The following is a 72,089-nucleotide window of genomic DNA, read 5'->3' as shown; positions in this document are numbered from 1 at the left end:
CTCAGTTATTTCCTAAATGAGAATCGAAACCCTAGTGCTAGATTCGACGCTTCAATTCCGAAAAACGAAATCCCTCAATTGGCTTCAAATTTTTACCAGACACATTCACAACAACTTTAAGAGGACTTTTAGCGTCTCAAAACGGAATGGGAATTTTAACCAGGATGGTTATAGACTAGATTTTTAATAAATTACAGGATTAACACAAGAGCCAAAAATAAAGAGCCATGATTAACACAAGAGCCAAGAGGGTTCCGGTATTGGAACTCCAACTCCAACCCAATCGATTAGTTTTGGTATTAAAATTACTGATAGGCTTCATGTCCCAAACAAGAAGTCTTTATCTGATCACACTTAATTTTCCCCTTATACGTTAGTGATGATCCATCTATAATTATATATTAATTACCATCTTTATTTTTGTGTAAAACACTTAATGTCTTGATCTGTGGCTTGCACATCAACAATTTAAACTCTTATTTAAGTCAAATAAACCGAAATAAGAGTAATAGCGGAAGACAAAATAAAAGTGAATTGTACGTCTGAGTATTTCCTACTATATTGAAATTATTTAGAAACTATTAATAAATTTGCTTATTAGGAAATCGCCAGTTTCGGGTAGCCAGGAGATCAGGTAGTTTTTATAAAAAGTGGCAGGAGCGTGTTCAGGCACGAACTTCAGACAAACATAGATTAGATAGAAAAAAATAATGCAAGTTACCAAAGCCATAAAAATATTATCTCGATTGGAGTCCTACTATACCCTTAAGCATTTGCCTACTTGAATCTAGAAGGCTACGGCCTTGGATTGCACCAACAGACGTTTGCCAATTAGAGACACTTATGTTGAAGATGAACTAAATGCAACATAGCGACCAAATATTTTACTCAAATAATAGTAAGAATTAATGTTATATTGAAAGGCTGTTACACCCAGTTTTAGTTTCAGTATATAAGAGTACCAAATGAAGTTATTACTCAACATGTGGTTTTTGTAAACAAAATAAACTAGTGGATAACCTGATATTTTACAATTGATTACAATTGATACTGCTGGTTGGTTGATAATATCTTTGCTCTATTACGGCTCAAAGATACCTATAACGTTTATTCATTTAGCTACATGATATTATATGATTTATTGAAGGTAGAAATGTTTGAAAATAATTTAAGAATTTCCTTCGAAACTCTTGTTTCTATTTTGGTATAACTAAAAACAATGATTATACTGAGGACTCAGTAAATTTTTGAATTACTTAATCACTTGTCAGATTAGTGAATGAATTCTTGATATTTGATTTTTGAAGTTGTGAATATATTATTTTTGTTAATAAAAATATCAAATGTTTAAACTAACAAGAAAAGAATATTCTAATCAAAACGCCATAATTTTAAACCGACCTACTGCACACTGAAAAAAAATTCTTAATACCAACCGATATGAGGTTGTCTCAACCTCATCGCGCGATCAAATATAGCGAATGGTGTCACGAATGTGATATAACTACCGTACGGGGTTGAGTGATGAAGTTGGCACAAACGCATGAGTTCAAATATTGTTGTTTGGAAATGCAACACAGTTTTAAACAATATTTTTTTGATTGGTTCTACCACTTATAAATATTATAACAAAATAGTGATGTGATTGCCACAAATACAAAGGTAGGTAAAAAAATAAAAGGTTTATACCTTCTAATAGGTTTATTTAAAAAAAATTAGATTTCTTTGAGTCAGATTTGGCTCTCGACATATAGATTACTATTGATTTTAGTGCTTGTTGCATATGTAGATACCAAAAAGTGGTTCTGTAAGTTAGTAACAACAATTTTCATGTAGTTGGTTCAATCAAATATGGACTAGACATGAGAGATGTGCGATCACCATAATCAAACTCTTTATTTTAAGTAAACGCAAAGAAATTTTCTTTTTATGCATCGGTTCGCTTTATTTACACAATTATATATTCCAACTAAGTAAAATTTTATTTTCCATCAATAAATGCATGACTTTAAACCAAAATCAATCTCTTTCATAGAAGTAATGATTTTGTTTATTTAACTTCAATGAATTCATATTTTAAATTCAATCCCATTCTATTGTAAATGCAAATATTTAGGTGTACTTGTTCCAATCATTAGGAAATTGTTTGAAAGTATTTTTACTTTACTTCATTATGAAACGGCCAACTTCGGGATGAGGTTGGCATTAGTTTAATGTTTTTTTCAGAGCATATATAAATAACATCCCAGACAATTATATTTGGTGTTAGATGGTATGCTATCCGTGGAAATTTTATTTATATGGAATTCATTTTTTTTCTCAAATGTCGAAAATATAAATAAAATGGAAAAAACTGAAAATCACATACATTACATTGAGCTACTATTTAAATTTATTATCCATAGTCTAACTGCAAAGTTATACTAATTTTTCTGCTCTCCTATAATTTATTTTTCAAAGTTTAGCGCGAATAAATATTTTCTATATTTATCGATTATGTATGAAGTCAAAAATAATCTCAGCAGAATGAAATAAAATAAAATAGTATATCTAACTTAAAAATAAATTGCAAACTTTTCGAATCATGATTTTGCTTTTTATTAAACTAAAGAATATTATTAATTGTAATATCTCATTGGTGTTTGAAAAAAAAGGTTTAAAAGTTAATAAAACACATCTTTATACGTACGATAGATATATAAATATAGACTTAATCAGCATTAATTATTATTTATTAAAATTGAAGTCAAGGATTTAAAGTATTTATTTAAAATAATATTATATACTATGTTATGTGTATTTTGTGTTATTTTATTTATATCAAGGTTAATTAAAATTATTCATTATTTTAGTATTTATTTAGTTTTTATGTTATTTTTTTTACATTTCTACATTTATTATAAAATACGTAATAATTTGTAAACGTAAAATAATAAATGTTCGTGCTTTGGTTTTTGTTTGATTTGTCATTTACACAGGTAATCAACTAATCAACAGGTACAATGATTTGTATAAAAAAAGATTATTTATATCACAGTATAAAATATGAATTTATTTATGATGTCTTACTCTCAAGATCCAAGTATTCAAAGTTTAGAACTATTGATAATTGGGAGTTGCAACTCGCCAGCTGGCGATAATAATTCGTACTAATTAAAATCAGAAGAAGACCCGAATTCAGTAGTTACAATTTTAACTACCAGATGGCAATACTTGTACTTACAATTTTTTAAGGCCAATAAAAATATTCATATTCAAGCCAGATAAGTTCCGCCAACTGGCGATAAAAATTTGTGCTACTAAACAGTAAGTGGGCCGCATTTTTAGTAATTCCAATTTAAATCACCTGATAACTTTCCATTTATCAATACAGGAAAGTAACAAAAAATTGAAAAGTATCCCAAAAAATTGAAAAGCAGCATATTACAAAACAAATGGTTCAAGAAACTATTTAAAGTGAATATGCAATTGTCCAGCGACGGCTGTTGTTATGATGGGAGGTTTATGTTTTTTAGTCCTTCTGAAACTTAAGAGGTACTTAATTAATGACGTTTTAATATTCGAGTTCTTCTTATAAAAAAAGGGGTACTATAAGTTTGACCGCTATGTGTGCGTGTCTGTCTTTCTGTCTTCATTTATGATGGTGCTTTGATCGATTTTACCTAATACCAAATTTGAACTGGGTGCAAATTTTTGTACCTTCGAATGTTTAAATGAAGCGGATAATAATTTAATGGAGAGTGTGCTTAGCAATTTTTTAAGTTCGAGTTTAGGATTCCGTATTCGAAACATGTAAAAAATTGCAAAGATCGTAAAAATTAGGTTCAGTTTGGAAAGAATTACAAGGAATTGATCGGGAGTTTTCTAAATTTCACTTGTTCTGTGGCGTATTTTTAAAATATATATATATATATTCAATATATATATATATATTCAAGTTTGAACTTGTCTGTGACCACTGAGGATATATTTGAATTGACAGTATTTACATTTAAGTTTATAGAATTTACTGGGAATATTATTATGGAATGTGATATACATAGTGCTTTTATAGACAAAATGCTCCTGCTGCTATAGTGGTAGTGGATTAACTATCTAGGTTCTTTCTTACAAAAAGTTTTTTACTTTCGGAGAAGACAACTAAGTATAATTTAATTAGAATTATGGTAGAAGAAATTATGGTGGAATTTAAAGGAAAACGATGTGTTTAGTAAGTGTTCCACATTTGGTCCCCCTATACTTCAGAAATAAAAATAAAATACTTTAATGTTATTTTGATTTTAAACCGACTTCAAAAAAAGATACGGTTCTCAAATCGACTGTATTTCTTTATTTTTTTAAATTTGAAAGCTGGTGCTTCTAGTGTGGTCCCATTTCAATTTGGTCCCGTTTTGACAATGGCATCCATGAGGAAAGCATATAAGTCTTAAATTTGCATTAAGTATGTGCGTGACAAATGTTCGAATTCCTCAATATCACGAAACCAATTTCGATGATTCTTTTTTTAGGGACAAAAATAGTTACTGCATTTCAGATTCACTAAGAAGCACAAAATTTATTAAAAAAAAAACGACTTCAAACAAAAAAAGCTATTCCAAAACAAATTAATATGCACTAAAAAGTAAAAAAATAATTTAGTTTAGTTTTAATTATTGTTTTTGGAGTTCTATCACAGTTGTTTCCTTGGCTGACTCCAAAAATAACAATAATTGTAACTACATTATTGTTTTACTTTTTAGTGCATATTTATTTGTGTTGAAATAGTTTTTTATGTTTTAAGTCGGTTTTTTTTTTTTTTTTTTTGTTAACTAATACTAATTAATGATAAAGACCTTTTCTAAACATTTTAAATATTGAAACCCTAAGACCTTTTACGAAATCCCAAAGCCATGATTAACATTTTAACGATATTTTGTGCACAATATGAAATCCATGTCTAAGTTACAAAATTATGCACAATTTACGTTAAATTGTTTTGTTTTTTATTCAATTTTTCATTCTTATTGGAAGACTCTATACAAGTACTACTGATGAGGATTAATTTTTATGTCTTTTAGAAAAAAGTTATATTGATTTACAAATTTGGTATGACACTATAAATATTATTATGTATATTATATAAAGTTAGTTATTGTTAATATTAAACAATAATTTTCACATGCTATTCTTATTATTTAAATGTTACATAATCCTGTATACTATTATCACATAATATATTAATTTTATTTAAGAAAAAGAAAGTAATTGTTTACTTGAATCATATTATGTTTGTATGTGTATGAATTGAAATGGTAATGGTATGTTGCTTGAAGAATATGTTTGTATTTTATTAACTTATATGAGCATATAAGACTAGTATAAGGCAGTACTGCTATATCGAAAACTAGAGGAGGAGAATTGTAGGATATATACAGATAGTATATATATCATGGGAGTCATAGTTAAATACATTGAAGCTCATAAAATTAAGCAAAGAATAATTGACGGATTATTGACTAAGCAAAGGATTATTATCCTATAAAAATGATATACTAAACACATCTGCCTTCTTTCCTTTTGTGTGACGGTACCATTCCTTACTTTTAATGTGCGAATGCTAGTGAATTATTAATTAATAAACTAATAAAAATACCAATAACACAATTATTATTACTAAACAATTAATATCACAAGCATTAATACTAAACAAAAAGTCTTAAAATCATGTGTATGGTCAAGGCTGGATTGCGGTTGTAAAGTTAAAATATGAATAAAACATTGAAATCGATTTGTGTGAATAGGATTTATCCTTAAACTTTTTTATTCCTCAAACGACGTTATTGAGCTAAAACATCGTGTGAAATCAATGTTTGGATAACATCAAATAGTACGAAAATATGAAGGATTTAAATGTACAAATAGAAAGAGAGGAAAATAGCACGTGGTGACGTGCTACAACTTGCGACTGCCGCAGGCATTACATATTGAAAGTTTTTTTGAATAGCTACCAATAAAAATATTTTAGGAAACGATAAATAATGACCAATTGGTTTTAAAAAGAATAATAATGACAGAATTGAAAGATTTCTAGCTAGGAAATAGCCGAAAACCGAACAAAATTGCAATATATAAAAAAAATCGTGGTTTTTTGTTAAAATAAATATCACGTTACTCGAAAGTTCATTTTATCGTGGTATTTATTTCAATAAATATGCCTCAACTCGAAGTCAAAAAAAATTAATCCTTATAAACGTTATATACATTTTTATTATAGAAACGTGGGAAACAATACATATTTAAAAATATAAAGATGGAAATTTAAATCAACAATCTTCTCAGCTTTCCCGCAGGATTATTATTATCCAGATCCTTAACCATAGTACTATTTTAATCATGAAAGTTTGTGAGGATATTTGGATGTACGTATGAACGTTTTCAAGCAAAAACTACTGGTCGGACTTTGACGAAACTTCACAGTTATAGCCCATATATCAAAATAGGATATAGGGTATAATAACATAACCCCCTGATCTAATCGGATAGTTTCAACCCCTTACCAAATTTGTTTAAATGGAATGTGATATCTTTTCAGAAATTGATTGTTTTGAAATTTTTTTTAATCAATGAAATTGTCGCCTAAAAATTCGAAAATTTATTTTTGAAAATAAAAAAAGGCTAGTTTCACCCCTGAAATTGATGCTTTTATGAAAACTTCGGATTCAGATTTTTCTGCAGTAATTCAAGTTTAAGTATCTATATACAAAAATATGAATACGAAAGTACTAAGTACTCAGTAGTTAGTATTTAAAAATTAATTTTTTTCAAAACGGTAGCTTCATTTTGAACTGGACTTGTTGAATGTGTATAATATCTACTTATTTAAAATTAGTACACACAGATATTATTTATAGATATTATAGATTTTTTAAATATATTATTATTACTATTAAAATTATTTAATTTGATTATGTAATAAGTACACTTTAAAATAGTTTTAAGGTGTTTTATTTACAAAAATGCACGTACAACTCATAAATGATTGGAGTTATTTCGCACTTAACAAGTTTTAATATCGAACGCTATATAAGAGAAGTTTTCGGTTAATTAACCCCCTCAACGTTGATAAAAATTTCATCAAATTTTGTTGTTGTTAAATTAACCGTGTTTCGGCGGAAAATTGAAAAATCTTTACGTAATTATATCTTTAATTCATTAAGAACAAAGATGATAAGAGTAAACCGTAAAAAACCTAATCTCATTTTTTTCATTCAGGATCCTATCTTTGAATATTGCGTTTTCCATGGATTTTGCGTTAAATAATTTATTAAAACAACCGAAAAACATCAGTTATTGTAGTTTGCATAGCCATGAGTTGAAAATAATCACATCTCAAACACTTGTAAACGATTGAACGCTTTTTTTAATAGAACTTCCAAATTTCTAAAAAATCACAAAGAACAGATAGCAGCATACTATTCTCGTTCTTAACGCTCATGATTTCAAAACCTTCTTTATTATCTTCGGTGCCAAGCGCTACTCTTTGACATCATTTATAAGTTTGGTCGTTACAAGGTAACGCTTCAGTCGTAATCTTCCTTAGCCTATACAAGGGACTTAACCATGTATTTCAAGCTGTGTCATATTATAATCCGTCCGCTTATCTTAAGTAGTTGACAATGATTACAGTTTTCTTCTTATAATAGCTGTTTGATGCCCAAATATAGTTTTGGTAAATATCTATGAGCGTTTGGTGTTTAATTCTGCCGAATTCCGTCATGGGTTTATGAACAAGCAAAAACTTTCACGCAAAATGATACATATATATTTTGATTATACATATTCATTGTGTGCGTAGTCATGGTAGGGACAATAAAATCGATACCAGCGCTACCAGTGAAAAATTTTGGCGATAAAGGAGGCTGTTATGACTAATTTGCAGTTCTTGACATATGAATGTTATAGAAAATGTCAAATTAAATTATTGAAAAACACTAATTAATTAAACTTAATGCATTAAAAATTGTGAAAATAAGAAATCAAATTGCACAAATATTATTTTTCAAATGTAAATTATCATAATTGGTGAGACAACAATATTAAATTTTCAATGTAAGTGATAAATGCAATTCATACAATTATATATGCATCCATACAATTCTATAATTAAAGTCGTGTATCGTTACCATGGAAATTATTTAAATTTGTCAGACAACAATATTAAATTTTCAATGTAAGTGATAAATGCAATTCATACAATTATATATGCATCCATACAATTCTATAATTAAAGTCGTGTATCGTTACCATGGAAACGCCTCCAATAAAACTCACGCACGGTGCGAATATACTACTCCATAAAGTATTCTACAAATATAAAGTCTATATATAATATAAAGAAATATCTCAATTGTATTGATTCATAATATATACGAATTTAGGGGTTATTTATTATTATTTACCGAAGCTTACTGTTATATTGATGTCATGTAGTCAAGCTTTCCAGAAGGGCCAAACATTTCTATTATAACAACTGAATAATTTAATGCTATAACGAGTAATCGAGTCGACAAAGCGCCTAAGATATAGTGAGCAGCTAACAAAAATAAAACTTACCGAGTTATGAATGTATAAAAATGTTTAGGATTGGCTGCAATGAAAGTTTAAAAAAATTTAGACTATCCCAATGATCAAAATTATTTGACTTTTGCCTGACAGAGATAAGAAAATATTCAATGTTGCACTCTGGATTCTGGTTGTCACATGGTTCAGATTCAAAAAGGTTAGCCCTTGAAGAAAATTTCGTAGTTTAAGTTTTCTTAACTGTATATAACGATAATCACTAATACAAGAAGTTCAGTACAGGATTAAAATTATATAGGAAATAGAGCAGGTCGAACTTGGCATTAACCTGTTCCCACAACATTAACCTTGAACCTGAATTGTTTTCTCTAGCTCTATGGTCACTGTCGAAGCTATTTTATTTACGAATGTCAAGATAGTGCTCCACCCCAATGCATCATCTCTCAGCTTCTAAGCACCTGTTGATCCTGCAGTAGTTTTTAGACATCCTTATTAGGAATTTTATGTCTTTCCTGTTTTTGCAAATGAGTGGGATTGACTTGGCGTCAAGGTACCAAGATAGCACTTTTTGAGTATGCCCATAGTTTGATGTACTTTGCTATTTCCTTAACATCGCACACCCGTTTTAATCGTTAGGTGCGGAGGTAGCTTACCTTCAAGTACCTTCCAGTTATGATTCTGGTCTCTGAAACAGGAATTCTTCACAGGTAAATCATTTACGTAGCGGTCTGCACATGTATATAAATAATATAGATTCCAAATACAATAATAAAATAATTATATATCTATATAAATATTTTATTAATGAACATTTGTTCAAAATTTGATGACTGGTGGTGTTGAATGGCTGCTGCTGCCTAAATAAAAACAGAAGAGTGCTTCTGTTATATTCGAACTGACATCTGCTTTATTTTTTTGTAAATAATTTTTTTTTTCTGTATATTATTTTTGATAAGAACAAAGAATTACTTTAGATGTTGGCACGCGTTCGTCCGTCGTCTGTGTTTTTAACAACATCCACCACACACTAACTTTCATACTACGCGACGAGTATACATATTATACAAACAAGCAGTTCATGAAACGCGCGGCGCGGCGGCTCATATTATGGGTATGTGTATACAACGATCAAAAAGACATTGGTTGGTGTGTAAGGCAGGTGCTATAATATTTTATATTAAAACATAGAGAAGTTACCCACCTAAATATGTTTTGTTTAATATTTTTACGTTATATTTTTATTATAAAGTGATAATCAATTACAATTCGTTTCCTTTTCCGTTTATGTGGAACAGAAGACGACTTTTGTGTATACGTAATAATATTTTCGGTTACTTCTGTTTAGGTGCCATGTACAACGTGGCTATTAGTTTGTTGAATTCGATTTAAAGATCATTTTATTAGCCATGTATTTGTTTTACGATTAATTGTACGATTACGTACTCTTTTACTATGACCATTCCCCCTCGAGTTAATTTTCTAATAAAAAGTAGCTGATGTCTGTCACCAGAATACAAACTACTTCCTAATCGAATTTTATAAAGGTCGGTTCCATGACATGCATTGATAATAACAAAAATTCTTTCGCTTTTATTAATAGTATGATCGCGATACTAGATTAGCAATGATTTTTGGGCGAAAGTTTCCTCTAGTTTTGACTACTTGCAATCAAGAATTTTATTTCATCGATTTTTTTTAATTTTTAGTTTCACCAAGAACAAAAAGTAACACTCTAAAAACAAAATTTATAAAAAGTTATACAAAAACCTAAATTGGTTAGTTTTTTCACATTAAAAATTGCCAAAATTGAAGCTCAAGAAAAAAGTGTTTCAAATTTTTTAAGAACGGAAACAAATCTGCAATATTTGTTTCCATTTAAAGGAAAGAAGTTTATCTTCTTTTCACTTTATCTTCTCGATTAAAATGGATCACGTGATATACAAGATATTAACTTTGACTCCACTGCATATCTACACGTAGCTTGTTATTTGATTCGAAGAGTACTTATTATAACATTTGAAAGTTTCTGGGCGACATATACAGGGAATCCGGAAATTACTCTCGATCGTTAAGTTATTTTTTAGATTTCCAAAAGTCGTTTTTTATTATTTGTGAATTAGGTATGATGCCGGCAAAATTTGTCCATGAAACCTATTGTACTATCAACAGTATGTTTCTTTTCCCTCATTTCCCTATCTAACGCATGTGCTTGCTTTGAATAATTTTCACTATTATGCCAACCCATAAAGAATGCTGAAATTATTTTCACTTTATATCATATAGCACAGCAGTGCGAAGCGTAGATTAGTTTAAAATGGAAAATCGAAAATTGAAAGTGTAATGTATGATGATGTATATGTGAAATGTGTATGCTTTTGCTGTGACTATATATACAGGACGTAAAATAGCCCTTTTTCACACCCTTATATCTCAGAAACTACTTGAGCTATAATGTTGCGCTTTTCAACTTAAGTAGATATATACCCTGGGACGCCGTAAATCAAATCTCACGTTCACGGCTCTCATCGTTTCCGAGCAATAACGCGTCAAAAAACGGCCACGCCCCGAAATTTTGTTACTGACTGACATAAATTCACAGCAAAACTGAGAAATGGTATAAAGATGCGGTTTTCATTAAAATAAATTAGAGAAAAATCATACCCCAGAAAAAATACCAAATATCAAAATTTTTAACGGGAAATGGGAAATTTCGCTAATCAAAGGTGCATTTTTTCCCTATTTAAAAATACATGGTAAAATATGAACCAATCAGAAGGCTAGTTTTTTTTCCTATACAATTTGTATGGTAAAACTTAAATACGCTTAAAAATTTGTTATTTATATAATTTTAATTAAATATTGATTAAATTTGAATAAATATTAAATAAATATTCAAAAATTAATTGTGTATTTCAATATTTCCAACTTAAAATATTATAAAAATTAAATAAAATATATCTTATTACTAAGACCCTATGAAATTCAAAGTACCATGTAGAAAACATATTAAAATTATTATGTTACATTAATTAGGAAAATTTTAATTTGCTTTTATAGCGAAAACTGTAAGAGATAGAACAAAAGTTTAAATGCAAAAAATGTTCCTTGCATAAAATTAAACAATTCTGTATGAAAAATTTTGTTGTAAAGGTAATTGTTTTCCCGTGAAAAGCAAATAAAGTAAAAAATTAAATTGCAATTTTCGGAAAAACGGTAAGAGATAGAACAAAAGTTTAAATGTAAAAAATGTTCCTTACATAAAAATAAACAACTTTTGTTTGAAACATTTTTTCGAAAAAACAATCATTTTCCCTCGAGAAAGTAAATAACCAGTCCTGTTTTTTTCGTTAATGCAAAATCCAACTATTTTTGTCCTTAAATTTAAAAAAAGTATAAATATAATTTCACAAGAAGTTTTAAGCCATTTTGCTTGTATGTCTTGTAGTGTTCACTACTAACGGTTGCTATGACAACGAATTTTATTTTCTTTAAAACAATGGTATTGTTATGTTCAACAATAAATAATCTTGCAACCCAATTTTGAAGCCGACACCCTCAATCGATTACGTTGAAATTTTGTAAGCACGCTGACTTTGAATGACATTGAATTTTTATGGTTGACTTGATCAAATTTTCTCTTCGCTTCCGCCATATTTTGTTAAATGGGGGGGGGGGGGGGATGTTATTACTCAATTTTAAAGCAGATATCTTCAACCGATTGAGTTGAAATTTTGTATACACGTTTAGATTTGATAACAAAACATGGTAAGGTTAGTGGCGTTATTATTTTTCCATCACTTCCACTATAATTGATTTATCTATAAATGATTCAGCTATACCGATTCTAAGGGACTTCTAAATTATAGAAAGATGCGATTTTGGACATTCGACAGAGACTTGCTTGAATTGAGGGTCAACCTATGCGCAGTACTATTACATGTAATCCTCGTGTGCGCACAAGCAATTTTTAAGGCCTACATGTGCGCAGTAACAAAATATAAATTTAGCGTATGCGCAGTTGCAAGATTCAGGATAAATGCATGCGCACAACTATAATTATTGATTAATCTGTGGGCACTTCCCGGATATAATACCCAAATATGCGCACTAACAAAATATAAAGTCCCTGTATGTGCAGTTGTAATATTCAGGATCAACCCATGCGCAGTATTATTACATGTAATCCAAATGTGCGCACATGCAATATATAAGGCCTACATATGCGCAGTAGCAAAATATTAACCAAGCTAATGCGCAGTTCTAAGATTCAGGTAAAATGCATGCGCAGAACTATCATTTGTGATTAATTTATGCGCATTTTCAATATTTAAGGACCAAATATGCCCATTTACAAAATATAGGGTTCCCGTTTGCGCAGTTGTAATATTTAGAATCAACCCATGCGCAGTACTACATCATGTAATCCACATGCGTGTACTAGCAATATATAAGGCCTATATAAGCGCAGTAACAAAATATAAATTCAGCGTATGCGTAGTTGTAAGATTCAGGATAAATGCATACGCACAACTATAATTATTGATTAATCTGTGCGCACTTGCCGGATATAATACTCAAATATGCGCACTAACAAAATATAAAGTCCCTGTATGCGCAGTTGTAATATTCAGGATCAACCCATGCGCAGTACTATTACATGTAATCCACATGTGCGCACTAGCAATATATAAGGCCAACATATGCGCAGTAGCAAAATATTAATGAAGCTAATGCGCAGTTCTAAGATTCAGGTAAAATGCATGCGCAGAACTATAATTTGAGATTAATTTATGCGCATTTTCAATATTTAAGGACCAAATATGCCCATTTACAAAATATAAGGTCCCTGTTTGCGCAGTTGTAATATTTAGAATCAACCCATGCGCAGTAATATTTCATGTAATCCACATGCGTGCACTAGCAATGTATTAGGCCTACATACGCGTAGTAACAAAATATAAATTCAGCGTATGCGTAGTTGTAAGATTTAGGATAAATGCATGGGCCGAACTATAATTTGTGATTAATCTGTACGTACTTCCAATATATAAGACCCAAATATGCACACTTACAAAATTTAAGGTCAATGTGTGCGCAGTTGTTGTATTCCAGATTATCCCATGCGCAGAACAATTATATGGGATCAAAGTGTGCGCAATACCAATATATAAGACCCAAATATGCGCACTTACAAAATATAAGGCCCCTGTATGAGCCGTTGTAATATTCAGGATCAATCCATGTGCAGAACTATTTTATGAAATCAAGCTGTGCGTATTACCCATAAATAAGGCCTAAATATTTGCAGTTACATAATATCTGTCTGTCCATATGCACATCTGTCTGCCAACACGATAACTCAAAAACGAAAAGAGATACTAAGATGAAATTTTTATAGCGTACTCAGGACGTAAAAAGTGAGGTCAAGTTCGTAAATGATCATTATACGTCAATTGATTTCTGGGTCTGTGGAACCCATCTTGTAAACCGTTAGAGATATAACAAAAATTTTAATGTAAAAAATATTCCTTATAAAGAAATAACCAACTTTTGCATAAAACATTTTTTCGAAAACATGACTGTTTACCCATGCGGACGCAAATTAGGCGTAAATTATATAGAATGCATTATATAATAATCAATATCAGTTATATGAAAAGGAAATTTTCATTATAATATTTATAAATAACACTATTTTGATGACATCTTGTTCGGCATATTTCTTGACGTACGAGGCTCAGTATTCAACAGTAATTCAATGTATGCATAATGGTGAGTTAAAATTGTTACAAACACTTTCAACTTAAATACTATTGCCTGGCAAAAAGAAGTGATATCCCACCAAAAACATAAATGTGTAAAAAGGCGTAGATGAATTCCAATAAACTCAATTACGTCAGCCCAAAAAAGTTGTGAAATCCCGTAGAGAAAAAAATTATTCGAAAAAAAATTATAAAAATGGCATAAATTTATTGAGTAACTTTTCCGTAAAGAAACATTAAAGTATTACATTAGCAACTTTTCGGTGACTTCATACCTACACGCACCTGTATAGGAGAACAAAAGATAATCGTTAACCCCCTACTATCTCCCTCCTCCCCTCTAATGTTATGACGTAATAATTTTTTCACAACTTTTATTAAACATCAAAATTTAAATTTAAACAATCAAAGTATTCTTTAGATTAAAGTCAAGCACCTACTTAACAAAGGCCTAATTTTTTTACTAAAGTACGAAAATTGTTGGTTTAAATTTCTTGTGTAAGTTTCTCCTTAGTACGTATTTATTTAATATTTTACTTCGCAAGTTTTCGGAATACAAAAAACGAATCTAAAAATAAAAAACTTGCGAAGTAAAATATTAAATAAATACGTACTAAGGAGAAACTTACACAAGAAATTTAAACCAACAATTTTCGTACTTTAGTAAAAAAATTAGGCCTTTGTTAAGTAGGTGCTTGACTTTAATCTAAAGAATACTTTGATTGTTTAAATTTAAATTTTGATGTTTAATAAAAGTTGTGAAAAAATTATTACGTCATAACATTAGAGGGGAGGAGGGAGATAGTAGGGGGTTAACGATTATCTTTTGTTCTCCTATACAGGTGCGTGTAGGTATGAAGTCACCGAAAAGTTGCTAATGTAATACTTTAATGTTTCTTTACGGAAAAGTTACTCAATAAATTTATGCCATTTTTATAATTTTTTTTCGAATAATTTTTTTCTCTACGGGATTTCACAACTTTTTTGGGCTGACGTAATTGAGTTTATTGGAATTCATCTACGCCTTTTTACACATTTATGTTTTTGGTGGGATTTGACTAAATACTATGTTGAAATTAAAATTTTTCTAAAATTAATCAAGACTTCTCATAATTAAAAGTGTGACTTATGGTACAATCTACATGATTTTGCAATCCATACATTAGATTTTATAATGCACCTGAAGTAATAAATCGAAGAGTATATTATACTTGATGATTCACTAAAAAATCTATAATACTACATAATTCGTAGAAGTCGTAATAATATTTGGAATAAACATAGATATACTAATTGTTTTTAAAATAATTTGACGTAGTAAGTAACTACATATTTATGTTACCGTAAAGTTATATATCCCTCTCAATGTACAATTCTTCTTAAAAGATGCGTTTTATTGAAATGCTTCTTATTAAAAGATACATTTTATTGAAATGAGATATCTCCTTTCTTTTCCATGTTTTTGAAAACATGCAATATCTACACAAGAGAGCAGTAAATAGGGCAGCAAAATGGACACCCCCAAAGTGCTCAACTTTAACCCCAATTTACATACCGATTTTTAATTCTCTTTCTCACTTTGGAGAGACTGTTAAGATGTTCATGCCATAAAAATTGTGAAAAGACATAAATCTTCGATATAAAATATTGGTAAGAAGATTGGAAAATTGACACCTTCAGAAGGACATCCTTGATACTAACTCAACCTACACATTGGGTTTCAACACTCTAACTAAATTAGGGAACGATATACCATTGATCAGACATCTTAATTACCTTACTTGGATAATGGTAATCCACTAGCGCACCAATCTCAGATAATATGAACAGCCATATGAACTTTAGGCCGACGGCCTATTTCGGTACTGTTCAGAATTTCGATTGACTTTTCGAAGATAACACTGTAATTCGGGTGCAAAGATTTCGCCAAAATATCTTATCAATAGTAACAAGGTAAATTGTTTCTGCCTTATTGGCATTGCAGACACGAATCACACTATGAACAGAACTCGTACAGAACGTACCAGTGGCCGGTCACACACTAAGGTTTTGGATCCGTAAGAGAGTGGTTTGCTAAGTAGAGGAGTATACTACACACCCATTGTCTACTCTACTAAGTACTATGGGTTGGCCACCTCTGAGTAGTATATCCTTGTTCGCTTACCATTTGGTGCTCGAAAGACAGCGAAGAAAAATTATTTATCTCTTACAGCGTCTCGGTAAATTACTTACACGTGGCTTCTAAGTGAGCTCCCGCTTAAAGATATTAACATTTGTCGTATTGGAAATCGCTGGCAAAAATATTTTCCGTACTTATAGTTAGATTATTTATAGTTTTAAATTCTTGGATTGATGATTATTTCTTGTATACTTCTGTTTGGTTAAAACGTTGACATTAAAAGCAGCCGACATATGTCGAACCGCCAGTATAGCTGCTTTAATTGTTCTTGGCATATTGGGGGTGTTGAAAATTAGAACGTAGATGGCTGTTTCCACGCCATTTCCGTCGCTTCTTTTTCAGGCGGCGGACAAAAAACCACACCCTGGAACAGCAATCAAAAGAGCTGCTCGCACATGAACTTTGCAGTCTTTTGTTGAAACATGGTTTTTCTGTGCAAGTTGCTACTGGAAGTTGCGACCATCGGTATTATTTAGAAAACAATCAATTCAGATATAATATTATGGTCATTTAAACAGAAATATCTTATAAATGTATATTATTGCATGTAATTACAAGTAAAATATCGTACCTACTACATAAATAAGAAGATATCTGTTTTTATGACACAGAAAAATTTAATTAAAAAAAAAAAGGAAACTGATGAAGAAGTTTTGTGAAGAAATTAGCAGCTGGTATGCAATACACCAAAATATTACTACCTATACAAAGAAATAATAAAAACAGTAAAAACTGTAGACACACAAATGTTATAAATAACAAAAAAATACATATATACAATGCAACAACTAACAACCTCGCCGAAGGCATACCAAGAACTTTTAACTTAACAGTCAATAATAATAATACTATCTATAGGTATATATAAGTGATGAACTAACTAACCAATGATCCATATAACCAAAATATTAAGTATGTTCTTTATAAACGATTTTAATATATCAAACTGACCTTTATGCAATACATACTATGTTTTAATTGGTCTCCACTTCATCCATTAACTTTGTATCCTAAAAAGGACCTCGGTTTTTATTTGATGTATTTTTTTCCATTTTTTTGTCCATCCAATAGTTAGGGAAAATTAATTAATTAAGATTATAACTAAAAGCGAAAAGAATTAATTAATTTATAAATATTTTTGCTACAATACACTTACGTTTTATAAGTGAGATGTTTTCTGTTTTAATCAGTTATTTTGTTATATTTATCAAATTTATTTAAAAAATAACATTTTTTATTCTTATTTTATGCATGATTTAGTTAATTGTTCAGTTTTTTTTTTTCAAAAGATATTAAACTTGAAAACAATTACAAATTCTTACATTAATTTATCTAATTGGAGCTTTCTTATTCTTAATTGTTAACTTCTAAACACAATGCATCTACAAAAGGGCATATAGAAAAAAAAAAACATTCAGTTATATGAATGTTAGGACTATAATAAATAATCGTGAATATATATACGAACATGTTTTATTAGACTAGATATTAGACTATAAAAAAGAGACAAAACACACCATTAAAATTTTACTATTGTCCTTTTTAATCGATAATACATTTCTTTTATCCTGCCCAAAATGAATCCTCCAAAAACACAAAAGTTGAAACACAGATGAGCAAAAGACTTAGAATTCACATTTTCTGTGATAAAACTATTGTGGATATTATTTTGGAATCTAAATGTTTTAAGAGGAAATTTCTGAAATTAAATTTTATGCTATGATATCTAAATCTTTTAAACGAATTTAATATTAAAATGACAATTTTTTGTTCCAATTATCTATTTTAAGAAAGCGTTACGTCATTTAAGAACAAGAACAAACTTGATAAAATGAGAACCATTGCACAAACATCATAACCGATGTAAATGTTTGTATGCATATATTCAAAACCTATATCATCCATGGACAGACACGTACATGTCAGAGATCCGACCCGATCATTGCAACGCCATGCCATGCCATGCCGATACAAATATAAGGCATGTTTGTGTACACAATATAGTATATCTCTACACCTGTCATATGTTATATTTTGTCTTCCAAGTCTTCATAATTTATGTTTTGTACCTATGCATACCTACATATAGGTAGTGGTAGTACTATGTCTTGTTTTTTATTGTTCTTACACTTACACTACACTTACATAGTATTATCTTTTTCGGAATTATATAAGAGAATCTGTAGTACCTAGAATCAAAATTGACATTTATATGTTGCTATGTTAAGCTATGCATTACAGTATTACTATAGGAATTATCTCTGTTATTCCTCAATATTATTGGGAATTTAAATATTAAACATTGATTGATAAAAACATGTGAACAATGGTAAATGATGTGTTATTCATAGTATAAAAGTATAATGAACCCTAATTTACCTGGAATCACCCTAACTGTTGTTCATAGAGTCACTCTCTTCAACTTTAATCGATACAGATTACTCTAGTGAATAACGTCATAAATTGTTTAGTTTTTTCGTCAAAATTGAATTTTTATTCGAAAACAAAATCACATTGATTGAAAATCATTTTACTTGCATTATGATAAAACACCTTCATTTCAACACAATTGCTGTCCAATAAATAAGAATATCTACTTTCTAAAACTACAAAAAGATTCAAGGTATATTTAACCATTGAGGTACCATATCTTACCCTATATGTTTGCTATTTTACCTACCTCGGTCTGCTTTCATTCAAAAATACGTTTGTACACCACCAGAAATACAATAACAATTTTGGATCCCCTTTTTATTAAAATAATTTAATATTTTTATAATTGTGTAAAATGTAACAACTTAGTAACCATAAATGCACTGATTTTTTACTTCATCCGCTCAAAAATAGGTTGAAAATATTATACTAAAACCAACGAGATAGGCAAGAATAAAAAACTTAAGGGTAGACGAAAGTCAAAATAGTTTTATGAGTGTAAGTTACTATGGCGGCTTAGAAGAGCTTCGGAAGGAAGAAGAAATCAAAAGAGCTTCGTTTTGGAAATCTCCTCCACCTAATCATCGAAAGTTGGTATGAGATATCAATGATCATGCAGATTTTGCGAGGAGAAGTCAGAAATGATAAAGTTCATCGCTACATTCCCTACAGGGAACCGGCGGAATGAAAGATATCGTAGCTGAAAATATTCTGGGCCATGTTCGCGTCGTATAGAAGGAATACAATCGATTTTTCAGATCGCAGTGTAATACAAACTCTATAATTAGTTAATTCAGTAATTTATTAAAATCATTTATTCCATAACCAATGTATTATCAAAGAGCGAAACATCGAGGCTAAAAGGAAAAAATTTGTATATTTAAAAATTGTTTGTAGAATAAAAATTCATAAAAGAGCATTATCCTAAATAAGTTATTATTTTATACTTTTAAATATCTTTTTGTTTCTCTTTAGTGTTTGCCGATTTTGTAACATGGATTATTTTCAAAATTCATGAAATATCTTTATTAATCCAAGTTTCCATTTCTTTGTATTCATAACCTGAAATTCTTGACTACGTACGGGCTCAGAACACAATCACGCCCTATGTGACCAAAGATAAACCATCACTTTCTCAGGTTCTTCCTAATTTATTTGCTTATTAAAGAATAATGTAATATATTAACAAAATTATTTGATTGGGCTGAGTGAATGGAAAGTTTATTGTAACTTGGAATTAATTTTATGGAATCAATACGCATGTACACCATTTTTCAAAATTAGGCTGCATAACTTACTAATTTATGATATTCGTTTTTTACGTTGGGAATTTGATAAATCCTTTAGTCGCTTCATCAATTTCAAGCTACTATTTACTTATAGAAAACTATCGTTACTCTCTTATGTTGATCACAACTAATTCAGTGCCAGAAGTAAGCACCCCTCTGTGGCCGGATTCTGAATATCATGAAAGTTTTATCGTATAATAAATAAATTTCTTTTTCAGCTTAGTCTACTTTTTAGTCATTTATTTCTGTTGTTTTGATTTTGGTAAACTTCATTATCTGTTAAAGGCAAAATTAACGGAAACAAAATAGAAATGAACGGAAGTCAAATGAATCTGAACTAATTAACTATATATGCAAACTGATTGAACTGAAAATTGTAAAAAATTATTTAAAAATAATTATCCTTAAGCAAGATTTGTATGTTTACGTGGCAATCTATTTTCTCGTTTCAAAAATACTCTGTAATAATTTTTCTTTATAAAATAATTCATGAAACGATATCCTTGATTTTCAGAATATTTTAAGCACCATCCAATATCGGTATATCAGATTTCAAAAAAATAAAATAGAAATTTATAATTGAAATTTCTAGAAATACAATGGTTTAAGTTGGGAGTATTACAATTTTTTTTTTATGACATATCCTCTTAGTGGTAGTAAATAAGCAGGTAGTGGTGGGTAAACAACATACGGGCTTACTACAACATGCAGGATTGAATAATGTATCTCATCCCTTCTATTAATTCTGCGTGGGAATATTTTTTTCATATTCAATATTCTCGTTCTTCACATGGACAAAATTATTTAATTTGATTTAATAAATAATAAAAATGATTATTTTGAGAAGAGTGTATTTCAGTATGAAACGCATTCAATATGAACACAATATGTATAACAAGTGAAAACAAACAATTGACTGAGTTAATTGTTGAAATACCCTGTATAGAAATTGTTGAATATCAGTGCTTGCATTATTTTTTTTATAAATAAGAAAAGTTAGAAAAACAAACACAATTATGTCGGCCTTTCGGCCGCATTTTATTTTTTTTTTTTTACAAAATTCGAAATTTTTTTTGGTTTTTCGATAATGTTTCACAAGACCATTAGTTGAAGCTATATACAAATTTTAAACTTTCTATCTTTTATAGCTTTGGAGAAAATGAACACCAAAGTTTAGTCCGTGTCCTATGTTAAGTTTATTTATACCCATATTACAAAAAGTGTTTATTTTTTAAAAAGGACATTTTCTACATTTAAACTTTTGTTCTATTTCTAACGGTTTACCAGATGGGTCCTACAGACCCAAGACCCAGTTGACCTATGTTGCTCATTAACGATCTTGACCTCACTTTTTACATCCTCAACACGTTATAAAAAACTTGATATCTCATTTCGTTTTTGAGTTATCGTGTTTACAAACGGACAAACGGATAGACGGGCAACCGAAAACGACCTAATTAGGTGATTTTATGAACGCCATTACCAAAATTTTGTGCGTAGCATCAATATTTTTTGGCTCTACAAACTTGGGACTAAACTTAGTATACCTTGATATATATTACATATAGACCGGGTATAAAAAAAAACCAGAGAGCTGTTTATTTTCCTGTAAATAGAAATATCGAAAATTTTCAATATGTCGCATATCTAAAAACACTTTGCCGTAGATAGTTAAAATTTTAGATTTAGGACTGTTGTGTATGTTCCAACTATACCTATTTTCGACATTACGTTACATTTTGGAAAACGTAATATCGCAAATTTTCAATTTTAAGATTTCAAAAGAAATATCCATTTTGAGATATTAAGACTTGTTTATAAATAATAATTTATTTCGGGTAGCCCAAGGAAATCCTTAAATATTTGAAATTTTTTTTTCCAATTTTGTCTTCTTTAAGGGAGTAAAAATTAGGGAAAGCAATTTTTTTAAGAAAAGCAAAGGTGTTAGTTTGTAGAAATATATAATTTTGTTTTGTTTTTTATACGGATTAGGATTAGAATAAAAACACTTCGAAATTTCTTGATTTTAAATGTTTTTAATCAAATGTGTTTTTGGGAAGTTTTAAAAATCGTCTATGTGGTTCATTTTTTTAAACTTTTGTTATAAAAATTAATAACAATGATATTGAAAGATTCGAAAATATACCTAATAGCTTTGTTAAGAGCCGAATATCAGGATCTACCCTTTTAAAAATATACCTGATTATATTTTTTTTAAACATATAAAGACATTGTGTGGCCTTCATAGCCAATTTTTTATCCTTTCTCATGTCGCTATGTCAGACCGACAAAACAAGAGTTTCTTTCCCACAACAGTGTGCCTAGATTTTAAAAATTTGTTGTTGTAAAATTTTCACTTTTTCATCCGAAAATCCAACGCGGATATACGAATGCAACTATTTCAAGCAAAATATTTTACGTGTAAATTTTGTAGGCTAACAAAAATTTACCACAATAATAACAAATATATCCCGAATCGAATAAGGATTTTTATCCATTTCTATAATATCACTTCTTATCTCTAAAAATTTGTATTTCTATACCCAATATCACTTCTAATCTCACAGCTTCGAAATATTTGCAGCTGACTTTGGTACATTTTTGGAGCGCAAATATAAGCAAGTAAATATAGTGAAAAAAAAAACAAGTGAAAAAAACAATTTACTGAGTTAATTGTTGAAATACCATGTATAGACAGTGTTGTTTACACTGCCATATTACACACACATATTCTACCTACATATCACATACATAACTGATATTCCCATAAGTGATGTTTACGAAAAAATGTTTCAAACAAAAGTTGTTTATTTTTTTATAAGGAACATTTTTTACATTTAAACTTTTGTTCTATCTCTAACGGTTTACATAATGGGTTCTGCGGACTTAGGACCCAATTGACCCATGTTGCTCATTTACGAACTCGGCCTCACTTTTTACGTCTGGAGCACACTATAAAAATTTCAACTTGATATCTCCTTTCATTTTTGAGTTATCGTGATGACAGGCGGACAGGTAGACAGACAGATGGACAACCGGAAATGAACTAATGAAGTGATTTGTTTATAAAATAAATGTTTATAAACACGTATAACAAATTTTGTTCGTAGCAACAATATTTGTAAGCGTTACAAATTTGCCACTAAACTTAGTATACCTTGATATATATTACATATATACATGGTATAAAAATAGAAATGTAGCTGACGAAACGAAATACGATCCTCAATGACCTTTTGGCAAAAGAACAGTTCCGACTAGCTACGAAACTGTTGATTTGAAATTCAAAAAGCGTCGAAGTAATTTTTCGAATAGTTTGGTTATTTCAATTTTTTAGCTTGTAATTGAAGAAATAATAAGTGTCGAAGAGAAGATATCGATACATCAAGTTAGAAGTACATTAATAGCTCCTTTATAAGCTATTAACATGTTATTTAGGAGATTAATAAAAATATTTATTTAAAAAAAGAGATTATTTCAGGTATTTTTGCCAAAAACAAATATTTTATACAATAATTTTTTAACTGTACTCGTAATTATTACTACTTTCATAAAAAAAATTATTATGATTTAGAAAAGGTACCTTTATGAATGTTGTTTTGTATGTTGTTAAATGGTAGCAAATATAAGAAATTTCCAAAAAAATTTATATTTTTAACTACATTTTAAATCTTTTTATAAGTATATTAAACAGAACAATGTACAGTTAATACAAAACTTTATGTGTATGTAACATACAAAACATCACACAATAACTTCCATTAAAGATGTAAGTATAATATTATAATGTCACAATATTCGTGACATTATTTCGTTCTGGAAATTTGATTTGATTTTATCTTTATAGTCTGGGTCTAAACAACATCAAATCACTCGTGGCAAGAAAAATCTGATGTTGAAAATCCATGACTTCAAAAGTCAACAACATCCTTGAAGTAAAAAAAGAGATTTCAATTTCATGGTAAAAATCAAAAATATTCGATATCGCTGTGTCCAATGTTCCAAATCAGTCCTAAGTTACAAATTTCAACATTCTGCAGATAATGATTTTTGAAGTATGCGAGAAACGTATGTATATACCTATATACTCCTCACCTTCTCGATTTACACTCACGACCGATAAGTATATATACTCAGCCGTCACGTCTACGCTAGGCAAATCGATACACGGATATTCAAAAGGGGGTGGGCAGGGGAGCTTTATTTCCGCTTAAATTCAATAATCACAATTCCGCTGTTATATTGTTCCTTGAATATGTAGAATTTTTCAAAACTAGTCTACATTAAGTAACTAATTGAGATGTTCTTTGAGAGTGGAAATAATTGTCTTATTATACATTTGGCACCACTATCCATTTCTAGTTACCAACTGTAAAAAGTGTAAGCAAAAAGTTCAGTTACATTATTATACCATGTATATATGAAATATACATAGTATATTAAGTTTAGTCCCAAGTTTGTAACGCTTAAAAATAATGATGCTAGGAAAACAATTTTGTCATAGGTGTTCACTAAATCACCTAATTAGTCCATTTCCGGTTGTCCGTCCGTCTGTGGACACGATAACTCAAAAACGAAAAAAGATATCGAGCTGAAATTTTTACAGCATACTCAGGACGTAAAAAGTGAGGTCTAGTTCGTAAATGAGCATCATAGGTCAATTGGGTCTTGGGTCCGTAGGACCCATCTTGTAAACCGTTAGAGATAGAACAAAAGTTTAAATATAAAAAATGTTCCTTATCAAAAATTAAACAACTTTTGTTTGAAACATTTTTTCGTAAACATCACTGTTTACCCGTGGGGGCGCCAATTAGGCGGAAATTTTATAATATGTACTATACTTGATTATCAGTTATGTATGTGTCACATGTTTGTATGTGTAATGTGATAATGAAATCAACACTGACTATGCATGGTATTTCAACAATTAACTCAGTCAATTGTTTGTTTTCACTTGTTTTAATTAAACTTGTACTCTGTTATTTGAGTGGACTAAATAACAATTTCAGATAAAGAGTTTTTCGACTAACGAGGTACGAGTTATCTTGGCCTAGAACTAATTATGCTAACTTCGGGTAGGTTTCAAATTCTTAGCCTCTTTTTTGACAACTTTTGAAAAATCGATAAAGTTACATGCTAAGTTTCACTGCCGTTTGGATCTTAAAGCGTCCAGACAATTAACTTTTTAATAAGCTCCAAATTGTAACTTCAGGGTGCATATTGTTCTTATTAGTAGGCAATGAATGATACTGTAAAATAACAAGAAGCATTCAGGAATACTTGATAAAAATTTGAAGTTAGAATAACATTTTATTTTAAAATAAAAATTTGAAATTTATTTTTATTTTCCAGTCGGTACCGTAATTGTAATACTAAGTGTACACTGTACACAACCCAACCCCCCGTATGGAGTAATTTGTCAATTCTATCACACTTACTAAAAACATTTCATCATGTTATTTTCAAACTTTGGTACAAATATAATTAGATATTCTTTACAAGGTAGTTAGTAAAAAAATCGTAAAAATCTTATTTCAGCATTCCGTTTCAAATAGTCTGATATATATTACCAATCTGTTTGAACATTTATATTTAATCTTTTCAAATCTGACTTAAGCTGTGTTTGAAACTTAAAGCATCGGATGAGATTATAAAAAGATTTTATAATCTACATACTCAACAATATTTAAAAATTTACAAGTTAAGCACCACTTCCGGTTTGATCTAAAAGCTCACATGCTCTGTTACATGCCGGTCTTCGGCTTGACTTATGTGTAATTTAAATAATCTAGCTGCTTGTGTTTGGGAGCAAGTTGCAGAGTGGCGATCGACCTGAAAAACTTTAAAAACCTGAAAATGTCAGGAACGTTTGCGATTTTGGAAATGTAAGAAGGAATAGTCAAGGATCTTAACTCTCGATGAGGAAAAATCATAAATAAATTTCGAGTCTCTGAAATTATATTTGAAGTCAGTCAGCATTAATTTTAGCCTTAAAATTTTGGTTTTTAAGATTTACCTTTGTAAATGATTTTTTTTCAGAATTCGAAGCAAACAGAATATTAGTAAAGAAGAAAATTTTACTAGAAGCAAACAATGTTTTTACATAAAAATTATGCTTTAAAAAAGTCGGGGATCTGATAAAAAAATAATCATAGAATAATTAAGAAAAAGTAAGTAAATTAATTATACTGATGATAAGAATGATTTGATAGCATCGATCTATAAATACTTATGTCTAAAATTGGCATTTACGAATCAGAGGGTCTTAAGGATCAGCTGAAAACTCATTATCGAATTTTCAGGTGGAAAACATTACCTCTACATTTTACTGTGAATTACAAATAATCATATGACTAAAATTTTTTTATATGTTCATTTTTGTTTCAAAAAAAACGCCCCCCCCCCCCCTAAAAAAATCTCGATATAGTACGTGTGCGCTTACAATTTGTAGAATAAATAAATATTCATGCTGAATTGATATATAGAATCCTAAAGCCCTTCAGTCTCTTTACTTGACAGTTTTACTTTATAAATTTTATTTTGAACGCTTGATTTACAACATCTTACCACCAATGTTTAAAGGTATGTGCGCACATCTTCTATGTGTTTGTAAATAATAAATACAAATACCATCCTTCTAATTTTGAAGAAAAGAAACTTATAATAATATTTTAACATCTGTATTTCTGAAACAGGACAAAAATAAAAATGATTATATTTGCTGGTGTGTATGTGTGTAGCAAGAACTATAATATTGTGCCCAAAAAAAGAACAGGCACATCTATTTTAGGTAACCCTAAGCATATTATACAGAATGGCACACCCAAAGCGAAACAGATTTTACTAATAATACAAATAAAAGATTTTAACAATAAAATGTTACAATGTCTATTTATCAGCATTTATTAGTAACATATGGATGGGAACTTAGAAACCATATTTCCGAAAAATTTTTTTTCTTCAACCCATTAATACCAAAACTTCTCTGCCCTAGGCAACGAATATATCAGAAAGACTTCATAAAATTCAATAAATACGACGTTTTAAGACTTCATAAGGAATAAAAAACTCTTTAAGAAGTCTTTTCTGACTTTGTAGAAAGTACTAAATCATATTTCTTTAAGCCACTTTTTTTCTGACACGAGTTCGCCTACAAATACGAGCTTTCTTACAGATATTTTTTCTGAGATTTAGATATGATAGTATACATTCAATAGTATTCTGCGCGATGTATTTGCGAGTGCCCTTCTTGTATGTGCAAGTATTTTCCTGTAATTTAACAGTAACATAGTTGAGTCTTCAATAGTATCAGGATTCGGACCACAGTGCCTAGTCCGCAGCCATTTTCAAATTGATCAGATAATTTTTTCGAGAGTAATTGGGCGATAAATTTAGAACGAGGTCAGACACACTCACACTTACGTACATTTTTTAAAAGATAATATATATATATATATATATATATATATATATTTTTTTTTTTTTTTTTACTGGTAAAGAAATGTAGGTGAAAACAAAATCTTTCTACTAGAAATATGGTAGATGCAGAAGGTAGATCAGCATATCATATAAAGATGCTGATTGTTTTAAAGGCGAACCATTGGTTAAGAATGAAAGATACCTTTAACAATGAAAAAATCCTAGCTATGACAAACTACAAACACCTTGTTAGCTAGGAGATTATAAATGTAACAAGTCGAATTCATACGCAATCAATGAGCCAGAATGGTCGTTTGAAGTTGACAAGGAATACCGATAAAGAAGTGAGAACAGATTCTCGCAATTTCTTTATAAAAGGACACCCGGTGAGTCAAAGACGAAAAATTATATTTTTTTACATTTTGGTAAATATCTATTTTTATTTTATAGATATAATATATTGTTCTTTATAATATTTATGTTTTGTATGTATCCATTTTAGTTAATACGAGTCAAAACAAGGGTTGTTAGTTATTGGATGGTTTTAAATATTTTTATTTGTGGTTCCTGAATGCCTTCAACACATTTTTTACACAGAGAGGAGACACATACTTACGTACGTACATACATATATTTATAGAAAATACTTATTATAATTAACCTAAAAGACAACCGCTCTAGAGTCCTACCTTTCAGATTAGAAAATTCTCTCTCTGCATTCTATAAGAGTGAAACCTTTCATATAATGTTATGATTGTCAGCTGGCGATGTGCTATTTTCAAAGTGATTGAATGTGGTTCTGGTTAACAACGGATGGGATTTAGTTTCCGAATTGAAAATTTCTGTACACAATTGTTTGGCTTGTTAACATAGATCATATTTTTAAATCATAGCCTTTGAGCAAAGATAATAGTGATCTCTAATAGTTTATCTTCAATGGAAAAGACTTGCTGCTTTGCATCAAGGATTTTACACTTTGCAAATTTCACATACAGGTATAATATAACAGCCTATAACGTTCAAAAGCACACGTTGACTTACGTTGGACTGCCTTATACGAATTCAGAGGTATACTTTTCTAAACCCCCCTCTTTTATCCACTATCTAAAGAAATCTATCGTACAAATTAGAAAGTATTACTGTAATATAAAAAAAACTCGTAACGAGCAAAGCTCCATCTCTAAGGTCATATTTTCTCCTCACAAAATGCAATTGAAATGAAATTTCTGTCTCTTAAGGTTTTGAAGATATGAAATTTTTTCTTAAAAGGGCTGAAAAAAGGTCGGGGGTCGACACTGCCGAAAGGTACTTCCTTTACAATAGTTTAACTTTCGGTTAAATTTCCAACTATCTAAATCCTAAAATCCAACAAAAATCGAATTTTTCGCCATAAAGATGGCGAGAGTACACTTTGACACTAACTTAACCTAGATGCCCATTTTATGGAATTTTTTTCTTTACACATTATATTGTTGAATGCCAGATGTTCCGTTCTTCAAAGTATTTGCAGATAATATTTGACCCGATCTGAAAGTTTCGAGAGTAAAACAATGCTGTCTTCAATCATTTCTTGAGTAAAATTTTTATATGTACTATACTAGTTTGACATCAAAAATGAAAAAGCGCAGATAACTAATAAAACTGAATATTGCAACAATATCTCCACCAATATTCAAATTATCCATTAAGTTTAATCTGTTTTAAAACTAAAAGATTTTCAAATAAAAAGTAATAGATGTACAATCATAGTTATTTTGGAAATTTGCTTTTCTTGTCAGATATTTGCTTACAAGTGTAATATTGGGCTTTATTAAACAAATCATCCTCAGAGTTGTTCCCAATATCTTGAAAATTACGAAGTTTATGTAAAATATTGTTATATCTGCTAATCTCATATATTATATTACATTTTTTAGTCTTTAGATTGCTCTTAAAATATTTAAAACTATATTTTGAACATTTGCATTCCTTTAAGACTCTTTCATTGTTAGAGTGTTTTAAAGCCCACCTCTTAATGCTGTTTAAAATCTGTAAGAATTACTTGAGCACCATAAAGGAATATTTACCATCATAAGAAAAATTCTAGCACATAATTTGCACGGGACAAAGTCCCAGTAAAAGCCATTCGATAATTTTACAGGTGTATTTTTGTATTTATTTTATTAAATGTGACCATATAAATCCATTAATATACATAAACAGATAGATATTTCATTATATTTCATCAGCTGTAATAAGAATTCAACCACATTTTTATTAAAAACTTTTACAATTTTTATCTTGTTTTAAAAAATATCCGCTTATTTCTTTATGTGAGTGTGTATTTACCTTCGAGTGTGTGTGTATTTGTGTGTATGTATGTATAATAAAGAGATTATTATTATTTTTTCTTTTAAAATGATTATAACATAACCTAAAAAGAATCTGTTGTTGTATCAACATGGAACGTGATATATCAACAAATTATATTACATTCATTTTTAACAAATAATTTCACTATAATATGGTTTATTTAAATCGTATTTCCAAATACAGATTCAGCTCAAATTATTAAATATTTCAAAAAGTAGCTTCAACGTTACTGTGGAGTGTGTTGAAACTGTTTACAACTATCGAATGTATAATGGTTTATTGAAATAATGTGGAAGCGCTTCTAAACGATTCGTTCTCACAGCTCAGCCAGCGACTCTCATTGCCTTCATATATCACTTAGTTCCCCTTTTAAGCTTCGACTATACCTCTCTTTTGTTCTTGGGACATACCGGTGCCTTCTGCCGTATGAAAATTTCACTTCGAAATTGTTTCAATAAAGCTGTTTGGCCTCGTTGGAAAACATTATTCCTATTTTTCGTTAAAATATTTTATATTTTACTTAATTTTCTTATGTAACTGTGCAAGCTTTCATATTCCATTGCCATTAGTTATTCCAGGACAATTTTGGTCTTTTTTATTTACAATTTTCTTTTGCCTATGCAAACCGTGTAATTTCAGATTGGTAAAGTAGGTATGATTGTCTCTCTCTTATGATCTTAAATGGTTTTTCGGTCTTCATTGATAAAATTTCGTTGAACTATATTGTTACTTGAATATTGTATCATCCACTAAAATTGGCTGACCTGATCTTTTGACGCTGATAATTTTATGAAGACTTTCTTCATATGAGTATATCTTACTCTGGCCAACAGGCTATTTTGCTTTTTGCTCAGCTATGTTGCATTTTGTTGGCATTAATTTGAACGACTCGTATAGTTTGTTATCAAATTTTCGTTGATTGTGGTGTTAAAATCCAGCTTTATAAGTTTAGATATTATTCTAAAATTTTTGAGAGCACCTTTCAGCTTTAAAACTTCAAATGCCGATTGAAAATGAATTGAATGTGTTCTTCTACGCCATTATTATATTTTTAAATAAAAATTAAATAATGCTTGACACCTAAAGCAAAAAGGTTTTGCTTGGTTTCGTTCATTGAATCTATGTAAAATTGAATTGTTCCATCTTCGGTTTTCCCTGCTCTTAGACCCTCTGCATCTTAAAGAGGTATAAATTTATGAAACATAAATTTAATCTACAAGGTGTCTCATTAAACTTGTGAGCTATAATTCGAAAAAAAGGTTATGCAAAAAGAAATCTACAAAATAAAAAGTTATCAACAGGAAAAGGTGTACTAGAATCGTCACTATGAGATTGACCACGACTAACGAGGCCCTTTAAAAGTCAACCTTTGCTCATTATTGGTGACGAGATGAAGGCGTAATTTAAATCAGAAGTTGGCAAAAGTCTTAAATCGGTTATGTACACTCACTGTCAAAAAAAGTGCCACAGTTAAAACATTCTAAGCGTACTCATCATATGTTATGTTATAATAGTAACACTTAGAATGTTTTAAAACGAGCATTTTTTGTGACATTGAGTATATATTGTAATTAGAAAAATTATGTATAGTTTCAATTTCATTCAACTTTGCCTCTATCTTTTATCAGGAAAAGCAAGGGTAATAACAGAGCAAGGGCTGAATGAGTCAGCACTATGAGGATCAACCTCATAGATCATAAATATGAATAATTGGATCTCTATAACTTCTGTAGGTGGTAAATGCTTTTCACGGCTGAACCTTTGCCACCTATACATAATGAAAACTCTTACATTATAAATCTATCACGCCTGTAAGGAGGAATGTAATTGATATTTGACTAAAAATTAATCATTGTGCTCATAGAAACTTTTGTTTAATTTGTTTAAAAGAACAATTTCTTAAAATATCAAATGTTCAAAAGCCATTTTTAATGAAAATCCTGCAAGGTTCTTTAAAGAAAATTATTTTCCGATAATTTACAATTAATTTTTTTATCATTGATTCATAATAAAACGACTTAGTGTAACTGTATTGAATCATAAAACAAATGAAGAGGGCCACTCCAGACATACAATCACATGTAGAACACCACTACAAACGCATTGTGGGTTTCATAGGGGATTATTTATGTGTGGTACTCACACTTGCACACTTTCTCGTACATATTCTCGTACTATTTACTGATGTGCAAACAGAAGAAGTGTCAATATTTCCTGTACTACATAGTGAATCGACCGCTGTTCAATCGAATAAGTACGAAGCGACCGATGTTTCGTTATGAGGCACCGTTATTGTCAATATTTTAAAACTTTATTCTTCCGAATTTTTAATATATACTATGCGAACGTTTGGACGATTTCTTAACAAGTATTTTCGCTGTTATCAAAATATAATCGGAGCTAAAAAATAATTGTATCATTCGATTTTTTTTAAGAAAATAATTTAAGAAACATTTTGACTACCCATTTCGATTCAAGTTATTTTCTATGGTAATTTTGACTCAAAAATTACAAAAACTATAACCACTTGGACGCAAAAATTTTATGGTTCAAGATATTACGCCATCAACTGACTGAATTTTCAAGTTGAGGCCTGTGAAGCTAATATCTCAAAAGCAGTTCATCGCGTCGGTTTTTTTTTTTATAAAGGCGTTGTTTCCGCAACTTTCAAATTAATTTTAAATTTTAAATGGAGAACCTACCTCATTTAAAAAAATCGAAAATAATGAAAACAATTAGCACATCCTATGCCGATGAAAATTATTTTCTGAGGTTATTTTGACTCAATAATTACGAAAAATAATGATTATTTGGCACAAGACGCATGATATTTCAGCACATTACGTCTTCTCAGGACATTAAACTGTCTAAAAATTCAACTAAGGATCTGTGGGCGTACATCAGCCCATCATAAGAGCAATGTTGTTATTAAAATCGGAGACAAAAACAATTAAAATTTTTTTTGGTTTTTTTTCCTCTTAAAAAAAATTTACTCCCGAGTTTTACTCGCGATTTCAATCAAAATTTTAAGTAATTTTTTCCCAAAAATTACGAAAGCTACCCTTATAAGAACCTAGCTTGAGATCTCTGAATAAACTGATAAGCATGGCCAATACTAAGACTATGCGTGGAAGACTATTGAATCTCGGAATTGTTTGTGATGTTGCTGGTCTCTGCTTATGAATAGCCTGAGGTATCAAAATTTTTTGTTGTATGGAGTCTCACTGAAGATTATTATGGCGTGGCTTAAAAAATGGCTACGTATTGTGTGCAAACAAGCTTTTGACAGTTTGTTTACATTTATTTTTTAATTAATCTAAATGAAATTTTTAATTAATTCCGATCAAATTCAGGTCAGAAGAATTTTAGAAAAGCAGAGAAAATTATTGCAGCTTGATTTTTTATATAATGTGGTAAAAATAATGAAAATAGTGATGTTGTGAGTTTCTCAGCACTGTATTTGCAGAGTGTTAATTTAGAAGATCGACCACATGGAATAAATGGATCAGTGACAAAAAATGGAATAACTTAACAGTTTTTTTTTTTTTTGTCATAATATATTAAAAAATGATTTTTTTTTTATAAAAGGGGAACATCCACGTTTTTTTCTTGTACTGCCACAAAATATTAATAGAAAAACCAACAAGAGCGTTTCTTGAAAAAACACTTTTATTCCAAGATGGTGAAAATATTTTTTTAAAACAAAGACATGAATACTATGAACAAGTGCAATTAGGAATGGAATAATAAAAAGAACAACATTCCTGATATATTCGTCCTTTAAAAAGCAAGTTGTATTAAATGTTGATTTGATAATGTATTTTTGTTGATTTGATAATGTATTTGGAAAAAAAAATACAAGAACGGCAATTATTCTATTTATTCCTTAAAACTGTACATTAAAACTAGTTTGATATTAAGCCACCAGATGTAGTGACCAAAGTGGTCCGTTATCAATAAGGTTATTTTATTATTATTGAAACAAATGAAACTTCATCATTCTTTGTAACATGCACATATGCATGCATGTTGGTGCTTGTACTTGGTGAATATATATCCTTTAGTATTACAATTATCTTAACGATTGAAGGGTATTTTATTATGTTGGAGTGAGTAGTCCTCTTCGTAACTAACAGTGTATGTTATAATATAGAAGAAGAATCATCATCTTCTCATTCCTTGTCCGTTTTCAGTCTGTCGAATTGTGTACAAGGAAAGAAGAAAAGAAGAACAACACAGAATACTAGCAGGGCTATCAACAATATATGAACTAACTGACTTGGCTGTGTGGTGTCGACTTGTTAAGGTTTGGACTATCGTCATCTTTTCACAAAGTACATTCCGTTTATTGTGTAGGTAGAAGATGTATATATGGAAGAGTGTCGTACCTTGGATCACAATTTATGATTATATGCTTTTTAAAGCTATTTTTCTAAAATATAACAATGTAAATAGGCTATTTAATATCATTAATCCTACACCCTGTATATTTTTTGAGGATTAAAATATTTAAAGAGACATAGAAAATTTTATATTTTATTAATATTTGATCCATAATACAAGATCACAATAATATTATGATAATATACCATGGATTATCTCCAGCGACTGCATTTGGGTGCGTCGACGGCTTTTCTTTTTACTTAGGATAAAATCGACTATTTCCCACTTGGACTGCGCTACCTTATAAGAACAAATGACAAAATAATTGCAACATTAAAATATATCCTTAATCTTGATCAGAGGTACATTATATTGTTTTGATCTAAGGTACATGATGTGCGTTTTTTCAAATATTATGTATTTTATTTCTTTATTAATTTAACAAAAAAGCATCTGTTCAACCTACCTCTCAGTTGCTAGACTTATGTTGAGTAAACTTTGTCTTTGTGTAATTGCATAGATAACAATATCTGGCAAGAAGTTTTAGTGACCTAAACTTCATTGTCTCCAAGGTACAATAGTTTACTCTTTATGTTTATATACATCACCTTTCTCTCTAGATATCATTGGTTTTATTAAACCATGTTTATTGTGTATATAAGGTGAGAATACCATACGTAAATTTAGTCAGTATACTTAAACCGATCACGAACTTTAATCGTATTCAATCAAAACCACAAAACGATTACAGACGTTTAATTTAAAAAAATTCGATACAATTCATCACACAAACTTTTTATCGACCTTTTCTAACGGATAGGCAGAAAACTCTTGTTAAGTTTATTTAAAGTGAACCACTTACATGATTTTTCAGTGCAGAAATAGTAAGTGGTTGTTTACTAAACAACTGTTTAATAACTTAGAACTAAATTAATAACTAATAAATAATGTTTAGATTGCACAATCTGATATCACAAAATGTAACTGTTAGAGTCACATGGCTTAAGAGTTTCATTTCAAGTCATAGAATGCTTGAAATGTTAAATATTTTACGCAAAACAATTATGCAGTCTAGTGATAGAAAGTAGAAATATTATAATGTTTATTTTTCTATTGAAACGTTAACAATAATAAAGCGCTTAAAACTGAAATTTTAATAAGCCGAGGGTAAGGTGTAGTGCGGCCCTTGAGGTCTTCGCGATAAAAAAATAAAAACTTGACCGATTCCAAACGACTCGACGCGGATCATATTGTCGTTAACGTCAATATGATCCGCGTTGTGTCAACAAAGCAGGCCATACTTTTTTCTCTTTTTTCTACTTTTTTCTCTGGAAGCAACATGTCAACGAAATCGATATAATTTGTTGTTCCCGCAATATTGATGAACACTAACATATATCTTGATACGCTCACAAGTTAATTATTCATATTTATTAAATCTGTGAAAGTTCTTTGGTTTTGTTGATAGGTTTATCACATGTATATCGCCAAATGTATTTTAGAGAAAAAAGTATGGCCCCTTTTTTACACTTGCTCAGTGCAGATTTTATGACGCAAAGTATCGTACGTACACAAACACACACACATACATACTTCTTTTCAAAATTGGTGTTAATGCCTAGTCCTTACCATGTGAAACTTAAAGATAAGTTGAAAATTTCGAATTCGAATTCGAAGCCATTACTATAACTTTCTATACTGGGAAGTTAATAAATGAATTCCCATCTTCGAACTTTGTATGAAATTCTAAATAAGTCTTTTGTCATCTATTTTATTCCATTGTTTGCAAAAATAAAAACTTATGTAAAAACTTTAACTTCGCAATTTTTTTTGTTGTGATAGGAAACATTGGGCGAAGGCGCCAATTAAGCATATATATTTTAAAGAGAAAGTTTAATCTAAATTATCCCAAGGTCCTTGTGCTTATGTTTTCAATCTATAACTATTGTTAACTTATGCAAAAGAATCCCACAGAGTCATGGTAGTACTGCCTCTAAGTCCAATTTTCAAAAATTTCGGAAATGTGAATGATAAACTAGCCTGGCAACACTGTCAACGAGACAAATCTCCAAAATACATTAAACGTTTTATGGCCTTCGAGGTCTTTGTTCTACGCTTTAAGAACTAACATTTCTCGAATTTCCATATAACTTGGAGACGTGTACACAGACATATCATCTGTTAAATCGTTTACCTACATACTTTCGATCCTCAAGGCATACTAGATCCTTTCAAACTTGATTCTCAAGGCGTATATGCTGTTTTTGTGCATAGATCTTCGGCTATTTGAATGATCGAAGGAGGAGTGAAAATAGATTTGTGAGAATGCCACTGATTTGTAATAATGATTAAGCCCAAAATCATAAACATATTAGTCTTCTTTAATTCGTTAGTACTTGAGTTTGTATTGTTCAAGTGGAAAAGAAAATTTATATTTCAAATCCCAGTTTTCCACTAAACGGACCAACAAAAACAAAATACAAACTCCTGTCGAATAAAACAAAACTGCAAACTTTTTTAAGACTGGGAATGTTATGGCCATTACAGTTTCAATTTTTTTCAGGTTTTAGAAAATATAAACACAACATAAACTCAACTGTCCGTTTAGTTAACTTAATCGGTACACTAAAGGACTGGCGACAAATAATGTTTTTAGACTCAAGGCTTCGAAATTGTATAAACCAGCCCACTACGGATACTCTGTTATTAACAGAAATAGGAAAGATGAGAAACTGTCATGATCCAGGTCTTCCGAACCGGCCAACCATAAGATAACAGAAAATAAACTAGAAAATAGAGTCAATGTACACTTCCCTGTAACGAGAGTTATAGGTATCTACCCAAATGTGCTTGACATTCAAGAATTGCTTAGGCTGGATAATATGGTTACAGTGCACATCATGCAGAGTGTATGAAGTCTAATAAGAGAAGTAGCCAGGTGCATAAAAACAATGACGGGAAATTTAAGAATGCCTTATTCTATGCTATTAGTCAAGCTACAATTAAATACATTACTTCAATGGTGATAAGATTAAAGATAATGATGAGTTGTCGTATACCGCCTTGAATAATCGACGGCAAAGTATGTTAACGTTGGGTTTCTAGCCACAGAGATGTGACGGGATATCCAGAAACAGACTTACTTCCACAACCTGAAGCTATAAAGCACCACGTTATTGACTCACCGCTGCCACCGATCTAATCGGGGAAAGTTGTCTAATAAAATTACAAAGAAAAAGGAAGAACAGTTTGTATCATCGCTCAATTTTGTGACCGTTAATCTATACAAATAGGTTCCAGATGCTACTGAACAGACAAGATTTTTGTCTGCAAAACTAGTTTCCCGTGATGAAACCGAAATAGATATTGAAACCGGGATAAAACTGAAAAAAGCGGCATCATATGTGGCAAACTCTGCGATGAATGTAACGAATATGGAAAACTGTCGTTCTTAAATATTCAGGTAATGATTTTTAAATGATCCAGTGGAAGCAGATCGAAAACTAAGCGGAAATGGATATTGAGAAAATAATCAGCTTCGCTAAGGGCTGGAAATGCTTCAAAGCATAGGTGAGAGCTCAAAGGATTGTTATTATTAAAAAGGGTAAGAATAGGCCGCAGTCCTCCGAGTGCCTATCGGAATTATCGAATAAGCCCTCCAACCTAATCTAACCTATAGATGAAGCTAGATGTGACTTACATTTATAGATTGGGAAAAATTGGTTTGCTTTAATATATTAACAGAAAAAAATTTAAATAGGCAGAAGAAAAGCTATGTTTTTGAAACTAAGGTTAGTCCACTCGGCTAACGCTATCGATAGTAAATTGAAGTAACGCTATAAAATTTAGTTGATACAAAGTATTTAAACAATGTTATTTATATTAGTCATAGTATTATACACATGCTGTATTATAGGTTTACAAACAGATAGATGCGTAATAATATTTACTAACGTAATAAATAGATACCTATATTATCAATAATATTGGTGAGTAAAAAATGTTATCTGATTTCATTGTAATGTTGTTGAAATGCCAAAATATTATTAAAACAAGGAAAAATAAACAATTGACTGAGTCAATTGTTGAAATACCATGTATAGACTATGTTGATTACACTGTCACATTACACATGCATACATATCACACATACATAACTGATATTCCCATATAATGCATACTATATAATTTACGCCCAATTTGCGCTCTTACGGGTAAACAGTGATGTTTACGAAAAAAAGTTTCAAACTAAAGTTGTTTATTTTTTTATAAGGAACATTTTTTTACATTTAAACTTTTGTTATATCTCTAACGATTTACAAAATTGGCCTATGTATCCCCAATTGACCTATGACCTATGTTTCTCAATTACGAACTCGGCCTCACTTTTTATGTCCTGAGCACGCTGTAAAAATTTCAGCTTGATATCATTTTTCGTTTTTGAGTTATCGAATTGACAGACGGGCGGACGGACGAACAACCGAAAATGAACTTAGTAGGTGATTTTATGAACACCTATACCAAAATTTTGTTCGTAGCATCAATATTTTTAAGCGTTACAAACTTGGGACTAAACTTAGTGTATCTTGTATATTACATATATACATGGTATAATAAAAGTAATGTTAGATTAACACTGGTGTTTTCGGATGAGTATCACTGTGCGGCTCGAAAATCAGATATATTGAAGAGATACGTTGGCACGTTGTTGCAGTAAACAAATAGTAAGATTATGTACAGTTAATAATATGCATTATTTCCTAGTTTCCCATGTACAAATAAACAAATCAACTAGATTTAAAAAAAGACCGCAATAGGTCATTTAAGCTTGTTTAAACCTCTTTACAAATATTCTACCTTTTTTTATTTTGCTGTGGTTTCGAAAAAGGTATAAAAAATTGAATATTTGTAGAAATGTTTTTATAACACTTAAATACTCGATTGCGGTTTAGTTTTAAATCATTTGACCTAGTTTGATTCTCATATTTGTACATGGTAGTATAGTCAATTATATCCTGGCGATTTATAATCCTTGGCATAATAATTTCCTTGTCGTTTATGACAGGGAATACTCAAACATTCATTAAAAAGTTAACCACTATAAATTAACCACTATTGAGGCAAAAAAATTTCATTCGTTATCATAGGAACATTACTTGAAATAACTAAGGGTAACTTGAAATTTAAGAAGACAACTTGAGGCTTATCCATAGTTATTATTATTTTTTTATCCATATCTATAAATGAAATATATTTTTTACAACAATGTTCTTTAGTCCAACTTACCTCCGTGTTCATGTTAAAATTAGGTCAAATTGAAAAGACGAATATATTTATCAGGTATATGAAGAAAAAATGCGCATCCCAGGAGTTGCGTTAGCTAAGCGAATTACCTCAGATATTGCAAAAATAACTCGTCTTTCTTAAAATCGAATATTGCATTTTTAATTTATCAATCGTTAATTATGAATTTGAATGTATTCAACTTATACGCGGTAAGGAATGTATGGCGTTTACTACAATGCAATACACTCAAATATGGGTTAATAGGTGGCTCTTAGGTATTGTATTAAATAGTCTTAATCTGTAATAAACAAAAATTTATATTTTAGGGGACAATGGCTATCCATTAGAGTCGTTGCTTATTACACCAATAAACAATGCACAAGCGGAGACACCTGAAATGAGGTACAATAATGCTCATCAAACGACACGTGCTCTTATCGAAAGAACAATTGAGAAATTCAAATCACTTTTGGCGTTGCATCCTAACTACTTGTCCAGAAGTATTGTGAGTATCGGCAACCAATATGAGCCAGGCGCCCATGCTGCATTGACCCATAACAATTGATAATGTTACTATTCTCACAATACAATTCTCTCAATGGCGTTCACACCGATACAGTATGTTTCATTTTCGAGATACAGAATGCTAAAGTTAATCCAAAAGACTTCTCATAAACTTTTCGATTTCACTTGTCACTTTTTAGGAAATAATTTAATTTAATTACACCAATAGTATGTATGAGGATTCCCGAGCAGGTATTTTAAAGAAAATTTGAGTACGTTACTATTTTTTACAATTATCAAATTATTTTTAACCGACTAAAAAGGGAGAGGTTGTCAAGTCAACATATAGTTATTTCTTTATTGGATAGGGTAGTGTCTTTTTTATTTATCTTCCATTTTTGGATAGGGTATACTTTGAAGTTGGTACTACATAAATTTAAAAATGGTTCAGCCACTGAAATTTTATCTTGTGGGTCGATTTTCTTATTGATTCTATCAACAATACTAACTTAGTATTCATTTCTTTGCCAATTGTGATTTCTGTGTAATTATTACTCACAAGGAAATTATTAATTGGAGTAATTATTTTTTACTTTTTCGTGCATCTTTGGTCGTTTTTTACAAAAAACATTTACGTATTGAGTAATCAAAACTATTATAATTTCCATCCATGCATTTTTCGTCTATCTTACTTACTTTTCGAGAAAAAAAAAATTTACCTGAGAAATTAAAATTAATCAAAATGAAATAAATAATTAATAAAAATTAAACAATTTTATTAAAATAAACTAGTTTAACCAATCGTCCATGTGATATAAAATAATTTGACATAATTATTTGTATCGAGAATATTTTCCTTAATTGAATACTCAAATGTTCGTTTTGCTTATGGGACCCAAGGAAGCGCAGTGCGATGTTTGAACTAATGTAACTTAGTCTAGGACCTATGACCTACTAGTATAAAGCGATTGAATCTAGTATGTATTTAGTATATAAAAAGAATGGTAACTTTAGTTTGGCAGATTCTTGAAGAGGCACTAATTACTGTATTAAATTGAAATATGTATTTTCGTTCTTATAAAACTTTCTGAATAGGTATACATTGCAATATATGGTTTACCAAAGATTATTGTTTTTTAGCCAGACAGACACTGGTTGTTTTGACAGCTGGCGGATGTCATACGCAGGCGCAATAATGCGTTTTCTACAACAAAAAAAAGTCGTGTTAGGTGTTTGGAAAACGACTTACCTTTTTCAATTATAGAATATCCTTAAGGAAATCTGGAGTTCAGACGTGTGAAATATTTTTTTCATGTATCCTATATCTTTTTTTCATAATTAACACATTTCCACTCACCCATTTAATTAGCTTTTAATAATTTAAATTTATTGCTATTAAAAGTTTATTGTTTTACATCATTATACTACTTTTAGTCAGTCGCTTAAAAACTTTTCATTCTTATTTCGATTATGCTAGTTCTGTATAATGAATAAAGCACTGAAAGCAATACTTTCTGCCTCATAAGGTCTGTTAGATGAAAAGTATCCAATAAAGCAGATAGTGTTTAGCCAGTAAATCCGTATTAAAATTTAGAATCTTTTAACAATTAGATATCGCAAGATAATGAATAAAAAATTTATATAATCATGTTTATATTAAGCCACCCAAAATATATCTCTGTGTAAAAGAGTGCGTTTTTTTGACACAGAATACTTTATACCAGGGATGGGCGAGTTATTTTAAGTCGTAGTCACCATTGTTATAACTTTATTGTGTGTCATAAACTCTATTATGTGTCTCTTTATCCAAGTCCGCATTGCTCATAGAGGAAGAAGCGAGCCGAGTATACGAATCTTCTACCTATCTCAGTTTCTCTAATAGTTATAAGATAGGTAGAAAAAAAAATGTTGTCTCTCTGTCTTACTCGTATATTAGATTGTCGTTGGTTAGGTTGTCACTGTCATACTCGTATTTTAAGTGAGGAGTCCGAGGGACTTCTCTTAGTAACATTTGCCCATGCCTGCTTTATACACAATACTTACATAGTAGGAACTTTTTAACACTACTGTCTCATTCAGTATAGAGAAATTTACTTGTCGATTCAACAAGGGAGTCTTCTAGCTTCTTCATTTTGCTTATGTATTTTCATTCCTTTACAATTCTATTGTGTTTGGATATTTCTTCTCTGTCGTATTGTGGAAATCTTTTCCCATCACAGTGTATGTATGCGTACGTACATACAGTCTTTGTATAAGATTCAAACTTAAGGATATGTATATTATATGTATAAATGTATATACAGGGTGCCACGGTGACCGCCCATTAGAAGTTTCCGGAGAACCAGACATAATAGAAATCTGAAAATTGGTATTCCATCATACCTGCTTGGGATTGTTTATACCGGAAATTGACCCTAAAATCTTTATTTCAAATGGAATGCCCTATTTATTTTGACATAACTCACTTAAGTCAATAATTCTGAGTTTCATTTGTAATAAAGTGACCCCCCTTAACAGTTAAGGTTTTTGAGATAAACGATATTTCTTAGAAATTTACAGCATGTAGACGTGTTGTAAAAAGGCTGTAACTTCTATACTAAATTAGGTAGAAGGTTCCAACTAGGCTTATTTAAGTGCTAAAGAATTCAGCCACACATCTAGAAAAACATCTTAAAAACAATGAATTTCCTGTTTGAAGTATTTATAATTGCATCTGCATTCACAAGTGTTAAATTGCATCAAAAATCAATTTTTTTTAAATGGAACCACAATTTTTTTATTCTCTAATTCGATTCTTGAAAAATTTCCAACAAACTAATAACATTGACAGAAATCAAAACTGACAAATGTGAAAGTTATTTCGGGAAAAAAGGAAATTTTATTAATTTTTTTAATTCGAAGTTCACTTTTAAGTTCGTTCTGTGAAGCGTATTGCCTAGTTGGCCATGAACTATTACCTTTACGTTAATAAGAAATTTTTTAATTTCATACTATCCTTGTTTTTTCCATTTAATCGTTTAAAAATGACATAAGAGAATCTGCAATTTGGTCGTATAAGTACAGAGAGAAACTTTTCGAAGCCTGTTATTAACGAATGTTTTGGCATATTATGAAACCCATCCTACTTCTTCCATTAGAACTGCACAACGAAATATGAGTATTACAAAATCATATCTATTCAGAGAATATTATCAAAACTAAGAAATAAAAAATTGGTGTCCCATTTAAAAAAAATGATTTTTGGCATAATTTAACAATTGCTGATGTTAAAATATTTCAAAGAGAAAATTGGTTTCAATCGCACGTGTGCCAGCACCTTTTAGCTCTTTAATAAGCCAAATATGAACGTTCTACCTAATTTAGTATGGAAGTTACAGTCTTTTTTCCACACGCCTATTTGCATCAAAATTTTCAATAAATATAGTTTTTGTCGAAAACCTAAAAGATTAAAGGAGTCACTTTATTACAAAAGATTCTCATCATTATTGACTTAAGCGAGCTATGTAAAAATAAATAGGGCATTCCATTTGAAATAACGATTTTAGAATCAACTTTCCCTATAATTTCCCCGATATATCCCTAGCAGTTATAGAGGAATATCAATTTTCAGATTTTTATTTTGTTCGGTTCTCCAGAAACTTCTAATGGGCCGTCACCGTGGTACAACCTGTATATACAGATTACTACTAGTGTGTATAAAATACATACATGAAAATATTACACATATAATAATACTATAGAAGAGAGGGTCTTTGACCATTCGTCACAGACCTTGCGCACAATCACCCATATAAATACACAACAAATACACAATAACCAAAATGAAAAAATAAATACATTCAACTACTTACTACTATATCTATACAATAAACTAACACGTTTATATACATAAATAGTTATTTATAGTTTATTTTAAATTATATTACTGAGAGAGAAAGTCATTTGTGTCTAACTATAGTTTTTGTAACAAAGTTTCTCATCGAACATTTCACATTTTACGGATGAGAACTAAAATGCAAAAATTGAACAAAAATTAAAATTTATAGTGATCACAGCTAAAAGTGAACCACTAACTTCTATCAAGAGTCAATTTCGCTGGACACTGAGCCGTCACCGTTTTGAATTTATTTGAGAAGTGATACACCAGAGGATATTGAGTATCTAAAACCAGTCGAAAAACAATTATATTTATAAACAATTAATATAATATATATCGAAAACTACTTCGTCCTTTCTGGGTTTCCTAATTGAATTGTATTTGAAGTTTAATTTTTAAATCTAATTTAAAATAATGAAATTCGTAGGACATAAGTCTGGTCGAATACAGTTTATAAAATTTTCTTTGCCTTCTTTAACAAAACTGCAAAAAGGTTAAAAATAAAAGCGCAACTGATTCTCATTCATTCATTGATAAAATAGTTCACTGTTAATAGATAAAGTAATGATAGTAGAGCCGCTCTTGTTTGATCACTTCTGAGATAACAGATGAGTAGTTGGATTAAGTTTAAGACCTTTGTACTCTGATCTATTTCACAAGAAATTATCCGATGGATTCAATCTATCGGCCGAGTTGTAGCGATGTTTATCGTTACACTGTAGATACTGCCCCCCCTACCTCTTTGCCATACAATGTCACATTTCGCTTACTCACCCCCCCCCCCTTAACGTGTGACATAATTAATGGACGGTCTTTTATTAATGAGACGACTTTGCAATATCTAATATTTTAAACTATGGAAAAACGTAACTTGGAAAGAAAAAGATTAAGGTGGAAGCTTTCATCTCACGTGATTTAAGCTATAAATATTCTACAGAAAATGTTATCGTGAAACTAAAAATATAATAAAAAATAAAATACCATAGAATTATACAAGTAAACTAGAAAATTGTTAAATATTTTTAAATATAATTTAAGTAAATATATTTTTTACAACGCCCACTCGGGAAGTAGACTTTTCGAGCGCTGTATGTCACCTTCAAAATACACAATAATCGCATACTTAACTATATGTGTTTCATAAACGCACATGTTCGGTTATAGGTGTTTCATAAACGCACATGTTCGGTTATAGACTACATAATTGTATGTACTACTGACACGCCATCTGTACTAAAAAAAAATAAGTAATCAATCTTAACCCTCATTTATTAAAGTTACCACACTGATTGTGTCAAACGCGAGTGTTACATACAAAAAAACAAAATTAAAAATTGAAATTAAAATGAACGAGCAATAAAAATTTGTATGCAATAAAATTTAAATTTAAAATAAGTAAATAAATCATTTCTCAAATTGATAAATTTCTCTCAAAGTCAACTTCCCGAGCGATTGTTGTAAAAAGTATTGAATGCTACTTGCGGAATAACTAGCAAATATGACAGTCGTGATTACGGCATTCGCTCTAAGGTTATGAGACATTCTTATGAAGACTCGTGTGGTTGTCGCAACTCGCCTACGGCTCGTAGCGACATCTACCACACTCGTCTTCATAAGAATGTCTCATAACCTTACGCTCATGCCGCAACACCACGACTGTCAGATTATTTGCTAGTTATCCCACTTGTAGCATTAATAACTATTATAATACTTATTGTTAATATATATGACACATACATACATACTAATAATACATATTATAGTACATCAGTACATGTTAGAAGGAGCACATATGATAGATGTGTACATATGAATCGAATAAGGATAGATAAAATTAATGTAATGGTAATAAGACAAGGTAAAGTGTTAAGTATTGAGGTCGTATGAGACGGTGAACCATGACTGTTGCACTACTGTTGTACTGTAGTATTATAGCCAAGCACTCACTGCCTGAGTCTATACAATTGAACCGAGTGAACAACAGTTTTGATATTGTATGTGTGTGTGTTTATAAGTAATGCCTTGTTTCTGTTCACTCCTCGTCTCACTTCTGATTGACTTGACTAAAGTGAGTGACTGGCTGGGTGATTCCGTTTTATTATTATTGTATTACAATAATTATGATATTAGCTATGTTCGAGCATTTAATTTATTTCAATCATGTAAGCTGTAAATAAATAATACTTTAATCATATAAGCCAACCTTACAAGTAAAATTTATATATTTTAAAAAACACCTGACAAATTTTTCAGATACAGAACCCTAAACTCGCATTTGAAACATATCTAAGACACACTACATTAAATTGCCTTTTTCCTTAAACCCTTCCCCAAACTGAGCTGACTTGGAAGATCATCGCCAATTTTAAGTTTTTTGTAGTAAGGAATTCTAAATTCGCACTTGAAACATAGCCAAGAATAATTAATTAAATTACCCTTCAAACAAAACCAAAAAAATCAAAATCGGTTCATCCGTTTAGGCACTACGATGCCACAAACAGACAGACAGATAAACACACAAGTAAACTTATAGCACCTCTTTTTATAGTTCGGGGGTTAACAATAAAATATATGTAGAACTTCTGATTTTATAATATATTCTAAGTAAAAAAAAGTTTCACAATATTCATCATCTCTTCAGATCACAAACTTATACGAACCATCTATATTCGAAATTATATATACAAATTAGGACTGACACCTAACCTAGAAGAAATACATTCGATATGCTGTCCATTTTCAACTCAAATTAAAAATAAATATAAGTCCACCTTCTCGGTAAATATTAAGTAAACAAAAAATTATACAAAGAATAATTTGTTTTCATTTTAAATATATTTCAATAGAAGCGAGTCAAATGAAAATTGATTTTATAATTCACCTAGATAATTTTTTTGGAAAATCAAACATATTTTGTAATAGATAGGAACTATTATTGAACGGAATTATTAAATAAAAATTTCATTAGATTATTTCAAGAAAATGATTAAAATTGGTAAGATAGAAAAAAATGCGAGAATATCGAAATGTAATAGTTCAGTACATTCAAACTTCACGTCGCGGTCACCATTTGTAAGTTTAGATTTGCCTTGATTTGCCTTTAACATCTTTTTCAACACATTATTACGTAGAGTCAGCATTTATACACTATGTTAAAACGATGCAGGAAGGGAAATGAACAACAGTACATTTAAAAACGGAGCATTTTCCCGTAAATTGATCTTGACAATTGCTACGTATTTTGAATGCCAGAGAAATTTAAGTGCCAAAATATCATTTAAAAAGATCAAAATATCTTAAAATATTTCGTTTTTGTCTGTAATGTTTTTATACCATGTGTATGAAATATACCAAGGTATACTAAGTTTGTAACGCTTAAAAATATTGATACTATGAACAAAATTTTGGTATAGTTGTTCTTAAAATCACCTAGTTAGTCAATTTCCGGTTGTCTGTCTGTCCGTCTGTCATCATGATTACTCAAAAAAGAGAAGAGATATCAAACTGAAATTTTTATAGCGTGCCTAGGACGTAAAAAGTGAGGTCGATCGTAAATGAGCAACATATGTCAATTGGATCTTGGGTCCGTAAGACCCATCTTGTAAACCGTTTGAGGTATAACAAAAGGTTAAGTATAAAAAATTTCCCTTATAAAAAAATAAACAACTTTTGTTTGAAACATTTTTTCGTAAACATCACTGTTTACCCGTGAGAGCGCAAATTGTATAGTATGTATTTATGGGAATATCAGTTATATATGTGTGACAGTCAGTATTCACTTGTTGATTCAGGTATTTAAAAAAAACGTGAAAACGTCTTTAATTAAAATTTAAATTGTCAAAATCACTGTAAAAGGTGTTTAATACTTAATTTGGCAATATTCAATTCATAAGAATGTTATCTGATGTTTCTACTACCCTGTCTACCTACGTGGAAATGAAATACGTGGTTGATGACGTAAATATGACGTTATTATAAATAGACATTCTAATGTAGGCGTCTGCCTAATATATAAGTGAAAATAAATACAAACCAATTTTTTAACTGCTATTATTCATGTTTATATTTGCTTGAATGAATCTAATCTTCATAGCCGTATCATATTTAATAATTGTCTGCCTAACTGTTTTCAACTGTTTTTAGATTTTTTTTTTGTTTTTTTGTTTTTTGAAATATTTTTTTAAACAATATAAATGTTCGATGAAATTCTTTTTATATTTAGATTTAACTCTTTTGAAATATTTCGTTTTTTTTTATTTAAATATTATTTTTCATTTTTTTAAATGTAATATGTATAGGTATATTTTGTTTGATGGGTGAAGTAGTAGTAACATATATTGTCGTTTTGTTTAGATTATAAAACCATCTTATGGACTTTCTACGAAAATATAGACTTTCCCCAGGAGGTACCTACCTATCTGAACTGATTTATTTATTTAGTTTTTTCAAATTATTTTTTTACTAGAACCAATATTTTGATACCAATAACGGAATTTATTCGCACCGTGCGTGAGTTTTATTGGAGGCGTTTCCATGGTAACGATACACTACTTTAATTATAGAATTATATGGATGCATATATAATTGTATGGATGGCATTTATGACTTACATTGAAAATTTAATATTATTGTCTCACAAATTTAAATAAATAATTATGATAATTTACATTTGAAAAATAATATTTGTGCAATTTTATTTCTTATTTTCACAATTTTTAATGCATTACGTTTAATTAATTAGTTATTATTGAAAAAATTTTAATTTGACATTTTCTATAAAATGTAAATAATTGACAATTAGTCATAATAGCCTCCTTTATCGCTTTGGCATCGTTTTTATTGTCCCTACCATGACTACGCACACATCGAACATATAGTTTTTACTAATACATATCAAATTTGAAATTACAGCTGTTTTTGTTATTTTAAACGAAGTTAGCTATAGAATTGGCAAAAGATGACTTCAATATTGATATATATATATATATTCGATATATCAAAATAGGACCTCTGCCTACCGATAAATCTAGTGCTAGGTAATGTTGCTTCTTTTTTCATTATATGAACGAAAAGTCTTTACCAAATTTTGATCTGAATCCTAATTTTCGAGACAATTAACCAAATAAATTAATTTATTTATCCAATGACAGAGCACTTAACTCACTCGTCAACAATAAGACAACAATAATTGCTGTCTTTATCGTTGCCTTTAATCATCAAATTATCTATCACACTTTTTTTACTAAACCTCACTCAGTCATTACCATAATAGAATGTAATAGTAGACATAGGTTACTGGGTTGAGTTTAATAATACATAATTTAAAATGATAAGCTGGATAATATGATAATTAAATGCGATGAAGACATCAATAATTTGTTTTCAATAATACCACAAAAATTGCTGGCTTGATACGTAATAATTCATACAGATTACTGGGTAGATATAATAGATATAATGATAATTAAGTGCAACGAATTTACTAATTGATTAGGTTAATTATCTCGGAAATTAGGGCTCAGATTGAAATTTGGTAATGAACATTTTCGTTCGTCTTTAAGAGCTTATTTAGGAAGTCGAAAGTTCTGCAGTCAGTTATAGAACACCTTTTATATATTATGTCAATGGTTAAATAGAATGATAAATACGCATTTTAGTCTAAGGTCTCCGTGTATCCCAATTAGATATGTAAATACAAAGTTATTTGTAAAGAGTACAAATATGAAATTTTTACAGTGGCAAAATTCATGATAACAAAAACATAAATATGCGCAGTTAATACACCTAAGAGTTTGTTCTTTTGATAACAAGTGTAGAACATGGACACTGGGATAACAGTTTTTTAAGTTAGTGTAAATAATTTATAAAGTAGGTACAAAAAGAACAAATAATATCTATTACGTATAAATTCAGATGATTTTTTATATGTATAAATCGATGTCTCTCTAACTTTAACCTTTCAATAATTTTTTTTTTATTTTATCTGAGAAGGTCAGTTATGACAACTACATGTTGATGAATGTATGTACAAGGTCAATCTTATGGAGCTGTTTATAAAATAATTAATCAGCAAAGTGTTTATTTATAAGACGCACTAAGTGGTATATTTAATTGTTTTAAGGCTTTCTATAAATTTACCATTTTTTTAGCATTCGACAAGAAAAGTGAGCTTCATAAAAGTCAATTAACATGATCAGCTTTTAGCAACATAATTAGGCAGACCACATATCTAGAGAAAAGAACTACTCCGTGTCTTTGATCGTGTAGGTTACATAAACGATAATGCTTTTCTGAAGATTTCGATTGACTTTATAGAATTCATTCATTGCAAAAATAATGAAAGATAAAGTTTTTGTTGTAGAAATTATCATATGGTTTCCTTACTTGAAGAACAAGAAAAAAAATATTTTTATTGAATTTACTAAAAATTTGTTCCTCACAAATTGTTGTAAAGTTAGAGTAGGAGTATTGTAGCTTTTCTGAAACTTCAGAATAAATAATAAATCTTTTATAATAACCGATGATGTAGTTTCGGGTTTTTATGGTGTCATGTTTAATTCTTTTGTTGTTTTGATTACTATTATTTTTTTAACGCTCTATTGCATCAAAATCGTTTAAACCTTCATCATTTAGTGATTATTTGTAATTTATCATATACGTACTTAATATATGTCAAACGATTATATATTTGTGGCTATTTTCATTATTACTTTAAAAATAATAACTAATTAAGGTAAAAAAGTTTTGGTTTATTGCACGGTACATACATATAAACCAAATACATGCTTTGAAGTCAAGTAATGAGTTATTTTTAGCTTTACAATACCACGCAACTACAAAAATATATAATATATTGTGTACAAGTGCTGCTTATAAATTTGATAATATAGATATCGCCCTTCGTTCATCAATATTCTAACTATTGTCGTCTCTGTTCATAAAATGACGGATCTTCGATGAAATCATAATTAAATTAAAATTTTGTTTTTTTATATCATCGGCAATCTTATATTTTTATGGTATTATTATAAATTACAAGATTGTTTAAATATTTTAGATAGTTTTTTATCACACTCTGGATTTTGTGATCATTTTTTCAGCCAACTTTGAACGATAAAATTATAATAAAAAGATGATCTAGGTTTTTTGTGATCTACGAATTTTTTGTGATTTTTGGAAATTTTGTTAATCAAAAAATTTATTAATAAGTTTTATTTAAATCCCTAGTATTATTTAATCTTTGAATACAATGCAATATTGTAAAATTTTACATTTTAAAAATACATTTTAGAAGTGAGGGCATGTCAGAAAATCAGAGTAGTATGCATATATTTTTGCATATCTGTATGTACTATTTAATATTAATTGTCGCTATGTTAAGCTCAAGGCCGCTTTTATCTATCTTTAATTTTAATTGAAGTATTTATATATAAACCAATAAAATTAAACTTTTTTTTATTTCTATTTACTTTAACATTTTAATATTCATCAGCATCAAGACACTTCCGCTATTATGAATTTAACATATCTTTATTGAAGAGAAGCCACTTACATTTATTGGCATAGATAAAATAGGAAAAAGGATGATGGCAAAGATAATTGGAAGAACTTGTAATAGTATCCAGTGGCTTTGATCCGCTAAGAATAAATTGGTTTGATAAAAGTTTCTAATGATTAATCCTGATATGTAGATAACAAAACACAAAATTATTCGTCCTAAAAAATAAAGATTATTATTATTTCTATAAAAAAATTAAGTAAAATTAGGCATTCATTCACGTGACAGCAAATACCAATCAGAAAGTATTGAAAGTATTACGTCACGCTATGACGAACACTATGTTAACAACATAACATTTTAATAGAACGAAGCAGGTTATTTGATTACAACTGCTCAAACTTGCATACACAAAAATGCTTGTATGCCAAATCGTGATATTGTTTAAGACGCCATGACACTACATTGCTTCCGAACTAAATTAGTAAATACTGTTTTTTTTTTTTTAAATAATACTTTTTTGGTGTAAGTCAATGCTAATGTAACGTATAAACCAAATTTTTCAAATTTAGGACAAAAACTTATTGGACATAAATTCGTTACAAGCATAAAAACTAAAAATCAAGTAAAAAAATTTAATTCGTATAAATTTTAATATACCTTCTCAAAAAAAGTTTCAATTATAAAACATATTAATTATATATAAAAAAGTTTATTTTAAAAATATTTGACCGCATTAACGAAACTAGTACTATTTACCTACTACGTATTATTAATTATGTTTAACGACAGCTAATCCACGACAGTGATCAACGGTGATCAACAATATATCATCATATTGTAATAATAAAGTAAAGTGGTGAGTGGGTAAATTATGAAGTGAATTGAGTATAAAAAGAAGCGTACAAATAACTAAATACAATATATTTTATAGTATACATATACGCGCGTGCGTGCGCACAATCGAAAAATAGTGAATGACATAAATGATAGAACATGAGAAATAAATACATATTATATCCTTCTCTAAACAAAATATGTATAATACACATGAAATCAAATAAATAACCTACTCTCAAAATATAAATGAAGATAATTATATACGGCAAATGAATGAAACAAACAATGATAGTAAATATTATATTACCAAACAATATAATTGATATTTCGATAAAAAAAGAAAATCGAATATTAAAAAACAAAAAACAAACTAATTTCAATAAATTTTATGTTGGTAGTATTGTATTTCATTTGACATTTAGAATAAATAAAGATATTTGTATAATTAACATAAGGTATACGACAAAGAGGTACTAAGTATGAATGAAAATAGTTAAACCGACCACACCATAGAGTAATATACTTGAAAATATACATAACCAGTCTTAAAGGTAGTCTTTATGGTGTGTTATGGAGGATGATACCTCTTCTTTTGGCTTCTAGCTAACATCATGGATGGTGTGTTATTTTTATGCAATAAGTACTTGTTATGGTTCGAAATATCTACAGAGAGTGAAAAAAAGTAGTTTTGTATACACAGAGAGTACGAGAAGACGCGACAAGAGGCGACAATAACACCGTGAAGTGGGAAAAAAAGATCGACTGGAGACATGCGTTTTGTGCTTTAGTTTTGATTTGCATTTTATTATACTTGTATAAAGATATCTCTTACTATATGCTTTTTAATACAATAATTGTGTCTTTTTCTTAACGTATATAATAACTTTAAAATGTATATGTCACACAGAAATAATGTGAATTGCTTGTTGTATTCGGTATGTGGACGCCAACAACTACTGCATAGCATGTTAACAAGGACAGAATATTATATAATAGAGATTGTATTATATGTGTATTAGTTAGATAAAGATGGATTGATATATATTTTATAATGTAAATGTATGTAGCTTGGTTTGGTTTGGCTTGTTTGCTATTATCGATCGGACGGAAGTCTCGGTTGGCCGCTGTTGCCATAGCGATGTGAAAGTCAATCTGGCAATAGTAATATTAATGTTATAAATGTATTCTTTTTTGTTTTTTTTATCATCAGTTAGCAAATTTTTTTTCACCTTTTTCAGTCATTTTTCATGCCTCTGCAATACATAAACTATTAATTAATTAACACCAGGGTTTAATTAATCTATGGTCATTTTGTAAATATGTACAAAAAATATTTAATAAATAAAAAGTATAAAATATATTGAAAAAATGTTTTTCTTTTAAATTAATTATAATTATACTTAAATTTGTAAACAGTTAACATGTATTTATGTTTTAAATTATGTTTTTAGTTTTACATGCTTGTTATATATATAGATAACTTCGTTAAGTTTCGTTAGTAATCGGAAAAGTGAATGTGTTGTGTATGTGTTAGATAAACAAATCGACTCACAAAATAGTTCCACGAAAATTTAATAATCTTCCATAAATCTTAATTAACATTTTTTAATAATGAACAATTTATTATGGTTCTCCAATAAGAATCTCAATAACTGTAGTTTCTCTTGACTTTAAAGTACATGCCGCTGAGTATAATTATATCATAGTAGTTACAATTTATATGAACCATATTGTATTTACCATCAGTTCGTTGATATAAGTAGTAGGGATAGAAATTATGATGATTGCAGTGATGATGATGAAATATGTTTGAACACGTGGTTAGACTCAAAATGACATAACTTTTCTGACTGTTGTCAGTTAGAAATATAGTAGTGAGTGGTGTTTGACTTGCCTTCCCCCACTTACACTACCACGACCATTAACTAGTACATATATCATCCAATGTTTATGTGTATATGTATTGTACTACTTGGTGGTAACTATCTATAGTATTGGATGGATGAGTAAATAATGCAAGTGTTCTGGTAAATGCATTATTTTTAAAAACATCTTTTTCTTTAAATATGTGGATTAACGTCATACATTTCCAAGTTTTGTTTGTAGGTGGACAATTCTAACAAATATTTTTTATTTTTATTAGTTGTTGAAACGGAGTAATGCACTTTCATGACTGTGTTCATGAACATGTTCACCTGTGTACCTGTTGTTTACAATTGCTGCATTTTATGAGAGTTTTGTATGAAGATTTTTGATAAGAATTTATGATTATGCTTTTATTACTTTTCATTTTCTCTGTTACTAAGGTAAATTTTTTACAAGCGTAGCATTTATTCATATAACTGATTACAATATTTATTATATTAATTAGTTTGTGTAAGAGTCTTTGATGATTTATTTGCTGTGATTTATCCAACCAAGTTAAGTGAACTTTGTTTTATATTAAGTCAACAACACCTGATAAGATTTTTGATACATTGTAGTCGTAATGCGCAATACAAGATTTCCAAGACGAATAACTTGATCAAAACGACATTTCAAGTACACCTTTCTAACTAACAGCCATGCCACAGGGCGTAATAAAACCTGTGCAAAGGAAATTTAATTTAATTTGTTACAACGGCGAAGGGGGAATTAATCTAAACCTCAAAACACTCTTTATTGGTATCGTGACTGCTACATAAAATGAAAGCTATTTTGAGCGGTTGGCGTCTTGAGTATGGAAAGTGGTAAAAATATAAAATGAAATTTAACAATAAATATGAAGCGTCAGTGTAGATAACCGAAAAAATAAAAAATGTTTCAAAAAGATTTCAGAAAATTGTAAGATAAATAATAACTGCCGATTTTATATTGTATTTAGTCGCAGCAATAGTCGCGAGAGAAAAATGAGCTGTAGATAATGTAGAAATGAGAATAATTTGATTTTTACAACTTTATTTGAAGAATAACTAAGAAATTATCGGGCCCATGCCTATGGCTATAGCAATTGGATCTAGAGGTCTTCAGTGTCATGGAAACTATCCTAAACCACTACTCTTATTCCAGACTTGATTGCTCCTTGTATACATCTAATCAAGAAGAACAAAAGGCGAAGCGAAGACGACATTGACCATGATTCTTATTCTTATCTGCTTATATTTACTATTAGTAGACATGTTATTCTTCGAGTTGTGGATCGGTATTTACATCATGTACTGTTATAAGTTTGTTCTTCTACTCTCGGTGTAGTGCAAGGATTGTAAGTGCAATTGACAGTGCTATTGCACTGCTTAAAAATTATGATTTACTAAGAAAAAAAAGATAGTTTTATTTTAGTGTTCAAAAACTATCATTTTCTACCCAGGGTACAGATAGGACATACGGCAGTCATTAGACATTATGTTACTAATGTTGCTGTACTACCCAAAGCAGTTCATAGATCACAGGTCAGTTTTCATGCGGGGCTATCGCATGAAAACTGAAGGAGATTCAAGATGGAAGGCAGAAAACATAGACAATAATCCATCATAGCAATATGAATTCTAATTATGACATCAATGACACTCTGGGTGCGTGTTCTAGCTGCTTTTTTGTAACGATTCGAGGATTCTTGTAGATTAAAGTACCTATAATGTAGTTGACCTAGTCAAATATGAGCTGAGATTTTTCCATGGAACAATACAGCAATGGATTGTTCTTGTTGCCTTAGTGTAATACAGGGAATGTAAGTAAACGATAGCGGAATTACAGTGTTAAAAGAATATCTCCTTCTACTTACACTCAGTAAATATATTGTGTACACTAGAGGACAAAACCAGCAAACATCATGTGACACAGACAATACAATCCTTACCAATTTTCGCGATTCCTGTAAAAAACAAAAAGTCTCTATTTAGACTACACAGTGGTGATTATTTTTCCACTAACCGTTGTTTTGTCGAAAATAGTTACATATCTACTCTATGAATGTCTTAATGTCTCTACTCTTGGTTGGTCAGATGAGCGCCTGAAAAGATTATATGTGTAGGAGATATTATAGACCAATACCGTATTGACAATATATATGACATAATGCCGCGATATAAACTGTTTTGGGTCTACGAAACGCTCGTTGAAAATAGGCATGTCCATATATTTTTCTTGGAGGCTATAGCTATCCTAAGTGTGTTTTACCATCCTTTTCGCTGAGTATCTCAGCTCTTTTAGTATTTTGAGAGACTGAGTCACCCTCTTCATGCAAATACTATGCACTAGTGCACCAGTCTAATACAACTATTAATTAAATTAATATTTTTTGATGTCGGGAATCCTAGCCGCTACTCTATGCACACGGATTTCGTTACGAGTTAATCAACTGAGCCACTAGGGTTCAAACCAAGACTAAGATGAAAATAATTTCCTCAGTCGCACAAATTTTTTCTTATGTCTTTAATATGCAGTTTTTAGTTACTAAATTAAACTCTGCTCTAAATATTTATTGTAATTACTTGAACTTCTATTAATAGCTATTATGAATTTTTATATTAAAAATTCCTAAAGAGTGTAATCAAATTCTGATTAAAAGAATTGTCTTCCAGTTTTGTTCCTCTTTCATTTTATTTCGTAATGTACTTAGGTTAGGTTAGGTTATATTGGCTGCCCACGAAGGACACCCTTAGACTATAGAGCCCATCGTGATACCAGATATATGTTTTAACACCTTTTCCGCTGATAATTTCATTCCTCACTTATTTTGAGAGGCTGAGTACACTGATGGTACCAATAAGTAAAGTCCTACAAGTATAGTTGCAATTCTCATGAATCCGTTTGTACCTTTATACTTTTACTTTTAATAGCAAAACCGAGACCAAAACCATTTTCTCAGTCGTACAATTTTTGTCTATATTTTTGCTTTGTTGAGTATGGAGTTGAAACTGTTTAGAATCTTATAAAACGTCTATTCTAAATTATCAAACAATAAAAAAATGAAAAAAAAAATTAATTGTGGAGACAATGAATTTTTATTGTGGTATAATTTAAATAAATATATTGGAATGCCCCGGCAATTTACCACCATCGACTTAGATCATAATTTTTTGCTCTATTCCAATGAAATTTTTCACTCATTACACTCACTCAATCAATATCACATCATTCTCTATAGTACGCTTAATATTATAAACTGCAATAACAAAAAGTTAAAATAAAAACAGATTTTTTTGTCTTAGCTAAACCATAACTTTTGTATAGTTTTCATCAGAAAATTTTATCCAGATATTTAACTGAAAATAACACGACTTGGTACTCTCATCGTTTTGTTAAAACAATAGCTTAAGATATACTCTATTAAAACGCAACAGCTTTTCTTTAATAAAAGTAATTCTTAACTTAACAATGCGCTGCTTGTTAAGTGTAGTATGAATTATTATAATCCAAAAAGTTTTTTTTTTTCGAATGTCTATGCTTTACTAATAGTTTGCCGACCCGTGAAAGTTTTGGTAAGATGGGAACTTCGTTGAACTCCTTTCGATCCGCCTGCGGGACATGCGCAGTCTAAACATTTTCGATCTTGTAGTTGCTTGGTTAAAATTAGGATACTTTTCAGGATCTTGAAGGACATGGATGTCTTTAAATCTGGTCGAGGGTGATTTCGTATACATATTTAACGATTAAAAGTCACTAAGATGGTTATCCAGGATACGACTTTAGCAGAATTCTAATTCTAATTGATCAATTCCACTTACATTGCTGCCGAGGCAATATACCACTGACTTAGCAGCAGTAGTCGTTTTCTGATTAGATAATACATACGTAATCACCCTATAGACTAAATATTAGGGTGGTCATGTTCTACAAGCCCGTCCTATGTATCTTATATTTTCTGCATGTTTGGTTGACCGTCATGACCCTTTTGTTAGGCTAGAAAAGTCATAGGACCAAAATTACAATTAAATACACCTAAAATAAGAAGTCTTCAAAATTATGGCAATGATCACAACTTCAATTTGTTGCGTTATTACCAGATTGAAAGTGTCAGCATTCGACATGTCACACTGAAAGATTAGGTGGAGATAATTTTCGTATACAGTAGGTACTAACAATGCAAGAGAAAAAACTAAGAAGCAATGAATCTCATATCCTACATCGAAAAATTTCTTTGGCTGACATACGATAAAGATGATTATTATTTATACTTCCATTTACCAGTACAAACAATTATAGATATGTAGTACATTGTAGGTAATATAATATTAACAAATATATATTTGAGTATATTACAGGTCTAGAGTGCTCATATTTGATGAAAATGTGTTGATGGTTAACCAATGTTAAAAAGGAAAAGCTTTGTAAAAGAAAGAAAAAGATTTTTTAATTCGATCTATGTTCATTGAGGAAACGAACCCAACACTGATTGAATTCAAATCGGCGACAATTAGTTAAGTGAGCATATAAGCATGGAAGATAGTTAAAGCAATAAAAAACCAATTGCCTGAGAACATATTTATGTTCATAGACAATTGTGTCCATATTTTGAGATGTGCATGGTCTAATTTTCATTGGCTGCCTTGAAAAACGTAAAACAACCGATAGTTGAGCATCAAATGATTTTAAGCTCATTAAAAGGAATAAATCACAAAGAAAAAGACTAAAATGGACTTTGTTCGAATAAAGTCGACCCAAACAATTGTCTTTTTATACAGGGTAACCGTGACTCGATGGAGATAGCCTAAGAACGTATTCTTTGGATAATTTGCAAAAATTGGCAAATAAATACGCTTTTAAGCTATGTCCATTCAGTCACGGGACATCCCGGTAGATCTTAGTCTTAGTGCTTTGGAATATTTGTGTTTAACGTGTTTGCTTCACTACAGTATGGTAAAAAAGTTTTGGTTTATTGCACGGACAATACATATAAACCAAATATATCATTGTAGTCAAATAATGTGTTATTTTTAGCTTTACAATACCATGCAACTACAAAAATATATAATATATTGTGTGCAAGGGCTGCTTATAAATTTGATAATGGATAACTCTGTTCATCAAATAATGGATCTTCGATGCACTCAAAAATAAATTAAAATTTTGTTTTTAATTCGACAACCTTATATTTGTATAGTATAATTATAAAATACAAGATTGTCTAAATATTTTAAATAGTTTTTTATGACACTCTCTAGATTTTTTGATATAGAAATATCCAATTGAAAAGGATAACCTATATGATTCAACGATAAAATAATAATAAAAAGCCCGATGACCTAGGAATTTTTTTTTGATTTTTGGAAACTTTGTTAATCAAAAAATGTATTTATAAAGTTTTATTTAAATCCCTAGTATTATTCAATCCTTGCACATCTCCTTCAAGTGGAGTAAGATGGAAGTGTCCGGTGAAAAATGATTAAAAATTGGTTATTAAGTCTACTTATTGTTTTGAATAATTCAATCTAGTCCTCGATCATCGCGTCGATTGAATCATTTTATCGATTTCAGGAGTAATAAAAAGTGTAATAATAATTAGATCCACAAAATATTTAATAATAAGGGTAAATAATATTATAATATACAACTTGTGTACGTATAAAATAACGTATATAATTGCAGTAGTACAATTCATCCCACTTCCAGATCCTATTGTGTATATAACATACACTCACTTCCGAATGTTGTAGATGCTGGACTCTGGTTGTCCGCTAGATTGAACAGTAACAGCAACAGCAAAATGCACTGAAATTGAACGAACACAGCGAACATTTTATACCAAAAAACATTGAAGTGCAGTCAGTCACTACACACACTAATACATAATATTGAAGCGATATTATTTGTCACCCTTCATTTATAATAAATAAATACACACAGAAATATACACTATTTTGTGTTGTATTGTGATATTTAAACGGGGGGATTGTTATATGTAATAGAGGATATGTATTAAGGGATAGGATATATAATAATCAACAAACCCTTATATAATAAATAAACAGATGATGAACAAAAATATTATTAGGATGAATAATAATAATAATAATAATAACAATAATAGTCATGCAGAAATATATAAAAATCTGCTATAAAAGCCACACAACCTCTGTGCATGAATTTCATATCTGTATATAGAGGTTGAGTGCATAGTTGATGGTAAATGGTTTGAATAACTCATGGACTTGTAAAACCTAAAAATTCAATGAGTGATTATCGATTACGTAGGTTATAAAATGCAGGCACAGACACAGGATCTAGAAGCATGAAATTTTGTACACAAGTTTCTTTGGTAACGTTAGTGACCTCTAAGAAGGGATTCTTGCAAATTTATTCCCTACGTGGTTAAAAAGGGGATTTGAACTTTGTTGAACTCCTTATTAATAATTTTATAGACAAATATAGAACAACGTATGTTATAAGGTTGCCAAGGTTTTTTTTAAATATACAATATTTACAATATTCAAAAAATAATTATTCTGTCCACAAGCGGTAAGATATGAATGCTTCTTTATAAATCAAACATCTGAAACAATATTTAATCGTTGTACAAAATAGTTATGAAGCTCTATATTTTAAGTTCAAACCGGCAGAAAAAGTCGACTGCAAAACCACTGAAGATATAAATTTGAATTATTTTTAAAGATTTCTAAAGTAAAACCAAGATGTATAACCAGTATAATAGAATTCTTATAAAATCAATTATCCTAGAAAGAATATTTTATACATAACTACTAATAGTTACGGTTTTATAGAATATCTAATAAAATTTTTCTTTTCTCTCATAACACTATGTTTCTATTACATTTTAAATATTAAAATTGCCCTCCAATTTTTATCCATAAAAATAAATATTACACACACTAATCAAGAACAAAAAATCAATAACTTCAGTTTATCTGCACAGAACGTCCAGTGTAGTAGCTTGGTGTGAAAATTTTATTATTATAAATAAAATAATAACAGACTGACTGACACATATGAATGAATGTAGGTTTTTGCCACCCTTGATGAGCCTAAGGAAGGATTTTTGAAAATTTAGCTTAAGGTGGTGAAAAATTATTTTACCTATAGAAAGAAAGCTACATTATCAGTGAATAACAAAGACCAAAGAGGGCAATCACGAATAAAAATTACAATTTTGTCTGTGAATAGATTTTGATATTTGTGGCTTTTCAATGAGAAAAATTAAAAAAATAAATAAGATTTTAATAATCCGAAAGCTACTTATTTATGATCTTATGATATTTAATTGAAAATTCATAGTATATTTAAGCCTATTTAAAAAAATCATCAACTTTTTTTTAAACACCCTATATGGTGGTGAAAAATGAACTAATATAGAACATGTACATAGATGTAGACATTACGAATCTATAAAACATACTTACATTACATATGTAGTAAGTAACCCATATTAACCAATATGTTTGAAAAATCTATATATCATTAAAAAATTGTTTGGTTTTTTTTATTTTACTTATATTATATATAGTAAATATATAAATGACGTCTCATAGTTATGTAATAATGGTTGTACGTACGTTGTGTAGGTATTACGTACGCCCAGTCCTTATGGAATAAGTATTGGAATTATACAGAGAGACTTGGCATGCATTCACCAAAGATTAAGAATATCAACAAAAAAGTTAGATTATATGCATTGTAAGGCAGGGCCGAAACTACAACAGAGCAGTCGGGGGACAGTAGATTGTTATAATTATTTTGAAAAAAGTTTTTGTTTATTTTGGCGCACAAACTTATTTGCTGTCGATACTGTGGATTATTTGCTATGTTAATTACTTCAAACTTTACTTCAATGGACATCCATCAAATATGTATCTAAATCTAAGCACATAAGTAAGTTGTTATCCAAATAAGTAATTCTCGTCTAGAACAGTGTTACTTACCTCGGTATCTATACCAAATATCTTTATTAAGAATAATAACAATAATAATGGGGTTTAGCCTCCATTCCTCAAACATATACGTCTATAACAGAGGCCACCCACATCATTATTAATTTTTATTTATTTAATCTACATTCGATTATATATACAATTGAATTTATGAAGTGGATGGAATCGGTTAATTCGTTCTTATCCAAGCGGCGATAGTGTGATCAATTTCCCGCCCCAATATTTATAATTGATCAGACTGACGCTGCCTGTATTCGAACTCGCAACCTACGTCTAAGTAGTTGAACAGATACAGATGATGGTGCCTTTACTAGCCTGGCCACTTAGCCGGTTATTAGTATTATTGCGTAACATGTGTTAAAATTAGCTTCAATGTAATATGGGTTATAATTAACTTGAAATATTTTTATTAAGAATATAAACGATTTTTTTACAATAATAATTCTAGTAAAATTTTTGTTTTTATCAATTTTACTTCTTCATGAAGTTGTACATACGTGGGTGAAGCTACTGGTTGCAAAAGTATTCAAGAATGACTGAGTAGTTAACCAAAACAACAGGAACGAGTGAACTGGAAAACAAGGCACATATACAAGTTTTAAATTCAATGTGTAAATTTGAAAGACTTTTTTCTGCTGTAATTTAGATACACAATATTATTATAACGCGTAATTTTTGAATGCGCCCTGAAATTTTGTTTTATCTCGGGGCTTTTTTAGCTTTACTTTCAGTCTTTTTCCAGGAATTAATGTTGATTTTGAGATCCAAATTTCAAATAAATCAATACTCCTTATGGTATATCGTATTTATAGAAGTTTGTAACTGCGTTGTGTATTTTGCAATTGAAGTAATATACCAATGTGTACGAAGTGGTATATTTCAGGTAAGATAAGAAATGTAGATATAAACAAACAACAAGTTGTGTATTCGTGGTAAAATGCCGAAACGAACGCAAAGGATTATGAATTCGACACTAAAAATCTATCTGTACAATATATACCTTGCAAATGACAATTGGACTAAAACACATACATGTAAATTTCTTACTTTTTTAAGAAAAAATCTATTTACCAGCATTTTCATTGGAATATATTTCGTTTCCATCAAATTTTGATTATGCTTTTCGTTACGTACTCTATTATTCCCTATGGGATAGTTTCAATTATACCAAACAATGCTGTTGTCATAATGTCATCGAGTTTTAAATCGTTATACAAGACAGTTACAAGTATATGAAAAATGATAGTTAGGAGTGAGTGAGATTTGTAGTAAGGAATGAGTGAAAAGTTTGTGTAAGATTTGTTTACAGAGTCAATTGACAATTATAAGTAGCCACAGATGAAGCCAATAAGAGCATATTAAAAAAATGACAATTGCAATTTTATAATGGTGTGATCCCCTTTGCATGAGTTATAAACAGATTTAATGGCATAGGTAGGTTTGGTGTGTTAGACGTTAGGTTAGATTATATTGGCTGTCCACAAAGGACACACTTAGACTATAGAGCCCATTGTGATACCATATGTGTTTTACCACCTATTCCGCTGATAATTTCATTTATGAACTCATCAATTATTTTCAGAGGCTGAGGGAACCTCCTTCATGCATATACGATGCACTACACCAGCCCATCACAACTATTAATTAAATTAATTTTTCGGGGATCGAACCAGCTAACCTAGGCATACCGCGGACGGAATTGGTTACGCCTCAACCAACTGAGCTACTAGGGTTGTTAGACGTACTAAATCAAAGTTTCTCAAATTTTAGCAAAAATAATAGTTATTCCCAAGGTAGCCCTAAAGTCATAAAATAATGTACGTTTACGAACTTTTGTGTATCATTCCATCCGCTAAGAACTTATGCTTATAATTTGATGATCTATAGATAAAAAACCTTTAAAAAATAGAACAAAATCATTTTTCTAACGTTTCCATAACGAAAAACTGAGAAAATTACTCATACATATCATAGAATTACGTTCAAAATGCCTTAAAATCGTAGAAGTAGAAGTAGTTGTTATCTTTTGAAAAGTTATTCCCTTCGAAATAATTGGGTTTAATATATTTATCTATAACCTATGAAGGCAAATCGCTTTTGTATTAACTTTTAATCTCTATCGAAGCACCATAATATTTTTTCCCTGCATCATTCGACAGAGAAAAGAAAGTTACATCATCTCTCTCAAATCAGATATACGTATTATTGTAAAATAATATACTTAAAAAGAGATAGGTATTAAGGATGTATGAGCATGACAATAATGTTTGATTTTAAGGCTCAAAATTTTTTTATCGATAGACTTCTACTCAAAGAATATGTGGTTAAAATTTCAGCTTCAGTATCCATGTAAATTACAAAAAAAAAAAAAAAAATCATTGAAAATCGATATAAAATCGATTATGGAGAAATCTCAAAAAAACGTCATATTTGGAAAGTTTTTGATAGTTTTCACTTGGAACGAATTAAAACAAATAAAAAAAAAACCTTTTAATAGAAAGTAAACATATCAGCAATGACATAGAAAAGAAAAGAACCAAGTGTTTCCATCCATATAAGGAATATACGAGCAGGGTAGTATTATGGTTGAAATTGTTCTTATCTTATTTTCAACTTTGATGATAAATTTTGTTATAACTTCATGAATATAGACGAAAATTCAGAAAAAATTTTTCAATATCTGTTTTTATTTATACTTTTCTTCTTAAATCACCAAGTTATAACATAATTCACCATCAAAATTTAAAAAATATATTTTTTAAATTTGTGCCCCCACTAGAGTGCTTATACGTGCTCCTACATCCTTAATTATTATCTTTAAAAAAAAATGTATATTAGCTTTTAAGGGAAAGTGATGCAAATACTCACATTATACATTGATCAATAGAAACATTCATAGAAAATTATAAGAAAATTTATTTTCATCAAAGATTTTATTTATACCAACATAGATTTGAGGGGAAGAATTTTTTAAGTATAGAAATAATACAATACACATATAGAAACACAAACATACCAATGCCTATAAATAGAATTAAAATTGTATATATGTATGTAAGCATACATGTGTGAATGTGCATATGCATGTATGTATATATGTGTATGTATGCATGTATGTAAATGTGTATAACATAAGTATAATCAAAGTCCGAGTTCAATTAAGGTATTTCGAGGCCCAATATACATGTAAAATTGAAAACGATATCAAAAATTATATATTTTATACGTTTTTTGATGAAAAATTAAAATCGATCCTCTGTACGGTTTATGAAGAATTCGTTATCAAAGTTACGATCAATTTAAAAATTAATTCGCCCCTTTAAAATCATAATGAATCTCTACTGACATAAAATCGCGAGACGGGTGTAAACATTATCATAGAACACATAAATGATGGGCAAAAAAGTTATTTACGATTGTTGTACGAAATTTTCACAACGAGCGCGTAGCTGGAATTGGACAATCGCAGAAGTACATTAATATTGCGGTATCACACGTACGAAAAAAAACCAAAATGTGTAAATAATCGATAATTATTATTTAAAACTAGATGACCGGGTGAACTTCGTTTCACCTACAATTTATTTAATTGTAACTATTGCTTAGCGATTCTTAATCTTAACTAGCCTGCAGCTTCAATTCATTAATAGTTATACTATGCTTAGCCCGGCCGCTAAACACAAATTTTTCTACTACCTCTAGGACCGGTCTTTGGCCTGGCTGAAGCCTTCGGTAGTGAAGCTCGCTACACTCGCATATAGCTCTGATCAATACCTATTCACAATACTTGAATAATAATAAATAATAGCTCAATAATATTCAAATACCTGTTCAAAATTCTAGATAAATATGGTGGGAGCTCAAATAAGTTCAAACTACATATAAAAATGTAACGTAATGCATTATTTATGTGCGTTTCCATCATTTATTGCATTTAATATTTTTTCTTAAATTTTTGAATGTTTCGCTCAACTTCCTTAATTTTTCTTTCATACAAACCTTCTCTCTAAACACAACAACAAGAAAAAAAAAAGAATTAGCGAAATTGTTCCATTTGTTCTCAAGTTTATGGATTTGTCATGGCATAATGACAAAAACAGGAAAAAAAGTTCCTATATTAACTTGTATTAGTTTACATATTGACAGTAATTTGGAGTGTTGTAATGAAGTCAATACCATACAAGTGCGGTAATGAACTCATAAACACACTAGGGCGACAATGAACTATTTTTTCCACGCATACTGAGTGAGAAAACTAATTCTTATCTCACGGGTAATAGTTTATATATTCTACGGTTCTTTATATATTTGTACCATGGGCATAGTTGATTATACCCTTTTCAACCACCAAAATTGTGCCAATGAATATTTTTGAAAATTTTATGGAAAATTACCCCGCAATATCAGACAGGAAAATGACTTTCTGTGAAACTTTATACTACTAGCTTTTAATGAAGTAAATAATCTGTGAGTGTCATAAGCTACTAAATATTTTTGCTGTTATTTAATATTGCTCATAGTTCCTTAGGTATTAAACTTTGGGCCGAAGTGGGAGAGTAATGACTAATAATGTACTCGTCCTTTTGTTTTTTAGAAGCTTTTGTTAACTAGAATTTCTTTCAGAAAAGCTAAAAAGGTGCGCCTTCCAAAAAATGTTTTTTAAAAAAAGTCAATAATTTTCATAAAAATACTTTGAAACTATTTGCACCTTTTACGAGTTTTGGCTAATTCAAATTAATTCGGGTTTTAGTATCATAGTAAATATAATGCATATAAATGCATGTTATCAGTAGAGTTAAAAAAAGACACATGCATATGTGCAGTAGTCACAAAACAGCATTCACTAAAGTCTGTTTATCTTTGTTTCTCTATATATCCACATGTTGTAGACGTAAAGTACCCACATGTTAAAAAAAATCGATAGAACATTATTGGAAAATATTGAAATGAAAAAATCAATAGACAACCATAGATCAACCATAAAAGTTTTAAATATCATTCAAGGACCCCGCATATCTAACATTGAATTTGGCTTTTGATGAAAATTTCTTGGTTAAAACTCTAGATACAAGACGATATTGTCTTCTTGATCTAAAGTCCAAGCTGGAAAATTCTGTTAAACTATTCATAAAATATCCAAGAGTATTGTATGTCTCTATGAATGAATTGAAGAATAGATTATTGTAATTGAATAAATACATACAAATCCAAGCATTAAAACAAGAACTAATTTAACTACTACCAAAGGGAAAGAACCGTCTCAAAAAAATACAATGATTGAGTAGACATGAATAAAACAAAATAAATCATTTTATCGTAAAAAAGCGTGGGGTGCTTTTTAAGATATTTTATAATGGCTTTATTTTTACCAATATCTGTCAATAAAATTTACAAAAATTAAAATCTAGCAACCCACGATAAAATGATTTTTATTTTACTTATTCTATCTTTTTTTTTTTTTTAGAAATAATTTTCTACTTTTTAGTTCAGATAGTTAAAAAAGCGAATTTATTGAAATATCCCGGTTTTTACCATTCATATGTTTCCTATACAAAGGGGATTATGCTGACATCACTATCTATAGACCTACAATTTTTCTATCGGGTGTGTATAATCTAGTTTCCAAAATTTGGTTAAACCGTATACAACCCCTTTTAGACTTTCATTAAACTTCAGAACAAGCAGGTTTCAGGCGAGGTATCTCTACCAACGATCACCTACAAACTCTTCGCCGGATTATAGAAAAGGATAAGAGTACAATATACCAATACTTATGGCATTTATGGATTACCACAAGGCATTATCTACTCCGAGATACAAGGAAGAAAAAAACGAGTATGGAGCGCTTAATATTAGGAATTCGGAGAGCCGAGAACATTTGCTGCTGCAAAATTAGGAGTAAAACACAAGCTAAGGATGTGGTAGTAGATATAATGCGGCTTAAGTGGAAATTGGCGGGGCACATTGCGCGAATTAGAGACTGTAAATGGATATTACGAGAACTTTATGGACACCGTATAACTGTACGTAGAGAAAAGGTCGTTCAAATAAAAGATGGTGTGATGGGCTTGTATCCATTGCTAGTGGTTGCTGGACAAGCACACGATAGACAGGAATTGTGTATTGTGGGGGAGATTTTTGCTCAACCTTTGATATGCCTGGCTGCTATCATAATCTATTATTAATAAATATTATGGAATGTTACTTGCGCTTCCACCAGAATTATATGAATTATTTATATTATTAAATTGTTAATCCTGATCAGGATAATTGGACAAACTTACTAAATTATTGTTTTGTCATCGGTTCTTGACAAGTGTGCGAAGTAACAATTCAATTCGAAGTATAAAAGGTGGTGAAAATCATGTTCAAAGCTTCCGTTACATAGAAACATACCAAGCTAATAAAAGCGTTTTAAAAATCTAGACTTTTCTTCAAAATTCAATTTCACGAGAATACATGTTTAATGCTTCGGTACCAGAAAGTATAATGTCGGGAAAATAAATAGAATAAGATAAACCGTAATGTGTTCGAGAAAAACTTGGTTAGAAATCTATATTTTATTAGCATTTCAGCGTTCATTTCAATCTATAAAAATTAATATAGAAATAGTAAAAGTTTTAAAAGACCTGAAAAAAGACAAATTTAGAGTAACAAAATTAGCAAAATATCTCATGAGACTAGGTTCACGGACAAGTTGTGTACCTCAATATTTTTCCGCTGAAAAGTCTATGACCAATAAATAATTGCTCAATTTTTAAAGCTCTGATGAATTTATTTCTATCAAATATGACAATGATTTTTATAGGTGCCCGTCACGTCGTGTCCAATGATTTCACTTATGCTTCAAAAAAAGTTAATTGCTTCAAATTTCATAAAGTGTGAAGTGCTAAATTTGTGGCTCAAATTCTCTCTAAATATTCCGGTATTATAATCAAGTTATAAATAGTCAACTTATTAAGTTATTTTGATCGTAGAAACCTAAAGTTGTGTACCTAGTCGTTTGGAACATGTAGGATCCTCAACCTGAATCATTTTTGACTTGTAGTCTGAGATTCTCAATTGAGCAAATCCACTTGAGACAGCTAAAAATGTGGTCGTTTTTTGGTTAATATGCTCATGCAAATACTTTTATCTCATGTAAATTTTCTGCCTGAACAGATTTTACTCGAGGCAAATATTTTGGCTAGTGCAAACTTCATGCTCTCGTTCACATGCAACGATTTACTTGTACAAACTAGGCAATAGGGTATTATCGTTAATCAAAAATAAATAATGAAATTTGAAAAAAGTTAAAATTTATGTAAAAATATTCTTAAATATTCTGATTTTGAGTCATAAAAGCACAATTTTCTTTCAAAATATTGAAATTAAATATCGTAATTTTTAAACTGTATACGTGACCTAAAACGCGGTATATCTTATATATTTAAACGAGCAATTCTTGTATATATATATTTACGATCTTGGAAATGGCTCCAACGATTTTCATGAAAATGAGTATGTAGGGGTTTTTTGGGGCGAAAAATCGATCTAGATAGGTTTCATTTTTAAAAAATGTCGTTTTATCCGTCTTTTCATGAAAAACTGAAACCGGCAATGCAAATTATAACTCTTCCTGACATCTATTGGTGTATACCGTAGTTAATGAAATACAATGCAAATTATAACTCTTCCTGACATCTATTGGTGTATATCGTAGTTAAAACATTCAAATTGGTATTTGTGTGGAGACATTTAAAACGGTCTTCTATTAGTGATAAAAATTGTGTCTTTTTAAGAATACCGAGCAAAGCTCGGTCATCCAGATATTAAAGTATTTATATTTATTATAATCAGATGTCTATGAATATATCTGTCAAACTTATTTGTGTTATTTCGTGTAATGATACCGATATTACATCATCAAATTGAATGCCCGCGTTTTTGACAGTTTAAAAAAGGTTTAAAATTTAATTTAAGTTTTTGGCAAGAAAGCGTGTGTATTTTTCCGAAATAAATTTTTGGTGGCTTTTTATTAGCAAAATCAACATTGTGAAGTACTTTTTAAAAATAGTAGAATACCCTGTTGGTGCAAATTGCATGAGCTTGCAAGCCTTAAAATTAATTTGAGTCAATATTTTTTCACAACAGTATACATATATATGTGTGGTAATGAGAATGTATATTCATGTAACTAAGTAGAAAAATAAATTTTTTTTTCATAATTTACATTGAACATAAGTCAAGGTTGCTATTGAGTAAAAATTTACAACGAAATTAAAATATGTGTGTGTATCGTACGTACAACACACATACATGCACATGCATAGACTAATTTATAGATGAAAACGTGTACATTATTGTCACGTGTGTATGCTGTTTAGGTATAGTATAGCGATATTGTTCTAGTGCATCTCTATAGCTAGAAATATAGTCCTATCCGGAAGAGTGTACGTAATTACAAGATGCAGAAACATGAGATAGTTTTACCTGTTAAAACATTTTCAATTTAATAGAATAAAAATCAGTTTTATTTAAAAAAATTTAGAATTTAAATTAGATTAAGCCTTTCTCGACATCTTCAAGAATCTTTTTTCATTTCATCCTTCCCACTCCAATTTTTGCTCTTGCTTTTTTTTTGTGAATTAAAAAATTCGAGTTGAATAAAACTGCTAAGGTAGCAGTTGCTTGGCAAAATTCATTCGATTTTTCGTAGGTTATTATTCTTAGTCTGTACGGCTTAGAATCGGAAAGTAAACATTCAAAATTTCTGTATAAGCTTTGGGATATAATATTGCATCTTTGGAATTCGAGAATACTACTTATTTACACGAAAATATGAAAAAATTCTTCTTGAATTATCGAATATTAAACTTTGTTTATCGGATATAACTTATGAAGTATCACAATCTTCGAAAATACGTTTGGAGAAGTTTTTCATTCAATTAGAAAGCGATAAATTGTTTTGATATATCTTAAAACCGGCTCAATTTTGATTTTAATCAATTAAATATCAACCCATAATGCAAAAAGTAAGTTCAAATAAAAAGAAAAAAACGATATAAAAACGTTAAATTAATAATTAAAAACTGTTATTATCACTGCCTTACAATATTTTAGTTACTTTACTAAAGTGCTAACACTGGAAAAAATTAATGTTATTATAATATATGTTAGGAATGAATCATGAAACGAGACTTTTCAAAACAATTTTTGGTAAAAAGTAATGATGGGACGATTATTCGCATTCGCGAATATTCGCGTACTTTTTAACATTTTGTATCATAAATTGCAAAATAACCCCAAACTTCACTAATATTTTACTTAACTCATATTTTTAGATTACTTTTTGATCACAGTTAAATTTGAATGTGGCACAAATGCAATTATTATACCATGTATATTAAAGGTATACTAAGTTTAGTCCCAAGTTTGTAACGCTTAAAAATATTGATGCTATGAACAAAATTTTGGTATAGGTTATAGGTTAAACTGAAATTTTTATAGCGTGCTGAGGACGTAAAAAGTGAGGTCGAGTCCGTAAATGAGCAACATAGGTCAATTGGGTCCTGGATCTGTAGGACCCATCTTGTAAACCGTTAGAGATGGAACAAAAGTTCAAATGTAAAAAATGTTTCTTATAAAAAATTAAACAACTTTTGTTTGAAACATTTTTTCGTAAACATCACTGTTCACCCGTGAGAGCGTGACATGTATATGTGATATGTGACTGAGTAATCAACACAGTCTATACATGGTATTTCAACAATTAATCCAGTAAATGTTTGTTTTCACTTGTAGTAGTACGACTTTTTTACGCTAATGAAAAATTATTATATGCACTAAAGAGGTGAAAAAAATAA

The 72,089-nt window shown here is 29.8% G+C and overlaps 1 long non-coding RNA gene across 1 annotated transcript; it reads left to right on the top strand.

The window, feature by feature from the left end:
• The first annotated feature begins 20,825 nt into the window (after positions 1–20,825).
• On the top strand, positions 20,826–45,743 carry LOC123305733. Its single transcript, XR_006536852.1, has 4 exons — positions 20,826–20,837; positions 27,754–27,760; positions 35,404–35,415; positions 45,082–45,743. It is a non-coding gene; the product is annotated as an uncharacterized LOC123305733 (long non-coding RNA).
• The last annotated feature ends 26,346 nt before the right edge of the window (positions 45,744–72,089 follow it).

This window comes from Chrysoperla carnea, chromosome 1, assembly GCF_905475395.1.
Source record: "Chrysoperla carnea chromosome 1, inChrCarn1.1, whole genome shotgun sequence".
NCBI classification, from domain to species: domain Eukaryota; kingdom Metazoa; phylum Arthropoda; class Insecta; order Neuroptera; family Chrysopidae; genus Chrysoperla; species Chrysoperla carnea.
The sequence above is the reverse complement of the archived record's forward strand: the minus strand, read 5'-3'. Positions and strand labels throughout refer to the sequence as shown.